General features: G+C 39.6%; 3 protein-coding genes across 11 annotated transcripts; 2 read left to right on the forward strand and 1 right to left on the reverse strand.

Moving 5' to 3' along the window:
* Nucleotides 1-6,440: 6,440 nt before the first annotated feature.
* On the reverse strand, nucleotides 6,441-31,615 carry plppr2a (phospholipid phosphatase related 2a). Of its 5 annotated transcripts, none has more exons than XM_088317623.1 (8): nucleotides 31,212-31,615; nucleotides 28,169-28,289; nucleotides 19,934-20,122; nucleotides 12,725-12,845; nucleotides 11,440-11,690; nucleotides 11,009-11,185; nucleotides 10,623-10,750; nucleotides 6,441-9,254 (listed from the first exon to the last, which is right to left on the reverse strand). In XM_088317623.1, the coding sequence occupies exons 2-8, from the start codon at nucleotides 28,235-28,237 to the stop codon at nucleotides 9,146-9,148; spliced, it is 1,044 nt and encodes a 347-aa protein (XP_088173749.1). In that variant the 5' UTR covers nucleotides 28,238-28,289; nucleotides 31,212-31,615; the 3' UTR covers nucleotides 6,441-9,145. The 5 variants fall into 5 exon arrangements, with proteins under 5 accessions (XP_088173749.1, XP_088173751.1, XP_088173750.1 ...); XM_088317625.1 differs by having other exon boundaries at nucleotides 10,607-10,750; nucleotides 31,212-31,614; XM_088317624.1 differs by having other exon boundaries at nucleotides 6,441-9,533; nucleotides 10,607-10,750; nucleotides 31,212-31,614.
* A 6,201-nt stretch (nucleotides 31,616-37,816) lies between these two features.
* LOC148322750 (uncharacterized) lies at nucleotides 37,817-49,045 on the forward strand. 4 transcript variants are annotated; one of them, XM_088317148.1, is made up of 3 exons: nucleotides 37,817-37,958; nucleotides 45,868-45,942; nucleotides 47,258-49,045. In XM_088317148.1, the coding sequence occupies exons 2-3, from the start codon at nucleotides 45,897-45,899 to the stop codon at nucleotides 48,040-48,042; spliced, it is 831 nt and encodes a 276-aa protein (XP_088173274.1). In that variant the 5' UTR covers nucleotides 37,817-37,958; nucleotides 45,868-45,896; the 3' UTR covers nucleotides 48,043-49,045. The 4 variants fall into 4 exon arrangements, with proteins under 4 accessions (XP_088173274.1, XP_088173276.1, XP_088173273.1 ...); XM_088317147.1 differs by lacking the exon at nucleotides 37,817-37,958 and adding an exon at nucleotides 42,992-43,273; XM_088317150.1 differs by lacking the exon at nucleotides 45,868-45,942 and having other exon boundaries at nucleotides 37,892-37,958.
* A 115-nt stretch (nucleotides 49,046-49,160) lies between these two features.
* On the forward strand, nucleotides 49,161-54,819 carry LOC148322751 (uncharacterized). Of its 2 annotated transcripts, XM_088317145.1 has the most exons (4): nucleotides 49,161-49,229; nucleotides 49,837-52,104; nucleotides 53,926-54,011; nucleotides 54,410-54,819. In XM_088317145.1, the coding sequence occupies exons 2-4, from the start codon at nucleotides 49,869-49,871 to the stop codon at nucleotides 54,506-54,508; spliced, it is 2,421 nt and encodes an 806-aa protein (XP_088173271.1). In that variant the 5' UTR covers nucleotides 49,161-49,229; nucleotides 49,837-49,868; the 3' UTR covers nucleotides 54,509-54,819. The 2 variants fall into 2 exon arrangements, with proteins under 2 accessions (XP_088173271.1, XP_088173272.1); XM_088317146.1 differs by lacking the exon at nucleotides 49,161-49,229 and having other exon boundaries at nucleotides 49,738-52,104.
* Nucleotides 54,820-55,938: the final 1,119 nt, after the last annotated feature.

The raw sequence follows: 55,938 nt of genomic DNA on the forward strand, positions 1-55,938 counted from the left end.
GTTGTCAGTTTGATCCATTCATGCTCAAGGTCTCATTCCATGCACTTCCACTCCATTCTTGTCTATCTTAGAATTGTTCAGCCTTGGTGGAGTTCAGCATTCTTCCAAGGCCTATCCGACTGCTACATATTATTCAGGAAGTCCTTGATTTGAGGAGCTGAAATGTGGACTTTCACAAAAGATTATCTCAGCTAAACCCACTGAATAGATTTTTTTTTTAATATAGACTGTTCAGTTTGCTCAGGTTTAATCAGGGACTTTTTTTTCTATGCTGTACATAAAAGTATAAATCAGGCCAATTTTGAGGCTGATCTCCAATCAAAGTCATTGCCCGATTGAATGGCCTGAAACATTTTAAAAATTTAAATCAGTAGATTAAAATGTCCGCATACATTTTGGTGAAGATTGATGGCAGTTTTATGACATCATGTGACATTAAGCATCACATGACAGATTGTCCGGGTCATGTGCTTGTCATGTTGGCTTTAAACTACATAATACGGCATCATCATCTTTGTTATTACTATGTAGTTACTGATACAACTCAGAGCTTTTATGATTGCTCATTGCCCATTCAGTAGTACTAAACGTAAAAATAATCATGACCCGAACGATGCCACAAACAAACATGCGTGACTAATTTTATATGTTGAGTATAAGACTTAAAGAAAGAGTATGGTGACTCAAAAGCAGTGTAATAAAAGTCTCAGGATTACAACAGGTCTTCTGGTTCAGGGTCGCAAAAACAAGACTTGCCCAAGGCGCTGACAATTTCAAATTTGCCACTCACTGATGGTTATCCAAAGAAAATAATTTTCTACAAACCTGCTTATATTACTTGAAATTACTGGAATGCAGTCTTAATCAACAACAACAACAAAAAAAAAGCGCCCACGTTACCCAGAGACAAACTGCTTTTATTATAAGATTTTATCCAAAGCAGAATAAAAGCATTTAACTAATCAATTAGAATTCAGCTGTGGGCTATTTTATTTATTTATTTATTTTATTTTTTTAATGGCAGCAAGAGAAACAAATTTCTCCATTTTCCCTCTCGCTGCAACTCTGTTCCAAATCTGAATCTAGACCTTATCAAGCTCACGGCCATGTTCAGCGCATGACGTTTCACCGCTGTTAAATGACATATTTTTTCCAAATGGTGTGCTATGTGCTGTCAAGTTTTCATTTTGTGGTCTGTGTATAAAAATCCCAGAGTAGTCGAATAATGGCGGTGGAGCCTACCTGAGTCAAAGTACATGCTGTTTTTGTCTTTAGAATGTTTATGACATCTTGTTATATTGGCAGCCGCGCACTCGTCCGAGCGCAATTGAAAGGTACGTTTAGATTCTCTGCCTATTGTGTTTTGCAGTTTTTTAATTAACTTTTGTCATCGCAATTTCCTCTCAAAAACAGTCAAATGTTTAAATGCCTTGTATGTGATTGTAAAATAGAATTCAAGAATCAATGCTTATAATGAGGCAAGGACAACAGCAGTCAGTGACTGTACCGAACAAAAAGCTTCATTTTCAATTGCCATGGCAACTGCAGATCGCCATTATAGCGGTGGGCCAGCGAGAGCGCTTGTCATCTTGTGTTATAGCCCTAGCATCACTGCTAATATTTGTGTTGTATGCAGTTCTTAGTTCCACTCTGAAATACACACTTAATGTTTATTTTAAAATCAGTTTCAATAATTCAAACTATTCAATAGGTATCCACTGTGGGAGGAGCCTTGGAGCACAAACTGGGATTGTTCCTTATTCATATTTTAATGCTGTTGTCACGTCAATGCTATTCGCAGTAGTTTTATAAAAAATATGTCTACTTCTTTAGGCCGGGTGACTGGTGCCTATCCGAGCTAACTTTGGGCCAGAGTCAGAGTACATAGTGGTGGATCTACACTGGCCACGCCCACATCAATTGAGATGCACACAAAATATAAAATATAAAATAAATGAGCAACGCTGAAATATTTCATAATTGTAGTGAGCATTAATCAAGCTTACTTTCGCACCGCAGCACACCATCAACGTCACCAAGGAGTCATTGTCAATTAGATCATTCATTATAAGGTTTCATGAAATAAAGTGCACACATAAAACAATCTTGCCAAACACACTCGTAATTCAAACAAATTGAAGTGAAATATCACGTTTAGAATTGTGAAGATTTACGGGCCACAGAAAAGGTGCACAGCTCCACACTATATATATATATATATATTATAGGCAGTTACGAGGCAGATATGTATCTGAAACAATCTGCAACTCACTCGAAATTGAAGCATCAGCTGCACTGATCATATCTACCTGGAAAACAAAGCAGAGAATGTTTCTTGAAAATAAAATCGTCTCAGTTTACCAGCAAAGGCTTCTAATTTGAATGCAGCAGAGACCGTCGCATAATTAACATTCCTTGCAAAGTAACAGAAAGTGTTGTACTGCCCACACTAATGAGGCAAAAAATAAATAAGTAGAAAAAAAAAAACAGAAAGACGCTGCAGGTGGCATGCTACCAACTAGCAAGCAAACAGCATCATCCTTTCAATCCCTCTGGATGGGATGCTTGGCGGTCTTCGAAACTCAGTGAACCAGAGGTTTTCAGGAATTGCAGGTGCATCTCTGCAAAGTCTGGAGAATTGAGCAGGCTGCAATTAAAGCCAGCGGCACTTCTTATAAGCCTTTCACTCTAATTTCAATTTCACGCTATTCCTTAAATCCGAGAGAAAAGAGATTCTTGAGTATGCCGACTGAAGGGTATACAGATACGTCATGCACAAGTCACTGTTTATAACAACTGTCATTTAGAAAATGGACCTTTTAGAGCACAGGTGCACATCCTCCCAACGTGTTTCTTTTCTTTTCATGCTCACCGGTGTCAAGGGCCTCACTTCAAGGAGGAATAGCGATGACGTACAGTGCCATCTTTCGGTTAGAACCTGTAAGTGCAGGCATGTGCGCGGAACAGGAGTTTAGGTTGTATTGTCGACATACATTAGTATGCCGTTGAAATTCAAGGGTTATTTTATTGATTTGTCATTTAATGTATTTATTTTTTTTGACCCATTTATGGAAGGAAAAATTCGTAGCTCAGCACTGATGAAAATGTTACAAAATGTCTAATTATGGGAATAATTTTCCATCTGTGAAACGTAGGCCTACTCAATTCAATCACTCATTCAAAACTTTTATTAAATCAGAAAAATATAACCCATTGAAAGCAAGGTCTCTTTTTCAAAGGTGATCTGGACAAGAAGACAAATCATAATTCGCATTCAGAGCAGAGACCGTCAGAGCAGGCTCAACCGGTATCAAGAACTTCAGTGAGGCCAATTAGAGTCGACTGACGGTCATTCGTGGATCAAGAGCCAAAGTAAAACAGTCTTCTTTTAGAGCAACACGGAATACAAAGCAGAATGCAAATTCAGTTCTCCTTGAGGGATTATAATTAGTACAAAAAAAAAATCCACTATACAAACTCCAGGTATCGACATTGCAGCTTGGTGTGGTTCTTAAAGAGCAAGTGTGGCCTGAATCTCAAGCCTCTTTTTGCATCATGACTACGCTTTGCTCCAGAGTGCCACGTCAGTAACCAGCAAGCAGATTAGCAGAGGGGACAGGAACCCGTGACCTAAAAGCTGCAAAGTCCAAATATTTACAGATGTGGAATTAGTCTAATTAACATGAGACATGTGCTCTATTTGTTTGTTAAAGGGGAGGTAAAACCCCCCAAAATTATTTGCAATAAAATGTTCTACGTGTGTTCACCAGTCTAAACAAGGCATCCTCATTAATATTGCGTTGGTGGAGTGTGATTTATGCAGTAAAATCCACTAGTTTTTAGTCATCTTTGTCAACTGAAAATGACATCACCGTTGCTCAGGGCTTGGGTAATGATTAATCAAGGCTCACCTGTTTTCTGAAGCTGAGCTATTTATTAGCTGAGCACTGAGCAACGGTGATGTCAATTTCAGTCCACGGAAGTGACAAAATGGCCGCCCCCCTGACTTGGCTAAAAACAGGTATGTTATCCAGGTTAATTCATATTCCACAAACACAAAATGAATCAGAATGCCATGTTTCAGTGGGCTTGCATAGAACAGACTCTTGGAGAAAAAAAAAAGTTTGGGGTTGACTTCCCCTTTAAGATCAGATACAGGCTGTTACATGTAATCATCTTCAAACATTTATATATTTTTTTCACCTGTTTTGGCAAACCGTAAAAAAGCTATTTTATTCAGACGTTTTTCAGTTTTACCTTTACCACATCCTCTGCTTTCAGAATTTACAAAAGAGCTCACAGAATTTCTGCCATTGTAATATCCATTTATTGATCTCGTCACACAATTCTTACAAAACAGACAGTTTGCTGCAACAAGATTGGCGGAAAGGAAGGGTTACCCTCGGTGTTGCAGATCTGAGGGACACTGGTGCTTTTTATTCCCTTTCATTCAGTCAACTGCAGTGTCTTTGTTCGTCACTGAAACAGATCTTACTTCACAAGAAAGTAAACTGCCATGCTGATGGTTGAACGCGGGGAAAATACAATACTGATCAGGTCTTCTTTTTGCGTTGGCACATTTAGAAAGCCACTCTCAAACAACGTTGACACACAATGCACAAATATTAATCGTGCGCTGAAAATATTAACACACATTACACTCCGAATAATCATCAGGGGCCATTTATTCAAAAGATGTCATCTGAATTAGAAATTGTTTTTTTTTTTTTTTTAATATATTGGATTGGATCACCTGATCAAGATGACCAGCATATCACAATGTTATACACCTCCAACTGAAACGATTGATCACCTAAAACTGATGGTTTAAAAGTAGGATTTGATTCGACATTTTCAAAATTTGATCCAATCCGAGAACCAAAATCCACTCAGATGACGTTTGAACAACTGCCCCCGATCATATGTGTTGACCATAAAGTTATAGAGTACTCTTAAGGCATTTCCCCTTACTTCGTGGTGGCAATGAAGGAAAACGATGCTGTTGGGATGTCATGTTGCGAATGTCTGACAAAAAAAAGTTTGCACACGTGAATGACATGTGTGTACACTGCATCGCTGGACCTCCAGAATGGCAGTTTTGCTTTTTTTAGACTTTTTGCAGCAACTAGGCAGTCAGTAACTTTTCACTTGGACCTTAACATATGTAAATATGAGATGCCTGCGCATAATAAATAATTATATGGTCATTGCTCTTAAAAAAGTGAAAAAGGTTACTCATGAGTGGCAACTTTTTTTTTTTTTGCAAATTCACATCTTCATAGGATGAAATATTGCACTAGCTGGTGCCATGAACTGTCCGGTTACTGTCCTACTTTCGGTTTTGCTCGTTTTCACACTGTCTTTATTAAGATAACAAAAACTCTAAGAAATATTCAATTGCAAATGTGTACTTGAACGCATTCTTCTACTTAAAAGGTTTATATTAGCTTTATCCGCAATTAACACTCCAAATCATGTTTTGAATAATTATGTTAGCTTTCAGCCATGTGGCTTGCTTTTAAATTTCCATCCAGTGATAATGTTTAGCCTTTTGCGGGTGTTTTGCATTTTTTTCCTCAATCCTTGCCTCCCTTTTGATCAATGAGCAGTTAATTTCAGACCTAATTATCATCATATTTTCCAGTCAATAGAACCAATAAGGAGCTAGACAGTAAAATCAAGATTCACCCAGTCAACAGAGGAAGTGAAGTTGGCTAAATAGATGACTCTCAATCCCGCGCCCATAAAAAAAGAAATAAATAAACTATGTACAATAATATACAGCCTTCTGTGAAAAAAGTGGTTTGAAGTAGTGGATAATATAAAAAAAGCATGAGAAAATATGTACAATTTGTGTACATGGGTTTATGTGTATATTCTCCAGCAGAGGGAAACATTGGACAAATAAAATGACAATTAAAAATAATATAGGAGTGTTGCCTATGGAATGTGAAAGTATTTGGAGAAAAAGGGGATGTTGAATGAAACCGCAGATGGAGGCGAATGTGTGCAAATCAAAGTCAGCAAAACTGTCGTCGTGTGTAGATGTCGTGATGAAAACAGCCACACCATATGTCGCATACATGTCCATGAATGAATATATTAAAAATCAATTAATCATCATTAATCATCATTATAATTGTGGCAGACTCATTCACCCATGATTAATGCAGGAAAAATGTCATGTGACCAGAGACAATAATTTTCAGATATCATCAACAGTAATATGGTATTTACTTTAATTAATAAGATTAATAATAATAATAATAATAATGATGATAATAATAATAATAATAATAATCTGAATAATCAAAAGATTTAGTTAAAAATTGTGATGAGAGTTTAGAAACATTTTTCATTTGAACTGTATATCTAATCTCGTTGCACACTTGAGTACAATGACAATAAAGGGATTTCTATTTCTATTTCTATTATTGTTATTATTTTTATTATTATTATTATGATTATTATTATTATTATTATTATTATCCGCCTTTTTGTTTGAGCTAACAAATGCAAAAGCATGCTTTGTTTGATAACAGGTAAATAATATAAATTAAGGGTCAGGTGCTGGTAATTATTTTGCAATTTTGTTATTTGACCTCCGCCATTGGACTTGGCTTACAATTGTGACAGATAGCGAGTCAACAAGGCACATGAAGTTATTTTACATCTCGTACTCTGAAACAAGGAACTAATCTCCAGCAATGAGACTGGAGATTGATTAAAAATTGTGCTTGTGGAGTGAGAAAGAAAAAAATCTGCTCTTACAGTGTGTGGTGTACTCAAGATATTGTACATAGAACGAGAAGTCTCCTGTCTTAAATCTAAGATTGACCTGACCAGAGTCAGTAAGATGCCACAGGACATAAAAACTGCTGGAAAACAAAAACAATTTAAAAAAAAAGTAGAAGTACAAGAAGAAATAGAAGAAGATAGTTTTTGTGGTATCTACGTTGCAGTTACAAATATGTTTCATTTCCATTGCCGTGAATGACTTTGGACTTAACAAAACATTTCATGTCACAACCCGCACAAAAGCATTTGCAATTGGAAATGTCAAAAAGGTTTAACAGGTTCCATTGTCAGCCCAGACCATTTTCTGTGCCGGTCTGGTTGGAGGAATAACTCCGAACGCTTCACACGGCACAGGATAATGGCTCATTTGAAAATCGGGCCTTTGACAACTTTGAACGCAAGGAAGGGTAAATGCTCAGATTTGGCCCAATTGTGGATAAATGTGTACCCCAGCTTGAGCTCAGTAGCGTTACATAAACTGCATATACTCTCCCAAATGAATGCTCTTGGTCGGCAAGCTCATCCCAGCACTTGGATACTCGGATTGTTGAAATGACTTGGGTAAAAACATCTTGCCCATTTGGACATTTTGGTCCTGATTATTTAGCGGTCGGTTGTGCTTGAATTTTGGTGAGCAGACCGTGGCGTTTTTCTTGTCTCGACGATAAGCACTTTGCATCCGTTCGCGTCAGCCGGGTCCATTTGAGAAAGAAACATGACGCTGATCGCCATGTGAAGATGTTTCACCTTTAATACTGTTTGCTTTTGTCTACTGTGTCTGCAGCGAGACCACACAAATGGATCCTTTGATCTGGGTCAACCTCAAGCCGCGCTGACTTGAGTACATATAGCGACGCCAACTGCAGCGTGTGTTTGTGTGTCACGTGAGAGTTTGAGGCGCTGCATGCATGAAAGTAGTGAGATAAAATAAAGCGAGGGAGTGCAGAAAAGCAAAAATTATATTTGCGTTCAATCACTACTTTTGATGATTATTTATTTTATTTTATTTTTTATCCAGGTAAACCAGCAGCACACTTTTCCTTCAAAGGGTTTCTTTGGACCAAGGTAGCAACTTCAAGATGGCAGACTGAATCAATCCAACCTTGATTCACATTTTACTCTCAGCGAGCACTTCTTTCTGCATACAGTGAACCCCCCCCCGCGATATTACGGTTCATAATTACGACCCCCGCTGGAACGCAGATTTTTAGCAATCATTTTTTGTAGGATTTTACATTACAGAGTTGAGAAGGGGAAGAGACAGAGAAGGCCCCAAACTAAAATTCAGGGATCGTTATTCCCACAAAACAGAGCGACTCTATGCTCTGCTTGTATGTGTTGCTGCTCCATGAGCAACGTCAAACAGTTTCATCTTGTTAAAAGTGTTTAATTTTATTTTGTTTTACGTATAGTTTTTAGTGAGAAGTGGGTGAGCGAGGATGTGAAAAAAGGTGGCAAGAAATACTTTTAAATGTTTTTTTTTGTTTTTTTTGTCCGTTTAAGCATCTTTCAATCCATTTTTATGTGTTAAAAGCAGTGGCGGGCCGTGCATTTCACACCGAGGCTTTCAGCGAAGTCCTTATTTAGTACGACAGGACACGTTCACACTTTAGGCCTGCGAGAAAGCTCACTGTCGCCAATTCGTGATCTGATTGGCTATCGCAGCTGTCTATCAACTCTAAGATCCCGTTCACTCACACGGCACAGACGCCTGCGCTGTTGATTGTGAAGGCGTATTATGAGCTAGCTGAATTCTAATTGGATAAAAACCTCATACCTAAAAATATAACACTGGGATATAATACGTCATGAATGTGAGGAATTAAAAAATATCAAGATTTCTTGAAGTCCTTGACTGCCCACCAGTGGTTAAAAGCATGTGGAAGGGGCAAAACCGTTGCGAGTGGGTCTGAAAGACATTCCCGCAATAAAAAGGGGTTCACTATAACGTGCGCATTTCGGTAGAAGTGGACGAGGGGAAAAATGGACATTCTTTGCGGTCACAGTCTGATGCGTCTTTCCGAACAAAGCACACCAATTGAAAAAAGTGAGCTTCACATGATTTCATATAAAAAAGTAGAAACACGGCAAAAAAGGTCATTGAAAAAGAAAAGTGAATGTTCTGCTCCTTCTCTGGATTTCCAGCGAAGAGATTAAGTCTTTGAAAAAGTCTAGCCTATCGGTTCCCTGGGTGTTTGGGTGGGTGGGGAGCAACAGGAAAGGGATGTGTTCGTACTTTACAATTGTGCATCAGCAGTCTAGACCTGCGTGGAATAGGAACGATGCAGCGTCGCATACCGCCCGGCTGAATGTGCGGCGCAGCGAGGAGAATGCTGTTCCGGCTGGTCTAGACTTCGCTGGAAATGGAGCGAGACAGTATGAGGACATCGGGTTTGACGGGGAACCGATAGGGCTGATGGTCATGTGATCTCGGTGAACGGAGATCCCCGCGGAGTCTGCAGGGGAAAGAGAGGAGTGAGAAAGAGGAGAGGGTGGGGGGGAGACGGAGGAGAGAGGAAAGCCAAGAGAAGGATAATCAAGAGAGATGCACATGGATGCTGAGGTGAGAGAGAGGATGTCTTTGGGGCTGGTGGCAATTTTACATGTAGCTACAAAACAGAAATGTGAGAACAAAAGAAGGGGATCGTGATGCAAGAGTGGAAAAGACTTAAAATTGGTTAGAATGGTTGAACGTAGGTGTTGTAGAGTGGGGGGGGGGAGCAAAGTGCCGGATGCTGGTGGAGAGTGAGGGACAAAGGGAGCAGATTGAGAGGAAAGAGACAAGGTGGGAGACAGAGGAAAATAGGCAATCAGGTATGGGTTAGAACAGGTGACAGACCACAAAGGACGCCAGGCATTTTCCAAACACAGTGGCTATATTTATGTCACGGGGAAGGAGGTCTGAAGGCTATTTTTAGAGCGGTTATGCCTTGTGCAGTGTGAGAACAGAGAAGCTGTTTAAAAACCAGTTTTATTTACTTCAAAAATTATTTGCATATCTTTCAAAGAAAAATTCAAATATATTAGCTGTCATTTCATATCTGGTGATTTTACATTAAATCAAAGATATTATTCAAGTAAATACCTGTCAAAAGCATCACAAAAATATTAGTAGAAAAAATGTGATTAATTGTAATTATGGAATTTTTCACGATTCATTTGTTAAAAAATTGTTAAAATATATTTAAAAAAATAAAAATAAAAAAAAAATAAAAAATAAAAAAAAATATATATATATATATATATATATATATAACACACAGTGTGCAAAACTGCCCAAAAAATGCCTTCAGATTATAGTATAAGCATATAAATATAGCCAAACGACGTGGCGCCACCCCAACGTGAACTTGCTTTGTAAATCACGGCATTGTGAAGCAACTGCTTTTCAATTTATCACAATGCTGCTGAATTACACCACAAAGGCTTGTAGGGCAAACTCCTGACTTGCAACAAACTCATAAGTGACTTTCTGCATGTTAAACACCATAGAGTGAGTGGAAAAAGTCCTTTCCGAACAAACACACAATAGAATTTGTTCCATTCTCTTGTTGAAATGTAACTACAGCTCATTTCACGCCAGAAGAACAAATCCCAGCTGTTCTCTTATCAGCCGACTGCACAACGTGCATGTGCAGAGAGTTAAAGGATTCGCCTCGTTTTTTTTTTTTGTTTGTTTTTGAGTGCAGTAGGGGACTTGATGCATGCATGTGTGTTGGGGGGAAAAAAACGGAGGACAGCAGATTTTGGTATAAGACAAGAAGTGTTTATCACAGATGGTCTTTGGTGTGAGCAAACATGCCCTTACCTGAGGGCCACTTAACTTTTCTAGTGGACTCTCCACACAGGGCAGCGTCACCATGGGCATACCTAGCGTTGACTCAGGACACTGGGGGAGTTGGGCAGAAGGCCTGCGCTGTATCTGCTGGAAGTTGTTAATCACACAAGTCACCTGGAGGAAGAGTTAGAGAAATGCTCAAAGTTGAACAAATTCAGATCGCGCTCTAGATCAAGATTTCTATGGCTGGCAACGGAACTCTCAGGGGGGATTTCTGGGTTTGCCTTCATAACTATTTCCGTCACAGCTTACAACGTTCTCATGAACAACAGACAACGAAGGGATCTAAAATGTGTATTTGAATGTGAATTCTTTCAAAAATCAAAACCCATACATCCCCGGAACTACTATACTGGAATTTTCTCTTCTTACCAGAAAGACAGCAATAGCGCCGCCAGTGAAGAATCCCGCCAGGACGTCACCCCAGTGGTTGCGATATTCAGCCACCCTGACCACGCCTACGATCATTGCCAGACACAGCAAGGTGAAGCTGACGGTGGGCTTTGTCAGACGCGTACCTTTGGTCTTGAACACCAGCGTCACATACATCTGAAGAAAGGCATGTGAGAGAGCACACAAAGTGGGGAACAACAAAGCCAAGGATACCCGTGAGCAGAAACCAGCCAGCTGCATTTGATAAAAGAGCAGGATTCCCTCCTCCCATCTTTTATTTTGCTTTCTAGCCAAGATATATGACTGACTTACATCTTAGTGAAAGGGTCAACCGGAACGCATAATCTCTAATCAAAGTGATCAAATTGATAGCATGGGTCTTACATCACCGCTAGAATACATCAACCTACCACAGTGTACACTGCAGAGTAGACGCTGAGCGCTGCATCCTTGGATGGGAAGGATTTACGTGCAGACATGACAATGAGAGGGTTGCCGGTGCAGGCCCGGCGCTCGGTGATGTATTGCGTGTGGTACTGGCAGCCCAGGACTGTGTAGTTTGGTCGGCATGCTGAGAGGAAGTGAGGAGTCTGGTTTCCTGTCACCACCTGCCCGGCATTGGCGAAGATGGTTGTGGTAAATAGACCAAAGGCGTAGACACCTGGATTGGAATCAATAGGGATTGGGAGAATGGATGGGAGAAATTAGACAAGAGCTGTTTAATGCTGCCCATTCTCTGTAACAATGAGCAGCGACAACACAGAAATACCACAAAAAAACATTTAATTCCATTCATTCTCCTCCCCATAATTTCCAATGACCGGTACGCTCAGAATTAATGCAATCATTAATCCAATGCGGTTTGTCATAATTTTCAATTTTTAAAGGTTTGTCTACCTCCAATTTTGATTTAGATGTGTTTTTCCAATTTCATTACCACATGTGTGTTGTGGGCATTTGAATCGAAATGAAAAGCATGCAGTGGAACTTTGGTTAAAAAAATGTAACTGAGGTAATGTTTTCATTGAAAAATCCATGGAAATTAAATTAATTTGTTAGAGTCCAAAATTTAAATTAACTTTACATGTTATTGGTGCATAGTCAAAAAATAAATGCAATACAATACAAAAGTAAATGAGGTAATTTTACTGAGAAAATTGAGTTCTTAAATCGAAACGTGTTCGGCACCATTGTATATCTAATGCGATTGCTGAAACTTGCAGTCACGTAGGCAACTATTAGATCCTTGCCATATTTTAAATTGAAACTCGTTTTACAGTGGATATACAAAGAGATAATTCAACAGAGATGCTATCCACTTGAGGTGAAAAATATCAGAATTGGGTTAAATCGAGCAGAAGAGATCGCAAAGCAAACACTCTCTTTGATAAAACAGGAGATAACAAGTCGTACCTCTCAAAATAGCATCGACACGTCATTATCAGTTTGGGTGTGAAATTGTAACTGAAGGTTTCACCTCAGAATTTACAGCTTTATATGCTAATTTCTCCATGCAGTTTATTATTAAACGACTTGTTTAGTAGACAAAGCTGAAAAACTTGAAAACGTCAATGGCGAGTGCTTTGTTATTGTGGTCTTTCCCCACCAATTTGTTTTTACATTATTCTCAATTCGGAAAACAACAAAGGGGAATTATTAAGCGTGAGGGATGTGGAATACAAAAACAGTGTTCACCTAAGAAGCGTATGATGCGTCTCAGTAGGGGGTTGAAGTAGCAGCAGTCTGCAGTGACAATAGTTTTCTCCTGAGTTCCCTCTGCCTTGGTGAAGAAAGCACAAAGTTCTCCAACAAGAATCTGTAGACACACACACACACACACACACACACACAAATATATTACAGAGCTGTCGGAAATTTGTGCATATTTGCCCGAGTCCCTTTTTTGGTTGATGCTCAAGTGAGGCATCAAGTGAAATAGTTTAGTAGCAGTCTGCCATTTTGATGTTATGTCGGCCTTTATATGGGACAGAAGCTTTTTACTCATTCTCAGGGCAACACTATATATATATACATTTTTTATTATTATTTTTTTTTATTATTGCTGCACCAACAAATATCATTTATCTTTTGAGTAGATATTATTGTCTTCACAGGGGCAAGGGAAGAATTATTCATAAAAAACCTGAACTATCATCTACTTCACATGGCTACACAGCTTGGGTTTGAAGACAGTGGCTATTTGTTTAAATGAATCCAATATTCGGTATAATAACAGTGTAATAACATTTATCCCCACGACTGAAGCACTGTAGTCAAGAGAACATGAGAACCTAGTAACAGAGAAAGAAAATGAGGGGCTGGGGATAAAAATGTTCAGGGCATTTCCGAGCAGGTCCAGCCAAATTCAATTAGGTAACAACCTCAAGAGGCCTTGCCATTGCAAGCCTTGCTTGTTCTTTCTACCATGAGTGAAACATAACCCTTGAGGGTGCTCCTTGGCAACCATCTCAAAAATATTACAAGCACAGAATTAAAGCTGAAGGGGGATTTGATCTGTTGAATCAAGTCAGAGCCATTAAGGGCAATGTCACATGCTGGATATCAACTGAAGGGGGTAATTTAAAGACAGCATAATGTCCACGGGGGATGCTCGGTCCACGGAGCGCTGTGCACACCAGAATGCGTATGCTAATCAAGGTACGGCGCTGTCACTTTTAGACAAACACTTTTGAGCGTATTGCCTCAGGCGTAGCTATAAAGTAGTGGGTGGTGAGCGTGATACGAAGCATGTACAAGTAGAAGTACCAATGCAGCTCTCATGCCTTCAATTCAGTCTTTTACTCTTGTCGGATGCTCAACATTAATTCATCGAATTTCTGCGATATCTGGCAACGGGTCACAGCTGCACCCAACTGTGATGTGAAGTCTTTCTTGCAACATGCAAATGTAGCAGCCGACAAATAATGTTCACAAGGTCACCTGTGTTCTATTAGCTCTTCAGAATTCCACACAAAAGTTGCTGAAAGTAGCGGGAGGAACTCAAGCCCAGACTGGTGAATATATTCCATCAGTCATTTCACATTTCATTTGATATCTAAACACTTTTGTCAGGTCTTGGCACCTGCGACCTGATCAACGGTTATGAACTCGTCTATTGAATAAAAGAAGTACATCACTCAGGAGGAAAGAAACAAGAAGTGCCGAAAGAAGTGGGAATGAAACAGATAGATGCTGCAATATGAATGATGAATTTGAGAAAAAAAAGAAATCTTTAATGAAGCAAAAACACATCCTTGTCAAACAAACTGCAAGGATACCAATTGTGGGATTCAGATTGATTTGTTGTGTTGTGTTTCTATGTTTCTAATCTTCAAGCACTCGTAGCAGTTAAAGTTATTGAGCTAGCTAATTTAGCTTTTCATGCTAATGCTATCTTATCAAATTTAAGTACATAGACTTAATTTACAGGTATTTATAATTTTACTTCCTCAGGTACTGGTATAAAATCATAATGTGAATTGTATTTCTAGACCATATGCTGGACTAGTGGGCCCTGAGTTCTTTCTTGTCCATGACAATGCTACGTCTCATGTGGCTAGAGTGTGCCAGGTGTTCCTGAATGATAGAAGCATTGATGTTATTGACTGGCCCATCTCTTATACAGTCCTGAATATAATAGAGCACCTCTGGGACATTATATGTTTTTGCATTAACTGCCTCAACATCGACGCAAAGAATGTCCAAGGGCTGAGTGGCGCATTGAGAAACCTGTAGAGACCATCCATCAGCTCATCTGTAGCATGCTAGACATTGCATGAAGCACATATAGGGACATGAAGCCATAATATAAAACAGCTTGAGGGAAATCACAGCAGTTGGACCCAGATTGTGAATATGGGTTTGAATACAATAGGTTCATGATTTGGGCTAGCATTGATGACTCTTGTTCAAATGTATATAATACAGGCGCTTGACGTTTTACTGCAGAGTTCCATTCCTTCCTGTTATCTGAACTTATACGAGTGGCGTGCAATCAGAATCACTGACAATAATAGGTTGTGTGTTGCCATGTTAATCTAATCAGTTCAGCAGGACCTTTAGAATGTTCAGTTCTGACTCAAGGCACGGACACACACATGTAATAATCGTGTTACTTTTTCACCTATCAGATTCTCACGCCTTCGTCTGGATTTGTCTGTCCTCCATTGTTGGAGCTTAATACAGTAGCCTTCTGTGTCTGTGTGTTATTGATTGGTAAAGCTAAAATGCGTAACACATTTGATTTAGTGTGGAGGATATGTGGGACATGAGAACAGGTCGGCCAAGACAATTTCTGGGTGGCTTGTTTCTAAAAAAAGGGTTATTTTGGAACTTCACGACCAGTAACAGCTAGCTAGCTCTGAGTACTCAAAACTAGCTAGCCCTGAGACGCAAAAGAAGATGGATTCTGTTACCTCTTCACTTGGTGGTAAAAGTTGGAGGACGCCTAAGAACAAAATCAAGTAGAAAGATAAAGAATTACATAACTGCATATATAAAGGGGATTTGTCACCAGGTAGATCTACCTGACATTGTTACAACATTTCCAAATTCCCTTTCTCCGTTGATGCTGCGTTTTTTTTGCCTCCTAGTTGATCTTTCAATCACTAACAGTCAAATATGGCATTGCCCCTCAGGTGTCAAGTGGACAATAGCTGCCAACAATGCCTGGAACATCCAGCAATCCTTGCCGAGAATACCATGGCCGTACTGGACCAATCTCCCTACGCACATGACCAAGTGCTGTGTGATTTCTTCTTCTGTCTCAAGCACTGGGGGATAGACATGTAGACAGACTTGTTCTAGAGGACATGGCAGAGAAGGTTGGGAAAGACCTGAAGGGAGATTACTTGGAAGGGAAAAACTTGTTTGGATGTGAGATATTTCAAGTCCTGGAACTTTTCTGACACACCTTGTACAATGGGTGTGCATATGTAGGTACAGGCAATATTTAAATGCGAGACGAGAGGTAAGCGAGGCAATGAAACATTAATACGGACATGATAAACTGTCTTCACATACATACAAATCTGGAGTTCTATTTGCACACACAATGGAGCTGGAAGGTTCTGCTCGATGTGTGTGAGTAATCGGATCATGATTTGTGTCAGTGGCTATTAGTCAGACGAGAGTGTGCAATCAAATGTGCCCTTTTTATGAATGTGACTATAAGAAGAGATGATTTATTGGGTGATTTACTGAGACGGATGAAAAGGACAAAGAATAATAATATAAATTCTGATATCAGGATGGAAAAACATCATTTTGTTAAATATGGAATGCAATGAAAAAATGTATTGCAGTCAATGGGCGAGCGTTCCAAACCCATGACTCATCTGCTCACCCATCCATTTTCTCTAAAATTCAGGGTCACTGCCTTGAGCCTATCCCAGATGACTCAGAGCGAGAAGCAGACGACGTCCTGGACTAATCGCCGGTCAATTCGAGGGCAGTTGTGTAAAGCGCATTGAGTGGGAATTGACCGGAATACATGAAAAATAGACATGTGAAAAAACAACCCCCCAATAGCAACATAATTCGAGGAGTATACCAAATTTTGAATATTTTTCTATCATGTAATGTACATTTTTTTCCATTTTGGGAGTAACAAAGAATAGCGTTTTTTTTAATGTATTTGTTTTTTTTAATCTGAAGGTAAAACTTGAAAATCAAATTCAACGTTAGTGAAACAATTCCTTCCCTTTAGCCTCAAACGTCAGACAGATAGATAGTATAGAAAGACAGGATTATTAATGATATCCCAATGAAGTAAAACCAAAGATCAAAGCAAGCACAAAAGAGAAAGATGCTGCAATATGGTATGTGATATGTAATAAAAACGCAATTATGCAAAATATTTGTACACATTTTTTGGAAAGTGGCAAATTTATTATACTTGACAATGCTATATAGTGGAAGTAATTAATACTAATTCAGGTGTTTTATGTAGAAATCCATTGTTTTTAGTTGTGAATAGATGCAAGATTTACTTTCACTAAATAATGAATGAATTGAAAACAAATGGCAAGAAGTCATTGTGGTTATTTTGCGGTCAACAATTTGACAACCAAGCAAGTGAAACAAAGAAAGCACAACTTGTTAGAAGTTGTTTCACTTCTGAAATAAGGACTAGATTAGCAACAGAAATGCAAGATCACACTTTCTGTCCGTCCAATCACACTGTTCACTGCCTAATCCATTGAGTTGATGCCGGGGCTGACTTGGTCCACCGGGAAATTGGTACACAGGATGAGGTTGGTCAGCTCAAATGAATAAATACGAAATAACGACTGATGGAGAAATTAGTTCAGAAATTTAAATGAGATGTTTGAATTTTGGAAGGACTTATTGCTGTGAGGATTTACCGAAGAGAGACAAAAGGCAGACCGTGATAAATGATCAGTTAAATGTGCAGAGGAGAGACAGCACCAGCAAAGTCACCTTAAAGGTTTTTCATTATAGAAACGTTTTTTGTCTCCCTTTATTTTCTACCTGGAACATCTTTTTTTGTTTTTTTTTTTAATCATAATTTACCCCCTTTTTAAAGCTGTTCTCTATGCACCTTGCATTCACAAACTGAGCAACATAGCTGGAGCAGAAGACAGAAATCCTCAACCCAACCCATTCACAACAATTGGTGCTGCCATCTCCCACCACAGAGCCCACCCTGCCATCTGTGTCTTTGATCTGAGATGATTGTGCTCGCATGCTCAAATATGAGGGAGGTCTGTGTTTTTGTGATGCAACATATGGACATTTGAAAATCCATCCATTCATCTTTTTTTCTTTACAGCTTAAAAACTGCGAAGTAGACGTGCTAAGTTACCACTCATCCATATTGAAGGCACAGAAAAAAAAGTATGAAATTGCTCCATGTTTTATTTGAAAGAAAATTCAAATTTAGGGTTGTTCACTATCAGGACAACAATCGTGAAATGACAATACAGTGTCATATTTTTCACACTATATTTTTATTTATATATATTTTTATTTATATATATATATATATATATATATATATATATATATATATATATATACATATATATTTATATATTTTATTTATATATATTTACATTTATTTTTATTTATACTTATATTTTTCACCCTATTCAAATTTAAGGTTGCTCACAATAAGGACAACAGTTGTGAAATGACAATACAGCACCATATTTTTCACACTATAAGGCGCACTTAAAATCCTTCTCAAAAATCAACAGTGCGCCTTATAAGTGGTTGCGCCTCATGAATCGATGTTGAATGGAAGTCGAATGAAGTTTTACCTATTTTCTGTACTGGTTTGATCCGTAGTGATCCTTTATTTCTGTGAATGCATCATTCATAAAAAGAATACTCATCGTCGATGTACTTTGCAGCTACAAAGCAAAATGATCACCTCCATCAAGCTTTGTTCTGTTTTTTTCTTGCCATTGAGCACGAGTGCGATGATGGATGGCAAAACTCATTTGCACCAGCCTGTGTCCATCGCAGAGAGTCCGTGCAGCGATTTACCTTGCTGCTGTAGAACACAATGAACTCCCTGTCAGCTCATGTGAGGAAGCACTACTACTGTGGCTGAAAGGGATGTGTAATGACCTCGACAGAGAGGAAGGAAAGCACCAACTGCTGGGGAGGCCTTGAAGGATCATTTCATGGGGTTTGTAAACGAGTCAACATCTGAATTCATATGCGAGAGGCAGCGTTTGTTCTTTTTAATCTGTAGGATGTGATTATTCTTTGTAGTAGACGTTCACGATATTTTATGCAAAATGGTGAACCAGCTACTGTTGGATATACAGCACTAGTATCCGTCTATTTTCTATCCCGGTTGACTTGTAGAACTTCAACATGAACTGTGTTTTATTTATTTAATTTCAGATTTATTTTTTATTTAATTTTTTTTAAAGTTTAATCTTTAATTAATTTAATTGATATATTTAATGATATTATTTGCAATACTGCACTGGAGATGGGAGCTCGCCAATCTCGTACATTGAGTACAATGACAATAAAGGGCATTTTGGTTCTGATTCTGAATTACTACTACAGCACTATTAATTCTGAAACTATACCCGATTTCCAAAAACGAGCATTGTAATAGTTCATATTTGTGTCATTACAATTTTTTTGTTCCCAAAGTGGCTATAAATCATACCGCTGGCTCATATAAGCGTGCACAGTCCAGTTTCAACAAAGTTACAAAAGTGTTCCCTTGCTCGCTAAAGTTTGAAAATGTATTTTTCTTTGAAATGAAAACCTGTCGTTTTTTTTCGGTACGGCGTACAATCTTGTATTGTGGGCCTTTTTGGTTGTGTCTGTTTCACATTTGAAGCTCCATGCTCACCGTCTTACTTGCAACTAAACAGTTACTCTCCTCGAAACACAGAGCACACGCTCTCCCACGAAATTGCTTTCCTTTGTGTATATTGTCTCTTTCCAATACGCACTAAGAGATTTTTCTTTTCTTCTTGCTGCAAGCCATGATAACTATGTACTGACTTCAGCTCTATTTTTTCTCTCGCGGAGTGTTCCTGAGTCAGCCTCCTTTTTGTAATGACATGCCTGCCCCTTCCCATTGTAGACAGGCGCACCAACACGCACGAGCAAATGTGCACGCATGTGCGAACACACACGCACACACACACCTGCTTGTCAGGGTTGAGGGGGAGGGTGTCACCTCCATGCCGTTCACCAATCTGCTCACTATATCTATCGTGCTGCAAATACCAGAAATAATTCATCAACACGTGGCCAAAACTCACCATAGAAACAAACGATACATGTTGACACCCTCACTGTCCATCAAAGCTCTTTTCTCCACTCTCATATTTTATTAAAATAAACACACCCACTTGCTGATTTGGCTTTTCTCACACACTCGTTATAAATAAGTCAAATTCTTACCGTGAGGGTGGGAATGGCAGTGACAAGCGAGTAGATGAGGACAGGGGGAATCTTGCTGGTGTTGTCTGGTCCAGGGTAGGGCTTGGAGAAGGTTTTGTCATAGCAGAAGAACCCCTGGATGTGCACGGGGAAGGTGTCCGTGAACTCGAAGTAGTAAGCCAGGAGAACCGTCCCGGCCATAATCACCAGCTGGAAATAGAACATTATCACTCTGTTAGGAAACGAGTGGAGAAGAGGAGAGCGGGAGGAGGGAGAGGCAGAGGAGGGGGAAGGGGGGGGGGCTGAAAGAGTCCGGTGCCAGCTCCCGTTTGCAATCACGGAGATGCATGGGAAAATATCAGACACGGAGTGAGATGTCAAGTGTTTGGATGCAGATTAAAGGCTGAGAAGAAAGAGAGCGAGAGAGCGCACATAAAAAAGATAAGGACATAAAAGTGATAGGAATTGTGATGCGGGAAGTCCCCCCCCCCCTCCTCAGGGTAGAAAAATGGGAACAAAATCAAACCAAAGAGAGTTCTTCATCATAGAACTGAAGAATGAAAGAGCAGATATCGTTTATTGTTGAGTGTGTATGTTACATGGACGGTGAAAATAGTGATGGGGAAAATGAAGCTTCAAATTTGCTTCATGAATCAGTTGTTGTATTTTTTGAGTCCTCTAGATGGCACTGCCGCCATATCTTTAAAATGGCGGACGGTTTAATTCCCTTTTGTCTCTCCTATGAGGTCAAGCCATGTGTTTGCAGGATGCTGTTCGAGTTATTATCTAAAAGAGCAGCTTTGTGTTTCATGGATGGAGGATTCAGAGCAGAGAGACAAGGAGACGCAGGGCTTTTTATCGTCATACACATGCTTTAAATTAAGAGGGCGACTATCCAGACGCGCTACATTGCACCTGGGCAGCATGACAGTGGTCATGACGTAAAAGGAGAAGCAAGAAGTAAGAGGTTCAAGGGGGGATCGTACAAAAAGTCAAGAGAAATGAGGAAGGGTCAGCTTTTTTTTTTATATTTTATATTTGTTATCTCTCCAAAAACAAAGGTTTGACTGTTATCTCCAAAGCCATTGTGTTGTCAGCCACAAGAAATGGTTCATGTGAAAATGAAGTACTGTTTGCCTGGGTCAGGATTTATTTATTTTTTTCTTTCTTTTTTACGGGCCTGCCAACAACCAGAAATCTGGGTTAGAAAAAAATAATTTGGAAGAACAATCAAAAGGGAACTTGTGGAAAATTAACCTTATGTGTTTATCTGGAACATTTTCTCGAGAGTTTTAGTTTCCACTGCAGAAAAAAACAATTAAGAGCTTTTGACCGATTTTGGCACATTCAAAGAGTCTAACTAACATGTACACTTACATTTAAATTCATTCTTTGATTTAAGAAATAATTTGTATCTGCAAAAATAAAAAAATAAAAACCCAACTAAAATATTATACATTTCTACTTTTAGAGCTTTCACACTTCCAGGTAATTGTGACCAGGCATTTTTAAGGTTAGGATTCTGCTATTGAAAAATTAGAAACACTTAAATTACTCCTGCGTGTGTGGGAGGAATACTAGTCCAGCTTTCTTTTACTCTACATTCCACAGACAGTTTTGATCTGGGACCTTGTATTATTTCATAGTGAGCCAGTGCCTTTGTATTCTACACTCCGACCCAAAAAAAAAAAAAAAAAAAAGAAATACACCCACTCACCAGAATATCAGTACATACACCAAACCTACCCACACATCATGCTCCCACTTTTATATTCCAAATCCGTTGCACTTCCTTTGTGTCTCTTCCTACTCCTTTATTAAAATCACAGTTATGTCACAACAAATCTCCTAAAAGGAAGATTCCCATCATAGAGATGTAGGCGACATTGCGTGAATAAGATACTGACAGGCGGTCAGTGCTAATTAGAGCTTCTCAGCAGGAGCTGGACCGTCTTATTGGCCTGCACTGAAGGCTGATTTGTCACTTCAAATACATGAAAGGCTCCCCGCTGACAGACGTTGAACAGACTGGGGAAATAAAATGATAACTCTATTCATGGGGCAAAGTCATCCAGGTAATTTTTGGATCCTCATTTCTGTGAATTCTCCCAGTCTACTGAATTCTTATGAATTCCATCCATATAAGATGTTTATACGTTTTGAAGACTAAATATGGGGAACAAGCATTTAGGGCAGAACTCGACAAAGGCTGCAATTAATTCCCCAGCAGGCGCTTTGTGGTCAATTCTAATCATTATATTCCTTTCGTTTTTATTTATGACCTCTGAACACATTTTTTACTGCCACCCCCCCCCAAAACAAGCAATAAATTATGAAAAATGACTCCATGGTACAATAACAACTACATTTTATTAGATTATACTAAAGATTTTTGTATTGTGTTCTTTCCAATGTGTTTCTTGGACTGAGTGTGTGTTTATTTGTGTTCATAGGAAAGTGAGGAGGAGGGGAAAAATGGAGAATTTGTGCCGTAAATGTGAGGACTGAAGAAGGACGTGAGGTCCAACGGGAATGGCAGAAACCAGATAATCGCTTTAATCGTCCTACAACCTAGCCCGCTTTCCCCATTTCAAAAGCACCTCTCCTATTTCTCTCATGTCATGTTCTGCAGGTTCATGCACACTAGCTTGCAATTATCTTTTAATGGATAATGCAGCAGAGTATCGCATATCTCCTGCTGGGAGACGGCGTTTTGTAGGCCGAGGTAATTAAAGCATTGCAATAGACTCATCTAATAGTGAGAAAATATGTTTGATTGATGTTTGCTCATTAACATTAATTGCATTGGACTGAAGTGGAACATCTTAATACAAATACCCCTAATTTGTAATTTGACCCAGATTTTTGGTAAAAAAAAAAAAAAACTTGCCCAAAGTAAGATCACTCACATTTAACGCAAGAGGCCAGTATCCTTTTACGATTTGTCACTTGCTAACAAAATTCAAAAGTGTGTTCAAGTAGTTTTATTGCTTTTATTTTAAAGTGGTTGAAAAATATGAAAAAGGGATATCACAATTCATGCATCTGCAACGCAATACACCCCTGCAATTCCCTTACTTTTAATTTTAGATCTCCTGCACAGATTCCAGTGAGCGAGCCTGTCATGCTTCCGCAATGACGACCGTGCGTCTCACCTACATTGAATTTAAAATGATGAGTGGAGCCGCTTCAATCGGATGGGAATCAAGTTAGCTGTGTTCACACCCACACCGGCGCAAAAGCACATTTTTTTACTGATCCATGAAAATACCAAAAGAAAGAAAACTCTACTCTATACACACAGTTAGTATGCATTTTGCACTAGACTTGCCCTGGGGAGAAAAATAGGGCACACAGTGTTTGACGTGATTGAAATCAAAATTTAAAATGGTGTCAAATGCAAATCAATAACAAAACAAAAACAGAGAGGGGTAAAAAAACAATCCATTCACTGTACATGTTGCGAATGAACAAATGAATGAATGTATGTGAGGGGATTACAACAGACAAATCTCTTGCAAGCCAAAATGTATTTATTAATTTATTAACCTAATTTTTCATATTTAACTATAACCTATCGATGAAGTGTTGATCACAACAAACCTCGCCTCGCTGTCTTCCTTAGATGACTTGTATATAGCGAGTGTGTAGACAGCGAATGAATTACCATTTATAAAAGTTCAAATTAATTCCAGACACAAATGTGACCCAGGCCAAATTGAAGTGTCATGGAATAACCTGCGTCCATTGTATAAATTCTATTCATTCATGCGTGAACATCCGCCATTACTAAAACATGATGAAAACTAACGTCCACGGCTTTTTCGGGTCTCTCTGTTTTCAAATCCAAGGTTCCCTCATCTGAGAAGCTGTTAACACGATCAGATTGTTCTATTGAATGCTCACAGTGTGTCTGTTAAGTTGGTATCCCAAGCGTGGAAAAGCCCTCGATGGAAGTGTTAGATTTTGTTGTTTTATTCCGACAAGATAAGGCGACTTCCTTTGTAAGATGAAAAATGTGCTGGTCTAGCTATGGCGATGAGCATGGCGACTTTGCATTTTGTTCATGTTCTACGGTGCATGAAATTGGTGAGAATAAATGTGCGGCCATGAGAAAATCACATGCACTCAAAGATAGATGGATAAAAAAAATATCAACACATTTACAAAAAATTCAAAAACATAACATTCGCATACTTTGGAAATCATCACGGGGGCCTCATAAGACTAATATAGTTAAACGTAACATTTTCAAAACTTCAGGTGATTAATGTGTTTTTTCATTAGCATTTCATTAACTTTCAGCGGGAAAAAGAAATAAAAACCAACATGATACAAATCAACAGAAAATTACAGATGCCATAATACACACAAACAAAAAAATTCTAATGAGGTGCTTTGACTCTTTATATATTTAGTTTCACTTTGCATCAAACTGCATTTGTTTTTCTCTTGAAAGCATCAAGTTCCAGCGATACACAAGTGAGTGTCTGCCATGTAGCAACAGTGACATCTAGTGGTGGAATTTATTTCCTGTCCTAAAAGCCCATGACATACATTTCAATCATGACCTATTTGTCAGTGAACCTTAAAAGTCAATATTTCCATTCATTTAAAATCCAAACACTCCCCAAAAAGTTTCTTTTGAGCTCAAGTGAGAAAAATAGCTGAAAATAGGACATTGAAGTATGATCTGGCAAATTGTCACGTTGTTTATACATGTCTATTCTAAACGCTATCATTAGCACTAAGCCAACATTTACGACCTAAATTCTGATACGGTTTATGTTGCGTGTGTGTATTCATTTATACTCAACAGTCGATAAAAACAAATTTGTCCAGGGCAATCGAAAGTGTTGGTCATATTACTTCAACTGTATTAGCGATGGGACTGTTTCTTAAACTAATAATATTTCAAATTTGCCTCAGAATGCCAGCTAACTGGCCCAAAATAACATTAGAATTTTCCATCCTCTGATTGTTTGGTCAAAGCAAGCCAAGTTTGATTTGTAAAACGTGCCTGTAAGTGATCTCGTCTTCATTTCTCTTCTCTTTGTAGTAATCTGCAGCTAAATCTTAAAATGCAAAAACGCTGAACTTTGTTTGTGTGTGATATATCTTTTTACTTGTCAACAAGCTGCTCTGAAACCGGAAGTAGGAGTGCTTCCTTTGAGCAAAGCAGGCAGACGGATCCAGAGGATAATGCCGAAAAGCCAGGTCCCTTTTCCAAAATAGACTTGATGAATAAAGGTCAGCAACAACCAAGATCAGAATTGGGTGGCCAATCTGGAAGCTAAAAAGTCAGGCATGACATGAAAGAGAGTCTGTCAAAACTGAAGTGCTCCAAACATGGGTGGATAACTCGCCTCAACTGGACGCCGCGGGATTGGGTGGTTGGCTTAACGAGCTGAAGCTTTGCCAACGAGCAGAGTGGAAAATTACACCATGCACAGAAGGACAGCCGGCAGAAAGGAGGGTGACAGACTGCCCCCCCCCCCCCCGTCTCAAGGGACATCCCAAAGATGAACTTGTTGGGTGAGTGGAGGGGTTGGAAGGAGGAAGATACTGTATAAGTGTGACTGATACCATCACTTCTAGCAAGTGGTCAGGTTAGTCAGGGTTGATATATTCGTAAGCGCCAGAAGTCCCTTCTACAGGTGGGTCCTCCTAATAACTGGAAGGCAGAGTGGAATTGCAAGTGGTAGACTGCTGCTGTGCAAGAGAGCTGTTCACGGGGGATACCGTTGGGAGTCAGCAATCCGTTCTGGATTTCGGATGTGGCAAGTCGCTACTTGGTACCCAAAATAGTTCCATCAGGTTCTGGAGACCTTTCCCACTGTTAGATTCTGCACAGAACTCTCGTAAACTATATATCAGCCGCTCTCTTTCATCTAATCTGACCTGAATTTCAATCAATTAGAGTCAATCAGTTAAAGTCTGGCGATGTGATTCCCAAGATGTCCATGCCAAACATTCACCCACGCTCAGGACGATGTTGGCAGACTTTTACAAAGGTTCTGTTCTTTTCCCCATGATTCTAATATTTTTTTTACAAACATATTCGTGTTGTTTGGCTCAGTTTTGCTGTAGGGTCACATTTTGGAAATTACCCGACGGTAGACAAAACCGTGGTTTAGGCCGTCTGTCTGTCGAAAGATGGAACGTAGCTCACTTTCCCATGCACTTTACGTTCTTATTTTAATATTATCAAAATTCGATAGAGCAGCCAAGACAATGTGTGGAGCTATTTCCCACATCAGTCAGCCAGCTCTACCTGCAGTCATCGTCAAGATTTGGGGAACTTCAAGGCATACATTCTTGAAAAATACCAATCACGTTCATAATTCATCTTCATCTAATATTACTTTGATTTTTGAACAAGTATTTGTTCTTTTCAAGCAGTCCAGATCTCCCATGATGACACGCTGACGATTAGCAAAGAATCAGGGAGAAATGTGGACGAGGACAAAAGCAAGATGGAGGCAACGAGCAGAACAAGCTGGCTGAGAGGGTCGCACTGATGGGAAAGGTTGTGACTGGTGATTAGGGCACAATGAATGAAAGGCTTCTCAAAGAAAAAGAACAGATAGGGAATGGGTCTATCTGATCCGTTTCTATGGTAACTGCTGATGAGGTGTGGGGAGGGGGCAAAAGAAAACTGCAGGTCATTTTGCCTTGGTTTGGATCTCTGCAACTGCCGTCTACCCAATAAACACAAAATAACACAAAAAAAAAAACAAATGGTCAACTCTTTTACTCTTTATATATATATATATATATATTAATAATTATGAAAAAAAATTTTTTATTTATTTATTTTATTTTTTATTTTTTTCATAATTCATTGAGCATTATAATGTTTACTCTTAAGACATAAAATTCGAACCTAAGTTAAGGTCTTAGCTTTCGGCCTGTTTCCCCCTTCAACGTCAATTTGGCCTGAGATGTCTCCATCTCACTAATAGCAGATAGAAATAGTCTTTAATATACTCTCCCCGAACACGCAGACACACACACGCAGGCACTCATACATAGGCAAGGGAATTGACTCAGACCTGAGGGCTTAGAGATTATGAGTGGGAGGCACATGGCAGAGTGGTCTAATAGAGAGCGTTCAGAGTGTTTTAGCGCCAGGGGGACCAGTTTTTCCTGTGCTCACAAGGGTGCGGTAGATCAGTCTTGCTACTGCGTCTCGGTTCCTCCCTTGAGAGAGGAGGTTTTCAGGTAAAGGCCAGTTTGAATGCAACCACTCGTTTCATGCAACGACACAAATTCAGGGATGGAATTCTAAATGTTAGCAGACCTTTTTTGTATCACAAGTCTACAGTATTTATTCATGTTACAAAGCAGCTTTTCTCTCCAAAAAATATATTGCCTCATTGTTGGTGTGATTTATTTCTAGGACCATGTTTATATCCATGCCCAAATTTATGTGCTGTTTTTTAACAGACATTTATTTCTCTTTGGCTGTTACTATTTATCAAATACTGAGCATGTCTGACATATACAATTAATGCTTATTCAGTTATTTTTGTGCAACAGGTAACCTTATTCTGATGATGACAAAAATCTACAATTTTGAATTTTAGATGGTTTTCGTTAACGGAAATGTTTCGTGAGCTGACACTTTTTACGAATAAGGCCGGAGGGTCAAGGCCGGGACGATACGGAGATTGTGGCCACATGGTGGGGGACTGACCGGCAATAAAGTGGCCAGGTATGAAAACAACCAATGGAGACCAATAGTTGTGTTTTCTACAATTTTTCATTTATAACGGGGCCAACTATTTGACAGGGGTCCGAAATAGGGGTCGACTGGTTACAAAGGTCAAGGGTTCAAATCCGGGTTCCAGCTTTCCTGTGCTGAGCTTGCATGTTCTCCCTGTACCTGCATGCTTTTGATCTTGCTACTTTGGTTTCCTCTCACATTCCAAAATAACATAGATGGAAGGCTCTGATTCGAACTCTTGACCTCAATACTGTGCAAATCAGTCAGAAAGCATCCCGGCCAGAGTGAAGTCATTTTAGAACCAAGGTTTTACCTCCCTTACAGTTTATTTTCATCTCAAACACAATACAATAGGTTTGATAATGTACAAAATGTGAAATATGTTCTCCCCTAGTTAGGGTCGAGGTATCAGCGGTTTTGTCAAATGACAGCACTAGCAATCTTATAGAGGTATGTGATCAAATAACACTAGCAATTCCATATTTTGAAAAAAAAAAAAAAAAACTTTCTATTCAATAATTTCTTACCTCTACAAACAGGAAACAGGGCACAATGGAGCTGCTGCTCTTCACACTTGGCTTCTTCTCCAGTGCCATGCCACCGCGTGTTTGTTTCAGCTTCCCGTGTCTCAGCTCTCAACCTCCTCGTCTGGAAGTAAAGAACATGACGCAGAGTCTGTGAGGTTAATTGCAAACCAATGACGGATCTAATACTAATATTGAGCAGGGTTCGACGAGAATATGGCCCGGGGTCACAACGCTGACCCGGCCAGGCCAGTATAAATTTAAAAAATACTTTCCTTTGCTAATGCCGTCAATGAATCATAATTTGAATTACTCAACAGTAGAATATTTCATGTTTTTAGCTCACTGAAATGTCTTTTTAAAAATGTATCTCGCTCTTTTCAATGTTTATACATGAAGTCAGTCTCCAGTAGAGGTGAGCGGTTATGTGCAGAAGAACTTTTTTTCTTTTGAACGCTATCCTTTCACGAGTGGAAAGAAAGGCCTGAGGGATGAATAAAGCATGACGCCAAGCTTTCAGGAGTCTTTAGAACAATGTTACGTGCAACGCAAGACTGCTTTTAGGAGAGATCATTTGGAATGGGTGTGTCTGTGTGTAGCTTGTGTGCGTGTGTATTTTGAGAAATCAGAAACTCAACAAAAAAAAAAATCACAATTATTTTATTTCCATCACTTCACTTTCATCATCACACTAACAACTTAATCTCCAAGCGATAAACAAGAGAATGTGATCGGAGGGGCCTGTTTAATTCATATTCGTATATTTATTTTTTTTATTGTTGTATGGTGTCGAATGAAATGTTAGATTTCCTCCTCCTCTTGCCGTGGGAGGCGACACAAAGAACATTGCTTTTGCAATTTGGGCCAAAGTACAGGGATGTGTTGGTGGCAGCAATTGTGTTTTGGGAAAGACTCCTTGGGTGGCCCAAAAAGAGTGGGAAGCTTTGATGGTCTAAAAAAAAAAAAAAAAAATGTACTCAGTCGTGGGACACCTTGCCAGGGATGATCTAATCTAAATAATAATAGCTTTTTACATTTCCTGGTGGATTTCTGGGCTGCCCCACACGTCCTGTGGTAGAATTTTCCTTTCAACAAATCTAAGTTTTGTTTTGCCTGTAAGTTATGATTTCACACTAGGTCAAGGGGGTTGTACTCTGGAAATTACCATGTGCCTGTATTTCAGTTTTATGGATTAAAAAAATATATTAAAAAAATAAAAATCCTTTTTTTTTTTTTTTTAAGTTGACGTGCCTTAAAGATTTTCAGGTAACGAGCAGACTTCATGATTCTGTCAATCACAACAAATCATCCAGTTCCTAAAGTACCGTAGACCTGTTCTATTTTGATGATGATTTCTTGATGGAACAGGTCTGGAGATAATCAAGCTCACGTGGGATCGGTGAAAATGAACTGAAAAATGTGATTAGACGCAAGACAATCCCCATTCAAAAACTGCATTCGTTGTCTGAACTTTTTTTGTTTGATGATCTTAACTTTGATAAGGGAAAAAAAAAGAAAAAAAAATATATATATTTATATATATATATATAATTTCTTTATTTATTTTTTTAAATTTTATTTTATTTTATTTTTTTATATTTTGGGACATGGGCATTGAGAAAATGCAAGTTATCTGATCATATATGCTTTAATTGTATTTATCTGTCCAAGTCAAAAATTGCTGAAGGACTCCGAACACAGACTTTGTCAACCTGAGCACATTTAGAAAAAGTGGTCCAGATGGCTTTAATCTGACAATAGCAGACAAAGTGAAAGGGAAGACTAGTAATCTGATTGCCGGTGTATCAATCAGAGGAAATCCAACTAACCTGTCAACTGAGACAAAGTTGCTGGACACAACTAGAAAAGAGAGAGCTATTATTACAAAAGAAAATGAAAAAAAAAAACTAAAATTATGTTTTGAATGGAGCAACGCGAGCCTCAAAGGGGACAGTTGATTCAAGTCCACATTGTGGAGGGCAGGAGTCAGACATTAGTCTCCCACACTGCTCCAAAGCATGGCGATGAGGGCAACCATATGCCCTCTCTTCCGGCTCTGCAGTCCCATCACCATGCCCCAGGACACCTACGTACGTTCCAAAGTAAGGAATTTGAGCAAATTCTTCCCTGTCACACGCATAAATTTAGCACAACACAATTCATGTTTGCTTTTCTCGCTATTTCAACCTCACCATTCAATTCCCATCACATTTTAATCCTAAATCGTCAAATCGAGCTACAGTAACACGAGAGGATGTGCAGTGATGCGGCATTAAAGTGCCAACAGTCTGTCAGTCAGTCATTCTTCTGTTTCAATGCATGTCAAACCAAGCAATGCCACAACCTAAATATTCCAAAGAGTGGACGGGAGCATGTGAGCAAGAGCTCTTTATATTTTAAGTGCATTTCTTTAAAATCACTTTTCACCATGAGATCTAATATAAAAATAAAATTGCTTTTGTAAACACGGTCAGAAATGTTTTAAACTATGTTTTTTTTGTGGATGTAGTTAGTGGTATCCAACTGCACTGCATCATGTTTAACATTTCGGGTCACATGATGATTCACATGACACATGATACATCTTGCCTGCTGGATCTCAGACTGTGCAAGAGCTGAAAATATTGTTGACAGTCTTGTGTACGCACGCACATGCACACAGCAATCACAAGCAATGCAGCTAAAGTGAGCAAGCAAATCCTCACCTTTATACCACTCAAAGAAAAGTGGAATACTCTAATAGGATTAACACAGCTGGGCATTGTTTTTTAGTACCGCTGCAAAATGCTGGATAGCACCGAGACACTCCTCCCAGCACATCCTACACACCCACAAGCACACACACTCAAGAATCATAGCAAGCAAACGCTCTCGTTACTCACTTAAAGCGTTTAATATGCAAAATAGTGCCCATGCAGATTCGGCTTCTCCAGCACCAGAGGCGTAATGGCTGTTAAGATCTCCCTCTCATGATAGAGGGAATCCTGTCATCCATCCATGCGTTCATCCCCCCCCCCCCCATCCTCCCTCCTCTTTCCCTACTCACCTCAGGTACCTCGTCGCTGGGCTGACGGTTGCCGTGGCACCGGATTCCTATGCGGTGACCATGTCGGATCAGATGTCGATGATGTCAAAGCGCCGTGACAAATCTCTCTCCTCGTCCACCGCTCCCCTCAGACAGCCAGATGAAGAGAAGGAGGCGTGACGGGAGCCTCCAAAACCTTGCACGTTCACACTCACACCATCCAAACACTCGCCATCCTTTTAATAAGCTCGTCCCGAACACCGGAGGTGACTAATGACTTTAGTGGTTGAAATAATCTCCTGTGCAAGACTTGGTCTGACGCAGCTGTGGAGCACATAGAGATGGCGCGAGAAGCAAAGCATGTCGATGAAGGAGTAAGAGTGCAGATGCATGTGTGTGAAACGGCGAGAGAGAGGGAGAGTGAGGGAGGGAATGCATTATATGTGTCAGCTCATTTGTATTCAGTGCTCGTGTTCCCTCTCTACTCCCCTTGTCTTCCACTGTCCAGCTCTCCGCCCTCCATCCTTCCTCTCTGCCTTTTCTGTCCTCCTCCCATCGCTCTGACTCCCCCCCTCCCCCTTGGTGAATGTCGTGAGAAACCAAGAGGACATGAACCTGCCCCAAACATTATTGCAAAGTAGGAACGATGCAGCAGACTAGGGAGGAGGTGGGGAGCTTTAAAAAAAAAAATCTTTTGTTTTTTTATAAGACTGTGCTGCAGCTCGCTTCTCGCCGAGCTCACGCTGGATGCGGTTTAATGATACATTGCTATTGATCTGCCCCTTCAGCGGCACATGGAACATCTCGAGTCAGGAAGGCAGTTATGCATGTATGTGTTGTGTTTTTGTGATGGTGCTTGCATGAGAGGATGAATGGAAGTTTGAGATTTGGGGAATTATTTGATTAATTCCAGCAACTTTAAACTTTTTGACTGCCTTCATTTCTCATCTGGAACTTTTCTATGAGCACTAACATCAAATTTTCATCTTAATTATTTTGGTTCAGTTACTTATGAGCACATTGCTACGCAATTAATGGATTTCCAACTAAGAATGCTAATGTACTACTTGGACCAAAAAAAAATCCACTGAGTTCTAGTCTAAGATGTTCAGGGGTAGGTTCAACATTTTGTCTTACCTAATGAAAGACAGGAATAGAAGTTGTCAAATTAAAAAAAAATAACAATGAATATATATATATATATATATATATATATACATTTATGTATTTTTTATTTTTTATTTTTTTATTTTTTTTTATGAACTGGAAAATGCTGCAAAAAAGAGATGTTTGCTTTCATCCCACCCAAGAAAACAAATAGTTTGAATAAATAATTATTATCCCAAGATGGATATGACATTCCTACACAAGATGAGCATCTGCAAGTATGTAACATCCATCTATCGTCTGCACCCTTTGTGGAAGTTCAAGCCGATCCCAGTTGAAGCACCCCAAAAAAATGGCACGTCACATTCACTCCCAGTTTGTGATGAAGCTTCGATCGGAACGAGGTTACATGATCTTCACTCTCAATAAAGCACTGCAGTCTTTTATCGCCATATTAGCTGCAGTCCAGGTGAACTCGTCCTCGCCGATACCCGAGGGTGCGTTAAATGAATCAGGAGGTTAACCTCAAGTGTGTCTGCTCTCTTCTATGTTGGTAGCTCCTGCTTTACTGTCATAAATATGAAATGAGCTCAGAGACAGTACTAGCCACTAGCCTACCAACATTATATTTGATGAAACAGTGCATTAAGAAAGAGCACCTAACAGCAATGGAATGAAGAACATTATATTTATGTGGCAACATGTTCACCATTATAAATGTTATTGTGCTGATTTCTGGCATGGAAAATTGTTTAGCACGATAGCATGTCAAAATGTCCGAATTGACTTTTTAAAAATAATGGAAACTATTATTCGATAAAAAAGAAAAACCATAGCGTCAATTGTGTGGAGTAGATATGGAGCATAGTCATCATTCTACATAGTAGACAACAATTAGGTCAATGTCATTTATATGACGCAATCTTTAAATAAAAATAATTTTTTTATGATAATAACAGGGTTATATCGTTGAATAAGGTCAAATGACTCCTGGCTAATGACTGAACAAACCCACCATAAGATCAATTTTCTAGACGTCTTATTTAATGTGTTAAATATCACGCATTCAAAACTGGTAACACATATGACGAGGATTTTTGTCCTTATAACTATTAAATAAATGCACTGTGCCTTAACCGATTAATTGGTAATCAGCAATTTTTTTCTGCCAAAAATCGGTATCACACTCGGCCTCAAAATCAATATCGGTCGGGTTTGAATTTCAATACCCGTGTTCTGTAGGAACTGTCTCCTTACTTAATCACATTGAGCTGCTTGATGTATCAATGTTTTTATTTTTATCGTTTGACAAACTTGAGCATGACAAAATCTACGGTACAGTCTGTTGCATAATTATGGTTGTGATGTTCCAACTTTATTCATGAGGTTATATTACATGTAAAAATAAGAAAAAATCTCCAAGTGTACTTGGGAAACTAAAAGCACATTTTGTGTCTGTTGATTTACTATTTGTGATGGAATTACTACCTCACCAGGCTCAACTTCCCCTCCTCCACTGGATAATGGTGGGTAATGTTGGCCGGCTGATGTGTGTGTCTCTCTGGGATTGTCATGAAGGTAGATGAGATATGACTGCAAGCGTTATTGGAATGAAAAATCAGCTTGATATGAGGCTGTTATAGTTTACAGCAGATAGGTTGAGTGTCTCATGGGTCTTCTCTACTTCAGGTCATTTACTCTGCTGTATTTCGCAGTCCATCCCCCCCACTTGGAATCTTTACATCATTCTTTTCGGATGCCAGTGGATGTGACGTGAAAGCCAGAGATGAGAATACGTATTGTGGAATGATGATAGTGTACAGTAAATAAAAATAAATAAATAAAACTGGAGTTAAATGTATACATGAAAAGAAATTGCTCATCCGTGCACAACCATGAATCCAATAACAGTCACTTAAGTGAAGTGCATGCGCAAAAAAAAAAAAAAAAAAAAAAGCATTCGCAGCAAACTCGATACAGATGGATGCATTCCTTTACGGTTGCCGCGTACTGCCACTGAACATGTCTCATTTAAATTATTCACATCATCGATTTAGTGTCACTACAACATCAGATGAGCACTCATGCAAGATTTGGGTCAGCGTGATGAATCTACAGTAAAGACAACAGTACAAATCTCAAATTCACACTCAGGCCTTAAAAGTTTTAACAAATAGAATTATTTCAATGTCTTTAGGTGAGAGGACAATGAATTCATTGCAACATTTCCTACATGGCCAATCCCAAGAGGCCACATCAGCGCACGGCTGCAATTTCCAATTTAAATTCCATCACGTAAACCCACATTGCACCGACACACACATAAACATTATTAACTGAACGCATAGTCCCAACCCCCACCAGTTCAATCCGTCCTACCTAGGATCATTATGCTGAAGGTTCCAGCTGTGGTCTGAAACACCAATTCATTAATCAGCCGCGCTCATGTCGCCGCTGCCCCCACCCACTGGAACTCACTGCCACAACCCATCAGGAACTCCGAAACACGATTTCAAGTCCCATCGTAAAATTGTTCAAACTCGGCTTTTCTGATTTGCTTTATGGCTCTCTCTCTGTCCTGACTACTGATTTGAATGCAAATCATCATCATATCTTATCACTCCATACTGATAGCCATTGACGAGCGGTGTTATTTGCTAGCTTAAGGTCATTGTCTGTGCACGGGCTGCTCAGGCGACAATCCTGGAGAATGTGGGCCATCGTTTGGTTGGGGTTTCCGCACGGGCAGTCAGCGCTGTTCTTGAGGCCCCACTTGACTAGGTTATCCCCAGTCTTGCCAACCTTGGCTCGTGCGCGGTTGAGCGTGGCCCAGTGACGTCTTGGGAGGTCTTTTCCCGCAGACAGGCTCTCGCAGATGTCGGGTAGAGCCTCGTTTGGGTTGTCGCTATCGGTACGTCTCCAGGTTCTGAGTCGGAAGCTTGGGGCTGTCGTCGCGCCGAGTCCGTCGATAGTGACGAAGCTCTTCCTAGACACGAGGCGCCTCTGCTCCTCCTGGTGTCCATGTAGTGGATGGCGTGGATCTTTTTGCTGCCTATCCCTCTCTGCCTTTGAGATTGCAAGGCGGCGGATGTTGGGCGGTGCGATGCCAGTCAATCTATAGAGTGCTGGTAAGGGCGTGGCTCTCAGGCTGCCCGTGACGACTCGGCAGGCCTTGTTGAGCTCTACGTCGACCTTTGCGGCATGCACAGAGCGGGCCCATACTGCTGCGCAGTACTCTGCAGTCGAGTAGCATAGTGCCATCGCTGTCGAGCGGAGAGTGTCCGGGTCAGTACCCCAGGTCGAATTGGCCAGTGTCCCGAGCAGGTTGTTTCGCGACGAAACCTTCTTGCGAAGCTTCGCCACGTGCTCTTTGAACGAGAGGGTACGGTCGAGCGTAACGCCAAGATACACCGGGTTAGGTGTTTTCTTGAGCGTAACGCCCTCCCATTGGATGTACATCTCCCTCTTGGCGTCTTTGTTCCTGAGGTGGAAAAAACAGGTCTGGGTCTTGCCTGGGTTTGGGTTTAAGAACCAAGCCCTGTAGTAGGCTGTTAGTGATTTGAGGGCATCCGACAGTCGTTTCTCTATGGTGGCGAAGTCGTTTGCCTGCGTAGCCAAGCAAAGATCATCGGCATAGATGAAACGGCGGATGTTGTGGAACGTCGGTTGGTCATTGGTGTAGACGTTGAAGAGTAACGGAGCAAGGACAGAACCCTGGGGGAGACCGTTCTTTTGGTCTCTCCAACGACTACGTTTCCCGTCCATTTCGACAAAAAAGCGACGGTTTGAAAGCAGGGAGCGGATGATGTTGACGACACATGTATTTTTAACCATTTGGGTCAGCTTGTAAAGTAAGGCCCTATGGTTTACTGTGTCGTACGCTGCAGTGAGGTCGACAAACACTGCCCCTGTTATGTTGCCACGCTCGAAGCCGTCTTCGACATATTGTGTCAGGTTGAGCACCTGTCCACAACATGAGCGGCCAGCGCGGAAGCCACTCTGGTCCGCGGTGAGATGTTCTTCTACCGTGGGGCTGATACGGCCAAGGAGAAGGCGCTCATACACTTTATATAGAACGCAAAGGAGGGATGATTGGCCTGGAAAAAAAATTACTTCCATCCCACAATGGAACACAAAAGCGCAAAAGTGATTCCACATGCGCAAAGTCTTGCAAAATACCAATAGAAAGTCAACGCCAACCAAGTGCACAGTTAGACTGTGCTTTTCGTCCGACTTGCACTGGGAATGAAAATAGGGCCTTATGACATTTTTTAGGGTTGAATCTAAAAAAAAAAAAAATTGAAATGGAAATGGTTTGGCGGCATGAGCAGGTGCGTCTCTCTTTTACAGTCTTTGGAAAATGAATTCCATCTCCTGCGATTTCTTTTCCTGAGCCACAGTTTGTTAATAGCATCCTCCCCATTTCCACGGGATCCAGTGAAGTTGCTCCTCGCTCGTGTCGGCCTGCAATAAAGCCTTGAGGCAGAGGGAAATGATGCATGTTATTGTGAACACACCAGATGGGGTCCCGAAGCGGGGAACATGAGTGCAGAGCAGCAATCTCGTCATAATCAGATGTTAATAGATTCAACTTTATAGGAAGGCGACAAGGATTGTGACAGGGAGGCTCATTTTGACAGATGACAGTGACACCTGACAAACCTGCATGAAAAAAAAAAAAGTTTTGCCGTATTAGACAGGAACAAGTCCTATTTTGGGATGTATTATGAAAAAAATGTTTGCCAAGTATAAAAGCACATAATTCGTTGTTGGTGTCGGAATAAAATTGCGATTTGTCACCTGATGTGTTTATTCCTCTGCAATTGGCTGAACTCCAGAGTAAAACTCACCTCTTGCCTCAAAGTCAGCATGGATAAGCTCCAGCTCACCCACATCCAGAAAAAAAAAATTGCAGTCACTATATTAAATGTTAAATTAGATTAAATCTTTCAGCCTTTATCTGAACTTGCTTCCATATTAAATGAATATTAAATAGATTATATTTGTTCGTTCTTCTTATTCTGTTTGCCCTTAAATTAATTTCAATGGGTTCTCTTGTCCGACTTCCATGCAGAATACACACACACACACACACACTTGGGACAACTACCTGAGGGACTTTCTCATATTTCAAGTGGAACTTAAACCTTTTTTTTCCTTTTGTATGGATTTTGTGACAGTGAAAATTGTCTCTATCCTCTAAATAAAATCATCAAAACAGCTTTCAGTGTCTTGCTTTCCATTTCTATATTAATGACGACTGCAGTAATAAATGTATTTATTTTTACATAACAAAAGTATATAAAGAAATAAATGTAATAATTATCATAATTGTTTTCCTTGATTGTAGATTGTGGCCTCATATTTTGCCAATCAGTCTGATTAGTACTAATTCATCTTCCAGCACTGTATTTTTTTCCCTTTAGTTTTCGAAAGGCTAAAAATAAATAATCCTAGAATAAAAAATAAAAAAAGCACACTCTGTGCATGCAAAAAGGCAGCCTTCAAATCCGGAGCACTCTGAGACTATGACAATGATCCAAGCGTTGAGATTGGTGCCCTGGGCTGCTGAGATTGACTGTAATGCACCCACATGCTGAAGCGGGGGCGCCTCATTAGGAGGGACATCCAGAAATGGGGGCGGATGATGAAAAGAGGAAGGTAGGAGACAGGGATTGACATTGCATGCTTTCTAATCCGCGAATTAATTAGAAGCGATTTTGTCGATACAAGTAGAAGTCAAAACTCGAACATGACTTCAGCTAAAAAGCGATAACGGTGTGCTCTCTGTACTAGCAGGTGCTAGACTTTTGCAAATGCACTGCATGCTTGATTTCCCCATCACGACACTACTTCCTCATTTCTCTTCCTCTGCATAATGTATCGGGCTGCAGAGTACAGACTCATTACCGTTTATGAGACTGAGTCTTACACCAATATAATTAATGAGGGCGGGCTCATAAATCCGCATTTATGCATACATTGGGTCAGGTTTTGGTTTTCGGTCATTGGCGGAGGACCCAAATGCAGGGAAGCCAGCCAGCGAGTGGTTTGAATAAAAAGTGTTTAATTACCAAACGAAAATTAAACGGCAAACAAAGAATATCTACAAAACAAGGATCAAATTAACCAAACAAATACTTGAAAAGGAACTCGGACTTGGCATGGGGAAAAAAATGGACTTGACAACACGAGATGGACAATGACCAGACAGGAACTGAAAGGGAAAAGGGAACTAAAAAAAAATAAAATAAAAATTGATGAATCAACGAGGAACACCTGGACAAGACGCAAAAGGGTTGGAGGGAGCTGATTGGTCAACACAAGGGCTTGGGTAAACAAACACAGGTGGACACAATAATGCATGACGAGACAGAAGATACAAAGGAACACGAGGCAAAACATCGTGAACACAAATCAGCAAAACCGATCCTCTCGTTCAAAGGTCAAATGAGTAATCATTTGTGAACTGCAACTTTATGATTATTGCAAGTGAGAAGTCATACTATGCGATTGGAATAATTGAATTATTAAAAGTTGAAGGCATATCAATTTGTGGCTTTCAAATTTGGATTTTGAGTCGTGGGAACTTGTTGCCATAATCGTCCAAATTAATGTATTGCTTCTAATGACTGGAAATTTTGATTTTGATCATTTCCACTCGCTTTTGGACTGCCAATTTAAAAATTTCAAGCACTTTGTTTTAGTCTTAGCTGCTATTTATTGTTTCTAAGCCAAAACCAAACAAATCATTTTATTTCCAAATCTCAGTTTTTATGAGACGTCTGGTACAGAGGTAATTTATAATAAAATGTAACAATTAGTGGTGGAGAATTCTTTGTATCTTCATAAATACAGAAATGATAGCACCTTTAGAAAATATATCCTCGTTGGTACATCACTTTTTACTCTAGCAAGGTCAAAAGTGCATCCCGACATGCACACTGAAGGATGCTCTAAGAGTATCCGAGAGGGAACGTGAGAGCACTACCGCTCATACGGTATGAAGTATGCAACAGTGCGCGACTTCATGCTGCTCTGGTTTGTTCTTTGAGGACACGGTTAAGTGGAGCTGGAAAGAGTTAAAACCTGTTAGCGAGTTGTCGCTTCCTTCTAATTAACAAGTGTTTGACAGAGCTGCTGTGACCAACAAGGCGAGGAAGCACATAGCCGCCATCTGCAGCGGCCTTGTGTGCCGAAGATTTGATGCTGATTTGACTCAATGATGAAGTTACGCTGACTGACATCAGGCTACATTCAGGCCTTGACACACAAACACACACAGGGCCTCACAATCTACGGGCTGCAGGATGACAACTGCACTGCAAGGAAACAGACCAATGTAAACTCAAAGAAAATAAAACACTTTACGAGTAGAACCAGTGTAAATATAACAGTTATGCTAGTAGATTGTTTTCAGGCTAATCGCTTAATTCGGTAACGTATGTGTCCCCTTAATGTAAAGTGGGTGTCGCTATTATGTAATGGGAGTCAGCTCATAATGCAGGTGTTCCCATAATGCTGTGCGGATGTCCCCGTAATGTACTGTAAAGTTATTGGTAATGTGATGTGTCTACACCCGCATTATGAGGACAACTGCACTAGTGATGGGAAAATGAAGCTTCAAATTTCCCTCATGAACCAGTTATTGTATTTTTGAGACCTCTTGATGGCACTGTTGGTTTAAATAAAGGGTTAAAAAAATGTCAAGTCATTGTGATTTGAGCCCAATGTTGAACAGAGAGTGCCATATACAGGTGTTCAAAAATACTACAACTGGTCCATGAAGTAGATTTGAAGCTTCATTTACCCATCATTATACTGCACTACCTTATGGGTACACTTGCCTTATAAGGACTCTTGTCTCATGGGGACACCTGCTTTACGTGACATTCACGACTTTTGGCCAAGGCAGAAAAATGCACGTTCACGTCAGGGTTTGTTCAAGGTTGCAAATGTTCGCCATGTTAGACATTCGTCTGTATTTTTCTTGAATTTTTTATGTTTTTTTCTTGCGATAAAAACTGTTGGCGTACATTGAACCCTGACGGACTGCCGTCAAAAACACTCGCAATTGTTTTTTCACACATGCTTTTTGGTGTAACATAATAGAATGATTATTATATATATTACATCTATTATTCCTTGTTTGTAGCTCAGTCACATGGTACAACTTCACCCAGTTTTACCTGCACATCTACTTCCGGTGTTCTTGTCCAAAGCACCGCAATATAAAACATTTCTTCATCACCTGACTCTGACGACGAGAAGGACTGACAACCACAAAGTTTATAGAATTATATTTAGGTGTTTAAAATCTCTGCGGTTATTTTGCCACTATGCATATGATCATTAGGAACGATTCAGATAAAGGTTATTGATTTTCTTTAAAAAAAAAAAAAAAATGAGAATCCTCCCCAAATTATTTTGAAAGCTGCCTCAGTGCGTTTTAACAAATATTCAAATGCTATTTCCCCCTGGCACCCCCAAACTCTTCTTGCGGTACACCTTGCTTATGAAGACACCTGCTCATGTCGAGTAAATTTTAATGAGATTCAATTTAGTTGGATTATTTCATTCATACTGACTGACTGACAGAATTCCTTCTCATCCTCCTTAGATTGTAATGTAGTGGTATTTTCTTCTTTTTTTTTTACATCAGACCATTAAACTAGAAACTTGTCTCTGACTCACATGTCGATGATCATCTTTCGAACATCCTTCATTTTAGCCTGCATCGACAAGCTTGACTCATTATGGGAATCGGCTTGTGCATCTGTGAAACTGCAACATCAGTGCCAAGCAAACATCAAGCAGCATCATTTCTCTTGTCATTCAGCTCAAGGCGGCATACAGTATCATAATCGTATTCACTCTGGGGGAAGTATGCGCGTATGTGCATGTGTTTGCGGCTGCAATGAGAAGATAGCAGTTCCCTCCTGTATTGTCAGTGACCTTCTGTATTTAGCGTATTCAAACAGCAATGATTTTTCAGGGCTTGACTTCCCCTTTAAGTAGACTCAAATACTGGTTTTAAGTGGACAAATGCCATGACTCCATTTTTTTTATGAATCTGTGATGCTTTTCGAGCCTAAAAAGACTATCAGGGAGCGATGAGGTACATTCTGGAATTAAATGTATTTTTTATAATTTTATGTTGAATTGAAGCTGAATATTTTACTCCCAAATGTAGCTCTCTTTACTTGGACCAAATCTAATCTTTTTAGAGTAAAAAGTACTCTTTGAAATTTATTGTGTACAATAACAATATTATTTATTTATATATTATTATTTATTTATTTATTTATTTTACGTTTTAATTCATTAATAAAGTAGAAGTGACCTTCATTCTTGACTATGCATACCTGGCAATTAACTACATTCCTCTTCAACAAGTTATAGCCAGAAAACATCTGACAAAACAGGTGCACCTAAAGTGAGCTGACATTTTATTGCCTGGATGGCGGCATGAAGAAGGTTCAAGGGGGCAAGTTATCCATGTGAGGAATGTGCAGTGTATCTATCTAAAGCTTCACCCCTGAAGCCGACTCCGGCACACGTTCTTTGTGATGGCATTTGGTATTTTGGCAGCATCTTAAATGCCCTGATTAGTGAGTTTGAATACGTACGAGTTGATTCATTTGTATGTTAAACTGATTATTTTCTTCGTCCCCGTTGCAACTTCAATTCATGAAAAATGGGCTATGGCAATTTGGAGACATATTATTTTTTCTTATAGAAGAACATTTACAAAATACTACTATTAACACTGCAAAATAAAGTAAAATTATTTTTTTTTAGGAAATTTGACAACCATATGCATTTTTTGTTTGCCCACCCATTACGTTTTCTCCTGCTCCTTACGCTCTGCTTGACAGCTGCAGGATCCTCGAGCATGCCGTAGTAAAGCCGTGTAGCAGAATGAATTTAAAGGTTAACCTTGAAAGTTGAACACTATCCTATAAATCATACAGTTTGAAAACCACAACACTGTCAGCTAACTGAGCACCGAAAGGATTATTGTCAACAACAAATGTTGCAAATTTGTTTTACCGGGAACATGCTAATGTCAATGGCCTGCAGTGGGAATAATCACTGAAGATCAACATAAAAATATCCAAAAAATTAAAGTGACAGTCATGTAAAAAAAAATATTTAAATATATATATATATATATATATGTATATATATATATCCCAAATGTCGAAAATCAGGCCAAAGTTTGTGGCGGTTGAACATACTGACTCAAGAGCACCAATGCTCAGTCATCGTTGTCTTCATCTTCCAGTTCTCTTTCCTTCCTTTAAGCCCTTTGACCGTCGACTTCAGTATGCCATAACCGATGTCAAATTTCACCTCCTGTCAAAATAAGGGGAGCGTACAAACATTTGCGGATGTCACTTCAACAGACTGGACTCACTTGATCTGTGCTGCCTGGAGTCAATATGCCAAGATGAAGTTAATATTCTGCTTAATAGTCAGTGCTATGTGAAAGGTTTTGAGGGTGCGCTTGGAACCCGGCTTGACTTCTATATGTCAAACTCGCCACGATGAAAGTCCAAGAACCAATGAGTCACATTGGGCAAAAAAAAATGTGAAGGCCACACAGCATGTTTACAGCTTACATTATCAGTGCAGATACAGTGTCGGCATGCCTACTATGTGCTGTGTCATTGAACTATTTCCATCGGCATCTGTTCTCCGTGCCAGCTATATCTGCCCACTTTAATCCGTCGGTTTGTGTCTTGTAAAAATATCCCCCAAGCCCCTTCGGCTTCTCTTGGTAACTCATGCAAAAGAAGTCGTCGCTTGCCGGGTGTCAAGGGGTGTTCCCGTAGTAAGACTGAATAGTGGGCGGAGCTTAACTTCATGAATACAACAGTTTCATAGATAAAGATTTCTTTCAAGATGATCTACTTTTTTTGTAATGCCATTTTTCCGTTGAGCAGATACTTTCAGGATTTGCATGCTGAGTGGTGAGTAATGGCTTTGCATGAAAGTACATGCAGTAACTTGAAATTGTTTTTTCAAATGTCAAGCGATTCTTCGTGTATATAATATATAGAATTAAGGTCTAAAAGTATTTGCAAGTTCCTGTAATTGCCTGCTGTTTTATTTATTTATTTATTTATTCATTTATGGCAACTTCATAACATAAACAAATGCTTTTTTTTTTTTTAATCCTTCTTGTTTGACATGTGCTGTTTATCTCCAAACTAACTTGTGGCAGTTAGAATTCTAACTGCAGCATTACAAGCCGATCTCTCAGTGACACACCTCAGCAGATTCCACAGATGTTTTGTTAATATGTGATATGCAACATTTTAAAATTGGGCAAATAAGCAAGATTTGGAAATACCTGTTCAAATATACAGGCAATACACATAGTATAAAAATAAATAAACATTCTCGTAATTGTAACATATCCTGTGAAATGCCACCAACAGTCCAATGGAAATTTGCACAGAATCTTCCTACAGCTACTTTAACACGCATGGAGCAGCAACATTATTGCTCGCATTTACACCGCATCCATTCGAGTTCAGTGCTCAGCAGCATTTTGGCACCTCGTGGTACTATGCAAAAGTCATTCAACTCGTAATACGGTCTCTTAATATATGAGCAGTGTGGTTCTAGACTTGTCCTTATGGAAAGTGACTTGAGACCACTTATCGTGCAGTTTATATAAATAAAATAGAATTAAATTCTGATTTGGCTGTATTCTATTCTATTCACTTAAAAATATGCGATACAGCTAGGATAGACTTTTAAATAGCGGAGGATCACACGACTGTACAAATTGATGATCGCCAATGACGGATATTGTGTTATAATCATATACATTTCCAGTTTTGTAGTTGTGGTTCACATAGCTGACTAATATTGCAGCTGTTGTAGGATCATTTCCCGCTTAATCCTCAGCACTCCCCAATTTCCCAGAGAATGAGAGGCCGACAGCCCATGAGGTTGCCTGTTTTTAAGTCAAGCTTCCATACTAACCACGACAGGATAAGCAGAATAGAAAATCGAAGTGATGCTGATTTTCTAGCTTGTTATTCCTCATCTTTACAAGTTTCCAGTTAAACTTGAGTGGTGGTGCATCCCACCCTCCACATGCCTCCACATGTCATATGTGACTCCTACCATGCCCGCCTGCCTGTTAGTCAACACCTTACTCAAGTGTCCAGGGTGGAGCTTTTGGAACTCCATTAAGACCCCTGTTCGGTCCCATTGGTAAGATATATTTAGCTCATGGCATGTCACACTAATGCACTGGACGTGCACATAGTTGATATTGTGGCATTACATGTATTTAGCGTTTGATTTTTAAATGGTTATCCTTTAAATATGAACAATGTTGTTAACACCTTTCCGTCATTTGGCATCATTTTAATTCGTCATATTTCCAATTTATTGTTTAAAGTGTTAAGGCACCAAAAAATAAGTTATTGCATTCATCATATTTTTTTTTTTAATTTATCTGCCGATTAGTCAGTTATAGTAATTTTTTGTGTCAAATCTCAGAATCAGCATCTCTTGAAAAAAACAACAAAAAAAATTAAATAAAATAAAATCATTCATCATTAAAATTCTTTCGGACTTGTATATGACTACACCTGTCAAATAATTATAGCCAATTTTCTTCTTTCTTGGCTGTTTTTCGGTGCATCTGCGTCCTTTAGTGATGTGAACAATTTGGACAAGCAGTACAACTTCAAACCAAGTCCTCAGATGGCCCATGAATATTGTTGACCTCAGATTTTCTTGACACTCTGCCTCTTGTCCAACTGCAGTCGTACAATACATTTCTCATGCACCTCGGAAGCACTACAGGGACAGTGAAACTGAAAGATTGTTTCATGTTAATACTGTTAGCTTTAGCTTTGCATTTATTTGTTAACTAATTCCAACAAATCACATTCTTTCCTTTCTTTCCTTGTCCCTCTTTTACTTGTCGGCTTCAGGCTCACCCTGCAGAACTCATAGGCGTGTGAGAGCGATGACATAATTTTAATCATACGCTAATAAAAAATTCTTGGCTGCGCCAGCATGGCAACAAATGACAACATGTTCACGCACATGCAAACACACAACAAATACAAACTATAAAGAATTATGTATTATTAATCACTTCTTATTATTCAATCTTCAGGATTTTTTTGGGTGCTTGGTGTTTATAGGCTCGAGAGAACAATCGTATTGTTATCTACAATGCAATCTAAAGTGCACCCGCTCTCTGACTCATAAATAGCCCCGCTACTATTTTTTTCTTGGATGATAATAATTTACCATAACTAAGTCTTTCCCTGAAGAAAGCAAAATTTAAATGAAGGTGACAGAATGGAGTCACAGCTGAGAAGCATTTCGACTTCAATTGGGGTGGTATCACTTCTGCACTCGCCATCCCGCATGGTCGTCTGCCATTTAAGAAGACTATTAGTGAATAAGCTTAAGACCCCTGAACCAAAAACAGAAAAATGCGTACAGAAATTCTCACAGGTCTATATTATGTTTTATTCTCACTTTGAATGGGTCAAAAAAATAAAAAAGAATGTCTTCTTGGTTTCAGAGAACTGAGGCTGATAATCATACCTCCACATGGCACAAAGGACATTTCAAGAAAGTGGCAAGGATGGCCGCTCAGGTAAGACTAGGCCCTCTTATTTAGTTTTCTTATTTCAAAAATATTCTCACAAGCAACAAATGAAATTTGTAAAACTGTATTAGCGAGAAATACTTGTTTCGACCTAAATAGGAATGGTGCGCAATTTTAGACTATATTTTAGTCTCCTTAAAGGGGAGGTCCACCCCAAAATTGTCTTGATATGTTCTATGCAGCCCCACTAGTCAAAACACGACATTCTGATTAATATTGCGTTTGGGGAGTGAGTTAAGCAGTAAAATCCATCATTTTTAAGCATCTCAGGGCGGGCATTTGGTCACTTTTGTCAATTGAAAATGACCTCGCAATTACTCAGGGCTCAGATAACGACCAATCATGGCTCACCTGTGAAGCTGAGCCTTGATTGGTCGTTTCCTAAGGAATGAGCAACTGTGATGTCATTTAAATTTTGTGCTTCTTCTGAAGATCTTGGTGACAGCGACTCAATTGCAGTGATCAATCAATCATTCATCTGAAGACATATATTGATTCATCAATGGCAAATGGAAAAACAGCTAGATAGGAAGAAAGCTTGAGTTCTCCTCGATTTTAGCAAAAATAGAAGGAGCGACATGTTGTATTTTCTTGCAATCCACGTTCCTCATATTTAAAGTTTTAAAAGAGAAGCCTTCAGGGTATGACTTAATGAGGCTGCTTTAAAATGGTCCCGGCAATGTTATATTTGGCATTGTTACTCCCCCGATGTGAGCCTTTACTGAGTAAGCAACTAATTTTTGCATGGTGTCTTCGGCTATATCACATGTGTCAAACTCAAGGCCCGGGGGCCAGATCTGGCCCGCAACCTCATTTTATGTGGCCCGCAAAGGGCAAATCATCTACATCAACTTCCTGTTTCTAGCATATTTTCTTCACTTTTAACAACACTGAGATATGAGATATTGCCAATTATTTGTTACCAATCCTCCCCTTTTAAAATAAATTGAAAAATGGTTGAACAATTACTTACTAGCTTCTGATTTCAAAACTGGCTTTCCAATCAATTTATATGCGTTCACAGTCATACCGGCCCTCTGAGGGAAACCACAACTACGATGTGGCCCGTCTACAAAAATGAGTTTGACACCCCTGGGCTATATAGAATATTGTGACAGCATACGCTACATCTAGTTAAAAAAAAACAAAAAAAAATGTGAACATTGTTACTTTTTAATTACACAGAGACCCAGAAAGCATACAAATTATATTATTTTAGCCATATTTTATATTTGTTTATTTATTGATTTTCACATATTCATTGACTTTTGATTATACATGCAAATGTCCTTTTGTATTGCAGTTTTGGGAATGCTAACAGTGCAAATAGAAAGGGACCCAAAGACAGGCGCCACAGTGGTTAAGTCTGTAGCGCCCATGTCCACACCTGCCAGTTGTCCACTGGACTCCAATGTTTTTGACGATGGCAGGAAAAGCATCCATGCAGTCGGTGGGTCAGGCTGTAATCCCTCAACTGAAGAGCTCGGACAGATTTTGAGTGTCGTAGATGGCGTTGGGCTGCAAGTGATGCTCCACGAGGTCACATCCACCCCAAATGGAGAAGAGATCAAGGATCAGGCGGATGCCAATGAAGCTCCAGTCAAAGAATTACAGGCACCTGTCAATCAGCTTGTGTCACAAAAGAACTGCATGCAGTTTGACGACGTTAGAAGGTTTAACTCTGAGGATAAAATAACAACAGAGGTCAGTCGTGAGCGTTTGAGTTTTGAGGAGGATGCAAATGTGATGGTGGTTACAGACACAGCCGGAACAGAGGTGACCGTGGACGATCACGATTTGGAGGAAAGCCCAATCACCCTTGTGTTCCTGGGCTACACTGATTCTACGACTGCCCAAGAAAACCCAGACATGCTGGTTGCGGAGAAAGTAATCATCGCAGAGGACGGAGAAGAACACAGTGTTGCAGATCAAGAGGCGGCGAAAGCGAGTGAAAGTGAAACGTATCAGGACATTCCCCTGAAGGAAAAAAATCAAACGTCTCAAGTCCAGGAAGATAATGCAAATAAGGAATCATCGTCAAAAGGTCCTTCCAAGCACAAGACCTGTCAGTGTTGCTCGGTCATGTAAGACGTCATCTTCTTACCTATGAAAACAGACGCATCATTGAGGCTTTGGACTTTTCTGCCCATCTGTTCCCTCCATTTGACTCTGAGCATCATCATGTTGTAACCCCACAGTAAATGTGTACTAGCAGCTTCACTATTGGCTCACTTTAAAAAAAAAAGCACTTTCTCCCCCTAGAGGAGAAAGGCAGGCAAGACACCTGGCACCACAATTGCAAACTCATCAGTCTGCTCCATAACTAAAGAAATGTATTCCATTCAGGTGGAAGGGGGGAAAAAAAGGAAATAAAAGATCAGCCAAGTGTGGACTGCAAATATATTAGAACCCGTACCTGGATTTTTATTTATTATTTCAGGTTCAGGTTACTTTATTGTACCAACTTGTGAAGTTAAAAAGGCATTAACCCATTAGAGGTGAAAACAAATATGTAAAAAGAAGAGAAAATATCTTCTATTTGAGAGATGACTCCTACAAAAAATGTGTTTTAAATTGTAGGCTGCGTAACATGACATTAATTCATTCACTACCAGCCGAGTTTAAAAAAAAAAAGAATCTTTGACGTCTTTAGCCGTCAATGGAAATGAGAAGTTTGCACATACATTGTGATTCTAAGATGAATGCAAAATTGATGCTGTAAATAAAGCAGGAAATGGCTAAACAGGTTTTCTAAATTTAATATCATCGAATGGGACTAAAAAGATTATTTTCTTCCGTCTCCTTTTCAGGCCAGGTTTAATTAAAATATTGATTGTAATATTGTGCTTTGGTTTTTCTGGTTTATGTTGACCGCCGCCTGAAATAAAAATATGGAATGAAAGAATTATAATCATTTGCAGTTCACACACATTTCTAAAGTTTTGTTCATGTTTTACATACGAATTTTAAAAGTGTTATAGATCTAGTCCATTGCGAGAGCTAATCGTCAGTGGGAATCAGCTTTTTGCAATGGACCGATTACTCTAACCATGTGCATTCTAAGCAATTAAATACATACAATACTTTTAAACTTGCATGTCTCTTGCTTCTCATTAAATATGTCCTGCCTCTTCGAGAGATGTTGTGTTTGCATCTCATCATGTGAGTCATGGCTCACATGACTTGAACATGCTAAGAAGATCCCCGGCATTATTATCTGGATCATTCAACTTTCTCCTGAGGCTGGTGCTCGGTGACTGTCGGGCCACAATCAGGTGAGTTTTCTTTCCATTTAACTTTTTATAAATTTGAAATGCCAGCGACTCAAAACATGTACAGTATAATATTTTGGAACGTCTGCCCAATAATTGGATCAGTTTAGTGGCTAAAAATGAGGTGCGAGTCTAGAGTTTCATAAAATAACATCCAGCATACAAAAGAGGAGGACGGAATAAACAGGATCATCTCATTTAATGTCCTTGTTGCTGCTTGTGTTGATAATCCTCGACTACACCGAAGAAATAAAGCTCTTCGATACAGGTGTAAATGCACACTCATAAATTAAAACCCGCACCCTAATAGGAATGAATTTCATTTTATGCTGAACTATGATTAGCCTATATGAATATTTGACTGATCCAAATGAAATAATTGATTTAACACATAAGTTATGTGGTTTTTTTTTATTGTCAGTCACAAGACAAGATAAGAAACCCAAAAGCATTATATCACCGATTGATATCATCAAGTGCGCAAATAATTGTTAAAATGGCATTAATATCAATCCAAAAGTTGAAACGAGAAAACAAAATTTTCTTAAGGCGATATATTTTTCTATTGTACTAATATACATTTCTCACACTTCTCTCTCCTAAACCCAAGCATAACCTTGAGTATTTCAAAAGCTTGTCACCATGGAAACAAATCCATCAATGCAAAGATGCCTGTTGCTGTCCCCTCAGGATGATGAAGATGACCTGTGGAGGATGCGTTCCAAGATTGTGTCAGAAAATACAGAAAAAATAAACAGCAGCTCATTGACTATTCCTCATGAGGGACCTTTAGGTGAACTCAACTCCCCTCCCCCAACTGGGATTCAGAATGATGCAATAAACAATGTAGATGCAGATCATACATTCTTCCCACTCCTACCTTCCCTTTCAAACATGGAGCCACGATTGCCGGGAGGGCGCCACAAAGACACAGCCGCGGGTAATTCCAGTGTGACCCTCGTGTTTGAGGCAGGTGACGACACTGAGCCCGAAGCTAATCTCATCAGCTTACCCTGGCATCATAGTGAAAGGCAGTCAATGGCAGCACAGAGGGAGACTGAGGAAGTGTCAGCAGGCACAGCACAGATTTCTGCGGAGTTTAAAGACCTTCCTCCAAATGCTCAAGACCAAATACCCGAGGCTTCGTTAGGAGGAGCAAAAGAACAAGACCGGTCAAGTCTGCAAGTGGAAACCTGGGGAAAAGCCGATGAAGACGCATTTCCAAACCGAGCATCTTCACATAACGTGGATGAGTTTGACAATGAGGCACATTTGGATGAGGTAGGAGACGAAAGACAGCAAGATTTAGCTCGGCCTTTTGAGGCCTTAAAAAGCAATGGAATGAAACTTATGCAACGCTGCAACATAACAACGGAATTCTACAAGAACGCGGAAAACATGACAGCTAGATCACTCACTGAACCACAGGCAGAGAGAGAAAACGAAACCCCAAAAAACGTTGAGTACTCTGACTCCGATTCCTTGGTAGAAAGCGAGAAAGGCGCTTCTGAGGTCCTATTTCTCCAGAAAGCCGTTCGCAGCACGCAATCAACTCCATCCGATGACAAACAGAAAAAGGTGGGAAAGGCAAAGCGCAGGGATGATTTTTGTCGAATAGCCTCAGATATTCTCCAAGGCGAGCGACTACTTCAGCGTCTGCAACTGGTGCAGCAACGACAAGAGGCCGATATGAGTCATGAGAAGGAACAGGAGGCAAAGTTTCTGACTGAAGATTTGCTCGCAAGTGGACGGGACCGGTCAGGCCAAGATGAGAAAGAAGAGATCCGATTTCACGCCAGCCATTCTGACAGGACAAAGACAAGCCTGTTGGAGAGAGAAAAAACTGAAGGGGATACGAGTGCAGAAGCCCAAGAAACGATGCCTGCACCAGCTGAGCCCTGTGAAATTGCCCCAAGAAAAGAAAATTCCTCTGATGATAACCCAAATGTCAGCTGTGTGGATTGGATTCCAATCGATTCCAATGACACCATCACCAATCCAACTACTCTTAGATCCTCCTGTCACCGTTTCTCTGTCACTGAGACCTCCATGGAAAGGCGAATCCTTGAGGATGCCCAAGGGAAACAGAACTTGCAGCGGGCTGGGGGGATTCTAAACCTGGCAGATGATCCAGATGTAGTGGAAATCCCTTTTAAAACCAACATCGTGTTCGAAGTACTTCCCACAAAAATACGTGCAGGCCATGACGGTGAATGGCAGTCCGAGAACAATGTGATGCATCAGGATTTAAATCCGGAGAGTCCGAGAATACTTGGAACAACGGAACAGGCGGATATCCCAAAAGCGTACGGTAGAAAGGACACTCATCAATTAAAAAAGACAAAATTACTCTTTGAAGCTTTCCAGCAGGATAATACACAGGGTCCAACCAGATTAAGGAAAGCCCTTTCCACATTGATGACAGATCAAGTTTCTCCCACACTGCTAGAACGCACGCATAGCCTGGATGCGTTTTCAACCTCAGAAAGGAAGAAAAGTTCGGAAAACCTGCGCTCAAAGATTCCAAGCGGGGGATCTCGAGATAGAACACGATTATCTCCATACCCAAAGCAGGATAAAAATGTATGTCTTTGCCGCAGTTCAGACTCCATAAACTCGGATGACTTCACTCAAGTGGTAGAAATTGAAAGTGCTGTCGGGATGGACAAGGTTAGACTGGAATCTCCCGTGCTGCAACAAAATCCGTTCTTCAAGTTGCGTCCTGCGTTGGCTTGGAAGCGAGAGGTTGAGGAGGACATCCGGGAAGCTGAAGCAAGAGAAGACGAGCTGCGCAGGCAAAGAAGCACTTTGTACGGAGAGAAGCAACAGCATACGGAGGATGGTGACAAGCCGTCATGCACGTCGACCGTCATACCAGGTGAGTTTCTGACCCAGGGATGTTGACTAGCGTATTTTCCGGGCTACTTTTTTCTTTGATTTTGAAACGTGCGGCTAATACAACAGTGCGGCTTTTCTGTGGATTTTTCTTTCGCCACTAGGGGCGCTCTATAGTTCAGAAAATACGCTAAATAAATCTTGATATTTTTTTTTTTCACCTTGGGTCTGTTCTGTTTTAAGTAGCAAAGTTGTTGCCGTGTTTAAAGTACAGTACAAAATTGTTCTGTACATGCAGTAAAAATGAATTATTTTCAACATTTTAGCCTGGTGCGGCTTGTATATATGGTAATATATTATATTAATATTATGACTTACTGGTTACTTTCCTCTTAAATCCTGAGTAATGCGCAATTTTGCAAAAGAAAACCCTCTGACTCGTTGATAAGCCAAAATTGTGATATCAGCATATCTTATAAAGCCACTGATACTGTGAAAATGTTCTTATAGGGGTCGTGAGCAGGTGAGCTTCAGCGTCAGCAAAATCTATCATCTTCTATCATATTTTCCTCTCTTTTGATTATTGTGGCAATGGTGGATTTTTGTATTATTTGTATTAAGGCAGATTATTTGTGAGTGTACAGAAAATGCATAGTATGCCTTAATGTGTCACTTTGATCTTTATTTCTTCACACATCTTGACCTTCTTACACCGTCTGGCACTTGGATAAATGACCTTCTCTGTTACCATCACAGCATGTTATTCAGGGAACAGGATCAGCCACTAGTGCTGACCCTGTCACAAGCAGTTAGACAATGGCACTGTAGGAGTGCTTCTGTCACATTCAGAGGAGACCTAAAAGCCTTCATGTGGTTGACAGGATTTTTTTTTTGGGATGTTTAAACCTGAATGCTTTGCTCTGAAATGAATACATTGAGGGTGTGTAGAGTTCATCCGTATGATTACAATGTGTTGCTCTTGCATGAGAGCTTAGAAGGAGATCTCAGAGACACAACAGTACGGGAGTGTGTCGTTAGTATTTTAGCTTCTAAAACTGCTAACAATGGATGAGTTGAATGAAGGTTCATATGCCCAAACATGGTGCACGTGACAGGAATGCAATGTGTCTGGGGCTGGGATACAATGAAAGCAAAACGAGTAGTATCATAAACAATTAAATTATCAGGCTTGTTTCAAGGGTAAGTCAAACCAAATTTTTTTCTTGACAAGAATATGTTCTATGAAGGTCCACTAGTCGAAACATGCCATTCTGATTAATATTGGGTTTGCGGGATATGAATTAAGACGGAAACTCCATTCACTTTTAGTCATCTCTGGGGGCGGCCATTTTGTCGCTTTACGACCAATTGTGGCTCTGCTTCAGAAAACAGGCGAGCCATTATTAGTAAACGCATGGGAAATTTTATTGCAAAGAATTTGGGGGGGTTGACTGCCCCTTTAAATAACTCAAATTTTACTGACGCAACAAATAGCCAGGAATCTTCTCAATACAAAGAGCAGAAGAAAATACAATTTTTACTTTTGAGAAAAAAAATAATTAATTAATTAATTGGTTACTTAAGTGGGTGTTTGAAAGCAATCCAGCAAATCTCACTACGACAGAGTAGAACCAGAATTTGCCCATTTTCAATTATTATCATTACATCGATAACATAAATCTGAAAATGTATATTGAAATTATGTTTTATATATATATATATATATATATATATATATATATATATATATTACATGCTGATAAATTTTGTTACAAGTCATGAAATATTTTTTTTAACATTTAAATTTCTACTATTTAAAAAAAAAAAAATAATAATTTTTTTTCACCTTTTTCCATGTCTTTAGGGGTAAAGCAACAGTCTCGAGGCAAACTGGAACGAGTCTGGCCACCACCCTGCAAGAAAGAACAGCTTAAATCGGAACATATACAGGTAACATAAATTACATGAATGTGTTCTGCACGGGACATTTTTTATTATTATTTGATATTTAAGAATGTCGTCAGGATTAAAAAAAAAAAAAAAACACTGATGATAATCATTGAGAGGATAGCCCATATAATAAAATTGGGAGTTTGGCGGAAAGTCACCATCACTGTTTTTGTTTGCACTGTGCTGATAAGGAGGACAGTAATAGTTACAAACATGCTGTGACTCTCTGGATTATTTTGTTGTCCTGCAAGGTCAGCGCTCACAGCAGACTTTAAGGATTAGCTCCCACAATTTGTTTTCCCAGTGCTGCTTGAAATGCAAACGTCTCTGGTGTTGCTCTTCAGTTTTGGGGTGACAAAACCGGAAAGTAATCTCTCCCACTTGAATCATCACCACAGGGGCTGAGTGTCCACCGAGCAGGAAGTCAGAGGTCTCATCTGTGGCAACGCTGGGAGTTTGGTCGGATCAACGGGCAGCCGTCAGCAGAAAAGGACTGACAGATCCTGCGGTCCAAACAGATCACATACCGACTTTACTAAAATTAGAGCTTGAATTAAAAATTATGAGTTGTTAGTTCCTATTTAAATATTTCCGTTCTACACCTGCTTTATATATTTTACTTCACTTAACCGTAAACCCTATTCAAATAAGTAGTCATATTGTTTTTTGTTTTTTTTTATGAAACGTTTACTAATTTAACATTACATTATTAATTTCCTGGTATGATTTATTCAATAAAATGCATTTGATTGAGTGACGATTTCTGAGTGGCGAGGTAGACTCAGCGCATTAGTCTGTAGAAAATAATTTTTTTTTAAAAAGTCTTTATCTGAACAAAACTATTAACAGGAGAAAGAGTCAGGGAATTTGTTTTTGTGTCAGTTAGTTTTGCGTAAAAACAATAATAAATACCGTTGCTTCTAGTTGCTGTGCACCAAAAATAAAAGCTAAATACATATCAGGAAATAGATTAATAGTGTATGCACATTCTTCATGTGACGTTACTGTAATTCACTTTCGACAAGTCGTTTGGATGTGAGGCATTTCAATTATTCGCCACGAGAGGGCAGTGTCACATTGATTGCTCGCAGAAGCCACGGTTTTGGACAGGATCATGAAGACTGCGGGGGTGCTCAGTGTAAGTAAACCAAAAACGCAACTGCGAATTGATAAACATCTGTATAGTGGATGTACATTAAAATATTAAATGTGTGTGTATTTGAGTGTGTGGGTGTGGTGGAGGTGGTGGGGGGGGAGTAGTAAGGGACGCATTGATTGGCACATACATTTCCAGTCAACCAAATATTTTAATGTTACTGCATGCTGATGATGAAGATAACTTACGCAATATGTAGTCACTTACCGGAAGCAGCGCTGGGAACGTACAGAACAGTTATGCAACCTTTGTAAATTATCTAATGATGAGTCACTTACGTCATGAAATAAGAACAGGTCATCATGTACACCGCTTGAAAGAACATCTGCAACATTTTGTGCAAGAGTGTGGGTGGTGCCTTCCTGAAAGTTTGCCACACTGAGTCAAACTAGGATGTTAAATCAAATGTGCCTTAAGAAGATGGGAACAAAACAAGAACATGACAAAATCAACATGAATATTTTGTTTGTGGACTGTGTTGTAAGCCTTCTGTGTCACTGGTTGTCTGTATCAATATTGCTTGAGTCATTATTTTTTTAATAGTGTTTTCTTTTGTGCCACCGCTTATTAGATTTCAGATGCAACTTTGTCATGCACTGTAATTTTCTTTGGTTTGTCAGTTCTGTTGCGTGAAACGATGAATGATTGCCACCAAAACTCTAATTACTACTCATATCCACTTAAAATATAGAAATATAGAAGCGTTCTGCACTATATTTTGCATTTAAGCTTATAAACATGATCACCTCCACACAATCCAAAAAATTGTGA

This window comes from Idiotropiscis lumnitzeri, chromosome 15 (assembly GCF_059441095.1).
Source record: "Idiotropiscis lumnitzeri isolate Australia: NSW breed Sydney's pygmy pipehorse chromosome 15, RoL_Ilum_1.0, whole genome shotgun sequence".
NCBI classification, from domain to species: domain Eukaryota; kingdom Metazoa; phylum Chordata; class Actinopteri; order Syngnathiformes; family Syngnathidae; genus Idiotropiscis; species Idiotropiscis lumnitzeri.

Excerpts from the sequence above, each read along its gene's own strand:
- plppr2a (XM_088317621.1), bottom strand. The coding sequence starts at position 28,237 with ATGGCACTGGAGAAGAAGCCAAGTGTGAAGAGCAGCAGCTCCATTGTG. Across the intron at positions 20,123-28,168 it reads CCTGTTTCCTGTTTGTAGAG|CTGGTGATTATGGCCGGGAC; the intron begins GTAAGAAATTAT and ends TTCTATTTCCAG. Across the intron at positions 10,751-11,008 it reads GCGCTATTGCTGTCTTTCTG|GTGACTTGTGTGATTAACAA; the intron begins GTAAGAAGAGAA and ends CTCTTCCTCCAG.
- LOC148322750 (XM_088317148.1), top strand. The coding sequence starts at position 45,897 with ATGGCACAAAGGACATTTCAAGAAAGTGGCAAGGATGGCCGCTCAG. Across the intron at positions 45,943-47,257 it reads TGGCAAGGATGGCCGCTCAG|TTTTGGGAATGCTAACAGTG; the intron begins GTAAGACTAGGC and ends TTTGTATTGCAG.
- LOC148322751 (XM_088317145.1), top strand. The coding sequence starts at position 49,869 with ATGGAAACAAATCCATCAATGCAAAGATGCCTGTTGCTGTCCCCTCAG. Across the intron at positions 52,105-53,925 it reads CACGTCGACCGTCATACCAG|GGGTAAAGCAACAGTCTCGA; the intron begins GTGAGTTTCTGA and ends CCATGTCTTTAG. Across the intron at positions 54,012-54,409 it reads TTAAATCGGAACATATACAG|GGGCTGAGTGTCCACCGAGC; the intron begins GTAACATAAATT and ends TCATCACCACAG.